The sequence below is a fragment of the Melospiza melodia genome, chromosome 7 (assembly GCF_035770615.1).
Source record: "Melospiza melodia melodia isolate bMelMel2 chromosome 7, bMelMel2.pri, whole genome shotgun sequence".
NCBI classification, from domain to species: Eukaryota; Metazoa; Chordata; class Aves; order Passeriformes; family Passerellidae; genus Melospiza; species Melospiza melodia.
In genome coordinates this window covers 5,968,030-6,039,113 of record NC_086200.1, presented here as the reverse complement: position 1 = coordinate 6,039,113, position 71,084 = coordinate 5,968,030, and the positions used below count along the sequence as shown (strand labels likewise).

Below are 71,084 nucleotides of genomic sequence, written 5' to 3'. Positions count from 1 at the left end.
TGGAAAACCTTGGGGGCACTGGAGATGTTGGGGCACTGGGGACCTTGGGGACCTTGGGGACATTGGAGGCACTGGAGATGTTGGGGCACTGGGGACCTTGGGAGCACTGGGGATGTTGGGGACCTTGGGGACTGTCCTGGTTTAGGGCAAATTTGTTAAAGAATCTGCAAAGGAGGGCCCCTCCAGAAAGCAAAACACACACGGCCCCTCCCCCCAACCGGTTCGGGAAAAAATTCGTTGGAGAGAGGTGGAAAGAACCTGTTTATTTCAGGCACAGCACCCCCCAGCACACAAAATTAACACCCGATGACACCGCTCTGAGAAAGATGACAAAATCAGAAAGTCTCTTTCGGGGGTGGTTGCTCTGTTCTTGGTCCCTCTGGCGCTGGGGCAGGAGCTGCAGGCCAAAACGGTGCAAACGCTTGGTGTTCCTGGGTCCCAGTTCGGAGCAGGTTCGAGATGGTCACAGAAATAAGAGAGGAGAAACAGTCCAGGAAGGAATTTGGACTGTTTAGCTAGACCTAGCTAATAAGCAGAAGCAAAAACAGAGCAGAAGCGAGAGCAGAAAAGAGAGCAAGCAAAGCAGCAAGCTGAAAGCAAGAAGTGAAATACAGCCCTATGTACTGCCTGTCTCTGTGTCCCTGATAAGAGAAACCCAAACAAAACTTTCACTCTTCAGAGCCGGTCTTAAAGGCACAGAACAGATGAATGGGGATACAAGCATCATAACATCACCCCAGGACAGTGCCAGGCAGCCAGTGGCACAGGAAACTCCCAGCTGATGGAAACAAACTTTCTGGCTGAGTGCAGAGGCCAGGACAAAGCTGAGTGGTTTCCCTGGTGTCCCCCAGCCCTTGCTGGCCCCAGGGGCTGATGGCATTTGTGCTCCCTCAGGTTCATGTCCCCACACCAACAGCATGGGGGTGCTCCTGCCTGCTGTGTGCAATGCAAACAGGGGCTGCTGAGCCAGTGCTGCCGTGTGTGTGCCTGCAAGGATGGGGCACCTGTGTGAGCTGGGGGAGAGGCCAGAGCTGCAGAGCGGGGATGTTGTTGGCAGCTCCATGAGGACGCACTGGGACACTGCCCTGGGCTGTGCAGCGCTCTGGGGATGGATCAGACCCTGCTCCACTGCTCCTTCCCATCTCCCCCAGGGACCTTGCAGAGCCCCAGCTGTTGCTGTCCTTGGCTGCCATGGCAACCCTGTGAGAAAGTTCCAGGTACAATTGCAGTGACACTTGTTGGTGCCACCAGGTGCCATGGCAACGGCCACGGGGACCCGGTCCTTGGTTTGGTGCCATGGCAACCAGTGCCCGGAGCCATTGTGATGGTTGGTGGCCATGGAAAGCTGCCCTGGGCCCTTGCTCAGGGCTGGTGTCAGTGCCCAGAGCCAGAGGGGATCCCTTGCTGGGGGCTGTGCCATGGCCACCTGCCCCATGCCGCGCTGGCCGCTCAGGCACCAGGAACCAGCAGCCACCGGCACTGCCAGGGCCAAAGGCCAGGTCAGCCAGACAGAAAGGGGCGGGGCTGGGCACTGTTTCCATGGCAATGGGCACTGGGGGGACACCTGGGTCACCTGGCCTAGCAGTTGCCATGGAAACCCCTGGCAGGGACTGAGGGCACAGCCCTGGCACTGAGACACTGCTGGGCCAGGTGCTGAGCACAGGGCTGGGCACAAAGAGATGGTTTTGTTCTTGCTGAGCTGCAGCACAGCCAAGGCCTGTCCTGCCCCTCGTCCAGCCACGCTGGGGAGAGGCTGGGGCTGCGGGGGAGCTGGGCAGGGACACAGCCAGGACAGGGGACCCCAACTGACCCCGGGCATAGCCCAGACCAGAGCACATCATGCTCAGGGTGTGAAGGGGGGAACAGGGAGGAAGGAGGGAATTTTGGAGTGAGGGCTTTTGCCTTCCCAGGGAACACTTAGGCAAGAAGGGGCCCTGTTTCACCAGTGGGCAGGGTCACGACCAAAGACACAGACACCAACTCAAGGAATTGTGTCATTTATATCATGCACAGCTGCAGAGATTTACAAAAGGATATGCTCAGCAAAGCACATCATCATTAGCAAAGAATTACAAAAGAAGCTCAGCAATCCATCATAACCTATCATTACATTTTCATGACCAATTCCTTCGTGAAACACTAGAGGTGTTTGTGGCAGACAAAGATTCTGGCTGACTATCAAGGTACACATTACAGACATCAGCAGTACTTTAGTGACACTGTTCTTCATTCTTTCTTTTCAATCTCATTCCAATTAGGAACAAGAATTCTGTTGGCCGTGGAGCTGGCACCTTTTTAATTCCAGAATAATGCCCCCAGGCCCTTTGCTGTTCAGCTTTACCATGCTGTCTGTGGCTAACAAGGCTTGGGGGGCCCTTTCCCCTCTGGCTGGAAGGGGCCGGGTCCCAGTGCCTGAGGGGCACCCAGGCTCCTGGATGAAATTCCTGTGCAAGTCCCTTAGTGTCACAGCAGCCTTCACAGGGAGCCCCGTGGATCAGAGCATTTCCCAAAGGGGCCCTTGTGGCAAACAGGGAGATCTGGTCTGGCAGGATGTGTAAAACAATATCCTGGCAGATCTACTTGTTCTCACACAGAATCCTTGGCTGCAGGGACACATTCCCATTGTTCCTGCCCAGGGTTCAGGACTCAGAGTTGTCTTTCCCAGGAGCTGCTCCTTCAGCTGCCTCGGGGGGGCCATTTGGCCTCCAGACCCACACTCTGGCTCCATTATTAGGACTGCTGCATCCAAACCCTTTATCTCCACAAACGGTGGTGACTGGAGGTGGATCTCCTGTTTTCACAATCGTTCTTAAAATTGCAAAATCAATAATTGTGCTACCCTGTCATGGGGTTGAACAATCCAATCTTGTTTGTTATTGTTTACAGAATTACTGTAATTTCTCCTTGATATTCTGCATCAGTTCCTCCTGCCATGACAGAAACACTTTGCAAGGCCAAGCTCCAAGGGAGCAGTTACCAAATCAAAGTGTCCTGGAGGAATCTGAACTCCTGTTTCAGTACTGATAGCTCTCATTTGCCTTGAATTTTTCCTAATGAATTCCAGTGCATGAAGGCCCAGCCCTGCAGCCTCTGGGCTGGCCCTGCCAGGGGCCATCACAGCCAGAACAATTTCCCAGGCAGCCCAAGCCTCACTGCCCATGGCTGGATTTGCAAACTGGGGGCAGCCGTGCACAGCCAGGGGGTTTCATTTTCCCAGTGGGCCATTGTGAAGGGCATGGAGCACATCTGGGAGATGGTTCTCCATGGAAAAAGGTTCCCATCTCCTCATTTTTCCAACTGCTCTTTTAACAACCCCTTCACCTGTTCAACCAATCCTGCAGCTTGTGCATAATCTGGTACATGGAAAACCCTACAGGCAAAATCACTGTATTTTTCACAGGAACAGACAAAGCACTCTACATCACAGTATCAGCAACCCCTGCAAAAATAGCCAATTTCCTCCCTTTCTCCCTTTTTCATTGTATACAATCGCAAAAAGTTGACCACTGACATGAGGGTTCTGGCTAATTCTGTTCTGTAGGGTATTTAGTGTTACATCCCTGAGCAGCCAAAGCTACCAAATTAGTATTGTCAGCACTATTTCACATTATTATATAATTTTATACATAGATAGTGATATAGAAATATAGATAGATACAGACATAAATATATATAAATAGATATATTGAGGTCTTATTATACTATAAATACATATATAATTATTATGTATATAGATATTTCACTTGCACAAATGCATCTGAGCTCAAGATTAAAACGTTCTTCTCTTGCTCCATGTGGGAGCATTCCAACCATAATTGTTCCTTCTGAAGGTGCTGTTTCCTATGTACTCTCAACAAATTCATCTTTGTCTGCCCAAACCCACAAGGTCTTTTCCTTTTCCATGTGCAATTTTTGGATGCATTTGAAGCCATCCAGAGGTGCAGCTTCTTTTACCCGACTGCCCCACCGCTCACACGAGGCTCCAACCTCAGCCAACACTAGAGCCAGGGAACTCCAGGGAAGGGCTTCCCAGCTGGGAATTTCTGATGGGACTGATTCCTCACACTGACACTGAACAAGTGATATTTTGTTGGGATCTGGCCAGACTGGGCCAGTTTTGTTTTACCAGTGGCCAAAGTCAGCACCAAAGACACAGACTCCAACTGAAGGAATCAGTGTCATTTCCTGCAGCTCAGAGCAGCAAAGAATCACAAAAGGAGCAGCTCAGCAATGCACCCAACCATCCCCACCAAAGATTGCCTGCCGTGATTAAGAAAGATCCAGCAGCATTTACCCTCAGCCTTTACCATCCCCCAGACCCACACAGCAGCTGGGGAAGCTGTCACAGCCAAGGGCTGCAGAGCCACTCCTGGCCACTGGGAATTCCTGCAGGTGCCTCCAGCCCCAGGTGAGGCTCCAACCCCACTGGGAGAGGGCCCAGCTCTGACAGTGCTGAATGAACAAACTGACAGCACTGCTAGTGTGGCAACATCTGCTTTCATCCTCCTCTTGGGTCCCTCCCAAAGCCTGGCCAGGGCTCAAGGAGGAACCAAGGGAGCTGACTTTGATCCTTCAGCCCCAAACAAGGCCAGATGTCAGATTTCATGGCCTTGTCTGGCTTCTAAATACACAAAGGTCAATCCATGTTTCACTAATGAGTGGCTACATCTATCACACTGCTAATGACCATGCATATTTCATCAGGGAGCAGACACAAAGATAACCTTTGCTTGGAAGGTTCATCCAGAGGCCACCTTTGGCTCAGGGCCTGCTGTCCAGGCCTCACTCAGGGCTGGTGTCCAGGCCTTGGCACTTCAGGGACGTGGTTTAGTGCTGGGCTTGGCACTGCTGGGTGACCGGCTGCACTGGGTGAGCTCAGAGGGCTTTTCCAACAGAAAGGATCCTGTGATTCCATCATTATATCCACAGCATTCAGCTGGGGCTATTTTAGCAGCAGTACTTTGCTCCAAAAGTTCCCACTTGCCCAGCTCCTGTGGCCTGAGGCTTCAGCTCCTTCAGCTCCTGGTGCTGAGCTGCTCATGCTGAACGAGTCGGCTTGAAGAGAAGAACACAGTCCATGCAATTCCTTCTGGGACACGGAGAGGGGAGGCTGTGCAAACAGGAGCTTGTTTGCTGTGGCCTCCTCTCTGCCCTTCACGCCTTTCACTGCTTTGAACCAGCCAAGAGCTTTCTCCAAGAGTGCAATGGAGCAGCTGTTCCTGCTCCCAGGCCTGGCTCTCTCCAGTCTCTGCCCTTGCCTGCTTCTGTCCCTCTTGCTGTGCCCTCTGTTCCCCCAGGGCTCGCTGGCTGCTGCCCAGGACTGTGGCACTGGCACAGATCCAGTTCTCCAGAGCCTCCTTTCTGTGCCCTTGCAGCTGCCTGGGCACAGCAGCCTTTTCCACCTGGAAGCTCCCCATGGACAGGGAGTGCCCAGCTCCATTCCCTGCACAGCCTCCAGGAGCCCAGGGCTGCCATCTCCAGTCCCTGCTGGCACTGGGGGCTCCCAGGTGCCTCAAGCTGCTGTGACACCGCTGCACACGGGAGGGAAGAAGGGCAGGGGCTGTGCTCAGAGTCAGCTCCATGTGCTGCTGCTGCTGCTGCTGTGGGGTCATTTGTGCAGCCCTGGCCCAGAGTCAGGGATCAGATCCTGCCAGTCTCTTCCAGCCCTGGCTGCTCAGAGTTTGGGCCTTGGAGCCTCAGGTGGCCAAAGGCAGCTGCTGCTGGTCCCTCTGTGTGCCCGTGTTCAGCAGTGCTGCTCCATCAGTCTGTGCCCAGCAATGGGGAAAAGCCTCAGCCCTGCAGGGCCAGGAGCTGCCGGGCTGTGCCTGAGCAGCTCAGCCAGCAGGAAGGGAGCTGCTCCACACGGAAACCAGGAGCAAAGGACATTCCTTTTGTAGGACATGTTTTCTATTTAGAGGGAAAAAAAGGAAAAAGGAAAAAAAATAGGTAAATTGTAAAAGATAAGAATAAAATCCAAGTGTTAGTGAAAACACATAACATGTCAGTGAAAAAAACAAAACATAAATGCAAAGTTACATTATTTGCATTAAGAGGTAAATGATCTTTTTAAAAAGAGAACTCAGTCATTTACATTGTAAATGTGCTGATGGCATGGATCCATCTTACTGACCTCAGCAGCCTCTTAAAAGATTTTGGGCTTTGTCCCCAACACTGGTATTTGAAATTGTGCTCGAAGCAAGAGGAAATTGCTTTGTGCCCTTCCAGCTCCAAGCAGGACTGGGAATGGAAACACTGTCAAAGCCCAAATCCTTTAGAAGATGACCTTCCTTCTCAGCCTGGGAATGAGCTGCACATTCCCTTTGAAACTGTCAGGGATTTCTTAGAGTCACAAAGTCCTACTGACAGCTTTTTGCTCAGGTTTGGAAGTGCAGAAGGGCAATTCTCCATCCATTAGCTCCAGACTGCACTGCCTCAGGAGCACGGCCCACTCGCCAGCTTTGGTGCACTCGTGGCACTGCCAGAGGAGGAACAAAGTGCAATTGCACAATTCCAGCCAATCAAGAAGGAAGAATGGGACAGACAAAACACCCTGTGTAGATCCAGGCGTTCAGCCCGGACTGTGGAGAGTTTGGGTCCTTGCCAGTTGGATGCGTGTCCCCAGCTGCAATCTCTGGGCCTGCAGCACAGTCTCACTCACCTGCCAAAGCAGAAAGCTCAGGCGCTGTGCTCGCAATGGGCTCGTCTGATGCAGAGCTGTCAGAGCAATGTGAGGGCAGAGCCAGCCCAGCTGGACCCAGGGCTGAGCCCAGCAGAGCCCTGGCAGAGCCCAGAGCAGCCTCAGCACCCGCAGAGCCCGGCTGCAAGGAGAGAAAGCAGAAACCGCCCGTCAGCTGAGGGCTCCTGTGCCCTTGTGCCAAGGCCTGCGGTGCCCAGGCCATGCTGGCTGTGCCCAGAGCTGTGCCCAGAGCTGCCCATCCCTGCTGCCTTTGGCACAGAGCAGGAGGGCAGGACATGTGCCCAGCTTGCAGCCAGCCATGGCACATCCAGCCCTCAGCAGCTGCCCAGAGCAGGATGCTCCTGTGCTCGCTGCCAGCTCCCAAAAGCTCTGATCCCACCCTGCCAAGCACACAGGGACCCACCTCACACCACCCACGGCTGCAAGAAAAGCTGCTCCCAAACCATGGCCTCAGCCTTCTCCAAGGGCACGGCCCATCCACGCCACAGCTGCTCCCAAGCACTTCCCCATCCACACTGGACCACCTGGAACGCTTCCTCTGGAATAACAAACAACACATTATTGAAAAGAGTTTAGAGACAAAAAGGGAAAACAAGAAAAATGCTAAAAACTCTTATCTCTGTCAGGGCCTTGAGGAAGGCCCAACCCCTGCATGCCAAGGAAAAACCCACCCACTGGTGAGGGAAGCCCACACTTTCTCTCTTCCTCCCTGCACTGCCCCCCAAAATCACGGTGACCCCGAAGCAAACAAGGGCAGTGGAGCAGCCCAGCCCTTCCTTGCCTGCACAGCAAAGCAGCTGTGCACAGGTTCTGGAGCCCCACCTCTGCTCCCACCATGGGGCTTTGTTTGTGTTGGGCTGGCTGCCCCAGCCCCAGCCCGGGGCACGGTGGGTGCTGGGGGCTGTTGGCAGAGCCAGGAGCCCACTCCCATTTCGTACCCACCCCAGCCCATCCTCCCAGCCCTGCCAAAAGCAGCTGGGCAGCCACTGAAGAATGAGCTGCATCTGCCCCAGCAAAGGGGGAGCCTTTGGCTCCCCGCGATGCTGGGCAATGCCCAAATCTGACAGAATTTCCCTGGGTGGGGACTCATCTGCAAATTCCCTGTGGAGTTTGGCTTTGAAGAAGGTCCCAGAATCAAAGTGCATCACCTTCAGCCTCCTGTGGCCAGGTTGAGGAAGAGCTTGTCATCCCTGATGTCACCCTCGCTGTCTCCAGCAGCAGCAGCAGCAGCAGCAGCATCCCCACCTGGTACAGCTTCTCCAGGGGCTCCTTCTCCTTCCCTGGGGTCAGACCAGGCTCTCAGGGCTCTGCCCAGGGCCCCAGCTGTCAGGGAACCAGGACAAGCAAAACCAGCTGGGATGGCGGCCACCAGTGCTGGGCAGAGCAGCTCAGCTCCAGCACAAGGGCTGTGTGTTCCCATCCCATGACCCCGGTGCAGTGACACAGGCAGCACAAAAAGCTCTGGGTTCCTTTGCTTCTGACTGCCAAGGCATATGTAGAGCAGGATCAAAGTGTGCCTGTGGCTCTCTCCCTTCTTCTATGGCAGAGGAATATCCCACACCCAAGGATGACAGAACAGGTCTTCCAGTGCGGGTCTGTCCAAGGAGTTCACGGATAAACACCACCTGATCAGATCTTTGCACTCTGGGGAGAGAAAGCAGAAACTGATGGTCAGACAGAGAAGGCTCCTGTCTGCTTTGCCTCACTATTCCCATGCCCAGGCCATGCAGGATGTGCTCAGAGCTGGGCCTAAACTTTCCCATCAATTCCCTGTTTTGGAGGAGAGCAGGACATGTGCCACCTCCTCAGCAGCTGCCAGAGCGGGATGCCCACGACCCCGCTGCTGTCTCCCAGCACTGGCATTCCCCCCGTGCCCAGAGAAGAGGATCCACCTTGAGAGAGCCGTTGTGGCAGCGGGAGCTGGCCCCAGCTGAGGTTCTGGCCCCTCCTGAAAGGGTGCTCCCCGCAGACCATCTGGTGCAGCAGGATGCCCAGGGACCAGATGGTAGCTGGCTCACCGTGGTACCAGCCAAAGTCATTCCATTCTGGGGGGCTGTACGACAGTGTTCCTATGGAATACAGATGGAGTTCATCAGGGGGATGCTGCTGCTCCCAGAGCCTGGCCCCAGCATCCCTGCGCCTGCACACAGGGTGACCACTGCCCTCTCGCCAGCACCTGGGACTTGTGCACAAAGTTAGGGTTGGAAAAGAAGCCTCTGGTGCTGGAAGAGGGGAGCCCTTGATAGGCCCGACCATGACATGCAAAGGAAAAACCCACTCCATGCTGGGGAAAAAACCCACCCTTATCCTCCCTGCCTGCATTGCCCCCAAAATATTATGAAGCCAAGGCAAACAGCGCGAGTGGAGCAGTCCAAGCCCTTCCTCTCGTCTGCACACCAAAGTGGCTGGGGCACAGATTCCAGCCCCCCTCACTGCTACCCCCACCCACGGGGGTTTTGGTTGGGCTGGCTGCACTGGGCAGAGTGGCTGGCAAAGGCTGCCAGCAGGGCTGGAAAATGGCTGCCCACCCAGCCCCGCTCTAAAGCAACTCAGCTGAAGACTCAGTGCCCTGACTGGCAGCAAAAGGGAGAACTCCCGCTGCCACAGCCAGCTTGGGCTGGGAGATGTTGGGCCATGAGATGTTAGCACCGGGAGCACAGCCCTGTGTAGGCTCACCTGCAAAGTGAGTGTAGACTGTGTCCTGCAGGTAGGTGCCACAGCCAAAGTCAATCAGTTTGGCCTGCCCGGTGTCCAGGTCAACCAGGATGTTCTCTGGCTTGATGTCCCTGTGCAGGACCCCGCAGCTGGTGCAGCGCCGCACGGCCTCCAGCACCTGGCGGAACAGCTCCCGCGTCACCTCCTCGGGCAGGAACCGCCGTGCCCGAATGAAACGCTGCAGGTCCTGACACTGCTCTGGCCGCTCCAGCACCATCACGATGCAGTTGGGGAGCTCGAGCCACTCCAGCAGCTGGACCACACCGGGGAAGCCAGTGGACACCTTGGCCAGCAGCACGATCTCCAGGGGTGCGCTGGTGCCGTCGGGCTGCGGGAGGAGCACGATGCCGTCAGTGGGGCCGATGCCGTGCCAGGCCTGGGGAAGCCCTCAGCCAGCCCGGGATGCTCTGCGCCCTGCGCTGGCCCCACGCCCGCTCTCCCTCGGGGCGTCCTGGCGGCTCCCACCGCGCCGGGCCCCGGCTCATCCCCGGCCGGCAGCCCCGGCTGCTGGCCCCGCTCACTCACCAGCTCGCCCCAGTGCCGGACGCGGTTCCGTGGCACCCTTTTGATGGCCACCTGCAAGCCAAGGGCAGCAGCGGGGTGAGCTCGCCGCCCGCACTGCGAGCCCCATCCTCCGCCCTCCGCCCTCCTCCTCCTCCATCCCCTCCTCCTGCGCCCGCCGCCGGCCGCGCCGCTCACCGGGGCGCCGTCCGAGATCCTCGTGGCCGAGAAGACTCTGCCGAAGCCGCCGCGCCCCAGCAGCGATCCCAGCCGGTACCGCTCCTGCAGGGCCTCCTGCGCCGTCCCTGCGGGCGGGACGCGGCTGTCAGCGCTCGGCCCGGGGCCAGCAACGACCCCCGAGCGCCGCTCACCCGCCCCGGGCCGGCCATGCCCAGGCGTTCGCTCCCGGGAACGCGGCACGGAAGGCTCGGGGCCGGCGGCCGCGCTGCCGAGCGGCGGAGCTCGGGCCGGGGAAGCCGCAGCGGAGGCGGCGGGAGCGGCCGCGCCGCGTGTGTGCTCCGCGGGCCCCGGGAGGAGCCGGGGCCGGGGCCGGGGTCGGGGCCGGGGCTGGGGCCGGGGCCGGGGCCGGGGCCGGGGCCGGGGCCGGGGCCGGGGCCGGGGCCGGGGGCAGGTCCGGGGCCGGGGTCGGGGTCGGGACCGGACCCTGCGTCGGGTCTGGGGCCGGGCTCGGGCCAGGCGGAGGCAAAAGGCGGCAATGCCGCCCCCGCCCCAGGCACTGATGCCCGCCCAGCAGCGCCACCGCCAGTACAGCCAGAGCCGGGCGGAGGCGAGACCGCGGCGGGACGGCCGGGGCCGGGGGCGGGCCGGGGGCATGGCCCAGCCCGGCAGGGGAGAGGGAGGCGGGGAGAGGAGAGGGACGCCGGGCAAGGGACCCCGAGAGAAGGGTGCCCGACAGCGGGAAAGGGAGAGAAAGAGAAAGAGCGAGAGAAAGAGAAAGAACGATTTTTCTAGTCTATCTGCTTTTGCTGCTGTCGCCGCTGCTGCTGCTGCTGCTGCCGCTGCTGCCGCCGCTGCAACTGAAGCACCGGGGCCGTTCGTCCCCGTGTCCGTTCCCCGCTCACCCCACGAGCCCCACGTTCGAGTCCCGCGCGCCCCGGGGACAGCCCCTCCGTCTGCCCAAACACGGGAACTTTGCAGCGCTGAGCGCAGATGCAGAGCCCTGACTCCTGCACACGGGCACAGCGATGCCCTCGCTTGCTGCTGTGCATTGTCCTTGCTGAGCGTCAAACACTGTCGGGACACCTTCCCTTGGGGTAGGATTCCTACCTGAGCCCAGCACTGCACTGACACCTCCAGTGTTGCTTTCCTGTAAAAACAGGGGAAGGAAAACTGTGTAGCTCACGGTATTTTAGTGTCTAAAAATCACTAAGTCACCGATCTTAGAGGTGCAGTGCATCTGGAATTACTGGGATGGAAAAGTAGTGCAACATGGAAAAGGGGAGCATAGAAATAAATAGAGGAAAGCATCTTGGATTGTTTCTTTCATTTTCATTTCACTTCTGGAAAGCTGTTTCAATTTTCCAGGAATCTTCTCCTGTCTGCTCTTCCCAAGAATCTGTCATGGAGAATAGGGTCAATTTTCTGTCACAAGATTTGCCACCAGGAAATGATGCCACTGGTGAAATTTTCATTGTAACTGTTTGTGCTGGCTTAGGGCAAATTTTGGGAGGAAATCTCCAAAAGGGGTCCATCTAGAAAGAAAGTTCAAGCGGCCCCTCCCCCTACTAGTTCAGGAAAAGACTTCCCTCAAGAAAAGTGAAAAAAACCCCAGTTTATTTAACAAGTAAAGTATTCACAAACATGAAAAATGAATAATATTAAATCAAACCTCTGACAGTGGTGAAGAGATGGCAAATTCAGAAAGTCCTTTTTGTGGGTTGTAGTTGGCTCACTCAGTCTCTTCTAAGTCCCTCTGGTGCTGGAATGCAGCATCCCAGAGCTTGGTGGGCCACAGGTGTGAGCTGCTGCCGGTGTTTGTCTGGGTTTTCAGTCCAGAGCAGGTTTAAACAGTTCCAAGAAAAAGGAAAGCCACAGTCCAAGGAACTTCTCTTCCTAAGCTAGCTAAAACCAAATTGCTAGACCTGGGCTGTGAAGGCATCAGGAAATTTCCAAATCTGGGCCCTGGCAGTCCCAGCAAACACCAGAGCTGGATGATGCTGGTGCCAGAACCTGCAGATTTCCAAATTTTGGCTTTCTGTGCCAGCAAATCCCCGGACTTGGGCAGTGCCGGCACCAGGAAGTTTTCAGATCTGGGCGCTGGCACTGCCAGCCAAAACCAGATCTGGGTGGTGTCATTGCCAACAACAGAAATCTGCCAGATTTGGGCTCTGCTGGCACTGAGAAATCTCCAAATCTGGGTTCTGGTGCAGGAAACACAAGATGTGGGGGCGGTGCCAGACCCAGTAGCAGGAAGCTGCCACAGGTTTTGGGTTTCTGTGCCAGCAAATTGCTGCACTTGGGCTGTGCCAGAATAGGGAAATTTCCAGATCTGGGCACTGGCAGTGCCAGCAAACAGCCCATTTCAGGCTCCAGGCTCCAGGAAGGACTGGGTCTGGTTGCCTTCCTCTTTTCTTTCCTTCTTTCCTTCCATCTTTCTTGGGATCCTGCTGCCAGCAAACTCCAGATTGGGCGGTGCTGGCAAGGGGAAATTGCCAGGTTTTAGCTTTCTTTGCCTGCAAATTCTGGATATGGGTGGTGCCAGAAGAGGGAAATTGCCAGATGTGGGCACTGCCAGATCTTGGTGTGGAATGTGCCGGCACTGAGAAATTGCCAGATGCTTATTTTCTCTGCCAGCAAATTGCTGGAGTTAGGCTGTGCAGGCATCTGAAACATTCCCGATCTGGGTACTGGGGGTGTCAGCAAATCCAAGATAGGGTTGCTGTAGGTACCAGATCCTTGCTTGGTTTTGACTTTCTTTGCCAGCAAGTGGCTACACTTGGGCTGTGCCAGAATAGGGAAATATCAAAATCTGGGAACTGGCAGTGCCAGCAAACACCACATTTCAGGAAGGACGGGATCTGGACCCGTTCCCTCCCTGCCCGCCTCCCTCAACAAGGTGCCAGAGGGGCTGGAGAGCAGCCAGGCAGAAAGGGACCTGCAGGAACTGATGGACAGCAGGCTGGACATGAGGCAGCAGTGTGCCCGGGTGGGCAAGCAGGCCAATGGCTCCTGGCCTGGATCAGGAATGGTGTGGCCAGCAGGAGCAGGGCAGGGATTCTTCTCCTGTGCTCAGCGCTGCTTGGGCAGCACCTCGAGTGCTGTTTGCAGTTCTGGTGCCCCCAATTCAGGAAGGACATGGAGGAGCTGGAGTGTGTCCAGAGAAGGGCAACAGGGCTGGGGAAGGGTCTGGAGCACAAGAGCTGTGGGGAGCGGCTGAGAGAGCTGGGGTTGTTTATCCTGGAGGCGAGAAGGCTCAGGGGAGGCAAGGCGTTGTCAGGGCACAGGTTGGACTTGATGATCTCCATGGCCTGTTCCGCCCTTGCTGATTCTGGGATTCTCTGAAGCCGCCCTTGGAGCAGTTGCAGGAGCCCTGGGCCTCCTCTTCAGAAGCTCCAGCAGCCCAGGTCCCTCAGCTTCTCCTGCCAGCCCCAAAGCCCATCCTGTCAGTCCTGCAGAGCCTCTGCAGCTCCTCCTCACTGACCAGAACAGGGAGCCCCAGAGGCAGACACAGCAGCCCAGATGTGCCCCCCTGGCCTGGGGTGCCTCTGGCAAGGGAGCAGCACCAGGCACTGCAGGAGCCTGCAGACAATTGGTCTGAAGGCCAAACCTCCTTAGCTCCTTCTGAAAGGGCAGGAACAGTTCCTCATTGCAGTGTGGTGGAATGCTGGGCACCGCAGCTCCAGGTGGGGACTGGACACAAGTTTGCTCCCACTGAGTGCTGGGATGGGTTCTTCAGGAGCTCTGGGCTCCTGTGCTTGCCAGGCACAATGAGGAGAGAAGGAGCCAAGTGCACTGATGTGGGAAATGGATATCTAGAAAGCTTTTAGGGCCTAGTAGAATGCCCAGAGTGTATGAATCTGTATATAAACCTTGAGACAAGAAATGCTAACTTAAAAATGCCATGGAATAGGACAGATATTGTTGAGAGAGAAATGGAGCTGGAAAAAAGTTGCAAAAGATGGCCTTGCAAATAAGATTTTGGAAAAACAGAGCTATGAAAGATGCATTGTAGTGGGACCCACGAGGGGCAGTTTTAATAACTGGCTTTAAGGCATTCACAACGTGGCATGGCAAAAGGCCGATAGACCAAAAAACCTAATTATAATGTATTATAATTAGGAAATAGTTGGCTTCTGATTGTGACGGCGTGAATTATAACATCTGTATTGTCTCACCCTTCTCATAAGACTGAAAATTGAATAAAAGTTTTTAAAACACCTCTCAGTTGCCCCATCTCTAGGTCAAGAAAAGAGTATTATCCAACACACTGACACACCTTTGCCTCGAGCATAGCCCAGCCTGGACCAAACACACTGAAAGGTTTCCCCTTTGGCCCATGTCTCGAAACATCAGGTCTGCTGTTTGACAGCTCAGGTTGGTTTGGTGTCAAGGAGTTTCCCTCAGAAATACTGGGTTTGTCCTCCTCTGTGCCTTCCCCTCAGCAGCCTTGGGGATGCTCCTGTGTGAAGCCATCTGTCTCACACAGTTTGAGACAACTTCAAACAGGATATTGTGCAATAAGTCATCTCCTCTAAAGGGTTCCAACAACCCCTTTCCAGCAATAGGAAATTATTACTGATGATGAAAGTGGAAAACCCCCAACAGTTTATTAACAAACAGAATCCCCCCATGACACGCGTTACAAGAAGGCGCTGGGGTCTCTCTCGGAAGAACAGGAGCTGTCACGGAGCAGTTCCAGCAGCTGATGGAAGCTCGGGGGCTCGTCCGGTGTCGGCTTTCTCCCACGGCAGAGCTCCATGGAGCGGGCAGGGCAGTGAAGCAGCTGGGCTGGAGCCCTCGCTGCCTTTTCTCCCCGGCGTGGCTCAGCCCACAGACTCTCGGGCTGGGAGCGGGGCCGCTCCGCTCCTGCCGGCACCGTGTCCCTGGGCTCGGACAAACAGTTTCCTGCCAGGAGAGCCCTGCACACCGCTCCACAGATCTTTCATACAGGCCCAAACCAACTCCAAACACTTTGTCTGCAGCAGCTTTTCACAAAGGGCTGCAGCAATCCAGGACAGCTGCAAGTGAGTGTCAGAAGGCTCTTGTCTTGTTCCTGACAGCAGAATTCTTGATGATCTTGTGCAATTTTATTCAGATGTAACATGAGAGCAGAGGTTTTTTTGTTCAAATACTTCATGATGAGTAACAAGGCTTGGGAGCATGAGGTGCAGGACTGATGTGTGAAAGCATGAGCATATCCTCCAAAGTGGCCAGTCTAATTGTCCATTTTATTACTCTTGTATTTACTCCACACTAATGAGGAAAACCAAGCTCTGCTTGGAGGTAAAACAGGCATGGGATGCACTCTGGTCCCTCGCAGGCTCAGCAGGGCTGGCAGCAGCACAGCAGGCAGTCTGCTTCATTGTGAACCACTACAGAGCTGCATCCCAATCTGGTTTAAGTGGCGTGGTATTATTAAGAGCTCCTTTTCTGCATGAGATACAAAAAGGAGATTCCAAATGATCTTCATGCAAGCATGCAGTAAAGAACTGCTCCTGCTGTCCTAACAGAGCATTTGCTTTAGCAATTACACTCTTCCCATTCATCTTTTGATGCAGACACCTCAGGTTTTCCCCTACACCCTTGCAAGGCTGGCAGTGGCTGTTTCCCATTTCCTGTTTATCCCTAGAGATGGTGCAGTGGCTGCTTTGAAACAAAAAGCCCTGAGATCTGGACAGCTTGAAGGAGTATGAAATGCTAACTAAGTGTTCATATTGGTAACACCCAGGTCTGACCTTCCCAGAGCTCTGCAGCAGCAGCAGCAGGACCATGCATCATTCCTGTTGGTGGATGTTCATGCTTCTGATTTGCAAGAGCAATGACTTTGAGGAGGGACAAAAACGCCCCTCTCCAAACAGTGGGTGTGCAAGGAGATGTGAAGTTTCACAGCCTTTTCTAGGATATTTTAGAAAGATCTAAGAGAATATTGTGGCATGGGGTAGGTCCCTAATTTTGTCTCCAGAGGAATCCCCAAAGGGCACATTCACTCTGCTGCTGATGGCAACCCCATAAGCTCACGAACCAATTTTCCCTGCAATGTGCCACCCTGCCTGGGCTTTACTAGGCCGGGACTAGACCCAGAGCTAAGCAAACACAGGCAGCCAGGTGACATTGTGTAACATCAGAAGCTGGCAACCACGAGGACTTTGCTGTGAAAAGGTTACAGTTTGCACCGGGCCCAGAAGTGTTTTCCCTAAGGCAAAGCAAATTGAAATGTGAAGTTTCAAAGCTTCAAATGACTATGAAAGGAAACTGCAGAATAATTTCTGGAAGGGCAGCATTGTCAATGATCATGCTGCCCACCAACAGCTGGAGCTGAATCCAGAATTGCTTCTTCCAGCTGTGCAGGAATTCATTCCACTGGCAAGCACTGCTCCATGGGAACAAATGATCCCCTAGCTCTGGGCTGAATGGCACCCAGGCTGCAGCGCAGATTTGAGGAACCCTTGTCACTTGTTATTGGCCTCCCATTGTGCTCATCCTTCTGCAAACAAGGGGCAAACAACACAGCTGGAGTGCTGTCACCGGTAAATATACATACAGGTGATTTTGCCAAAGCAGTGCATCTTTTCCCAGTGAAATCCATGACCTCTTCTTACCTATGGAATTGTGATTGAAGACACCTGTGAGCCAGATCTGTGGGAGATTGCAAAGGAGCAAAGCTTTGGGATTTGGGCACACTTCTCTTGGTTTCTTTGCTCAGGCCTTTGGTGAGCACAGAACACACCTGGGTAGAAAACCTTTGACTAGACAGGATCTTTTGGATCCATTGTCCCCCAAACGTGTCAATGTGTGGCCCTGTTACAATGACAAGTTGAAAACAGCAGCACAAATGACACAAAGAAAAGATGGCCAAAGAGGAAGAGGAGAGGCCCAATGAGGAAAGGATGTGGTGAGACACTGGCACATTGAGTGAGCTGCACTCCCATAATCTCTAGGCTGGCATGTCCTGGTCTGACATTCTCCTCTTGGTTTATTTATTTATTTTTTTTCATCATCAAAATAAAATATATACGATTAAAAATATGTCATCAAAACTTAAAGACAGAATCAAAACACATTAGTTCAAAACTACATCTAAAGATCAGAACATATGTACATCTGTAACTATCAAGCCTAACGCGTCAATCCTATTCTTCAAACACTCTTCATACAGGCGTCAGCTTCTTCCTGAGCTTGGAGGAAAGAGAGCTCTTCTGGATGGGAGGCAAGGACTTGGTGGGTGAGAGAAGTGTCCCAAGGAAACTTCTCGGTAAGACTGTAACCAGTCAGATCTGCAAAGCGGAGACACAAAGTTTAACAGAGGCCACCATGCAAACCTAAAGCATCTGAAGCTCCATATTTCATGGGACACATTTCCTGGAAATGTCCAAACAGCTGCACAGGGAAACATGCTCCTGCTGGCAGACACTGAGGCAGGCCAGGGCAAACCCTGAGCCACTTGCCCAGAGCTGGCACAGGCACAGCCTGGCCTCTGGGCTGCCCTGGGACAGCAGGGAGCCCAGAGCCCTGTGCTCCCCAGGAATGGCTCAGCTGCACATGCACCCTCCTGCTCCTCTGCCTGCCCCACAGCTCAGCAGCCCCACAGCTCCAGGGGCACTGGCAGCAGCACAGATCACTGCAGGGGCACGTGCAGGGCACAGCTGTTCCCTGGCAATGTGCACAGCCTCTCTGGGCTGCCACAAGACCCTTCCTGCCGGCAGAGATTGGCCCAGCTCCCCCCTCACCTCTGTGTGAGGCTGAGCCACGATTGCCTTCACCTTGTCCTCAATCTGGAGCTGCTTCAGGCCCCCCATGCCATGAGCAGGAAGGGCAATGGAGAGAGCAGGGGCAGATGCACACCACAGAGACCTGCAGCAGGACTGAGGCTCTTTTCACCCATGTATCCCCAAATCTACAGAACTTTGGAAAACAACAAATGCAGGGAGAACAGGTTGTGGGCTATGAAGTTGCAGAATATCCAGCAATGCAGCCTGTTTCTCCTGTGGGGCTTGGCAATGGATCCATCTGAATGTTTTACCCTATTGCAAAGCTGAGGAAAGGGTGGCAGGCAGTTTAGCCAGGCTGTCCTATTCTAGAGAGTGTCTCTTGGGAACTATCAGGCCCAGCACCAACATTTAAGGCAGCATTTGCTTCAACTGTCCCATGGCAGTCAGCCTGTGGAGGTGCCTGTAAAGTGATTCATCATGTCAAGGCTAACATGAAACATCAGTTTGAATAGAAAGTAGAGCTCTAAGGCCAGGGCAGTCATACAAGGCTCCTTTGGCAGGAGCTGCACCTGCTGTGCAGGCTGTGCCACACCCAGCAGATTGTCCCCCATGTGCTCCATGGGGGCAAGGACCCTCCTTATTTTTCAAGTTAATGGCATCATGAGAGACATGGTTTTCCCAGGGCCTCTGTGGTTAGCACTGTGAAATACCAAACACTGCTCACAGCTGCAATTGCAATTGTCCCTCTGCCCACAAAAGCACAAGGCTCTATCCTTGGCCTTTGCAGGCCCTTTCCCTTCCCCATCAGTCACCACATCTAGGAAAATCTGACAGACTGGGAGAACTCCAGGGAGCAGCAGGAAGCTGAGTCAGAGGAGCTTTAGTTTGGATATCAGGAAAAAGGGTTTTTCACCCAGAGGGTCGTTGGGCACTGGAACAGGCTCCCCAGGGCAGTGGTCACAGCACCAAGCCTGACAGGGTTGAAGGAGCATTTGGACAACAATCTCAGGCACTTGGTGTGACCCTTGGGCTGTTCTGGGCAAGGCCAGGAGCTGGACTCGATGGTCCTGATGGGCCCCTTCCAACTCCCCACATTCTACACTTCTGCGATTCTGAGAAGTAATGGGCTGCAGGAGGGCAGAAATAGGTGACAAGAGGGGAGAAGTGAGGATGGTTGGAGAATCAAGTCACTGAGTTCACAGAAGATGCAGGATACAGGACCCTTCCCTCCCACCATTCCCATTCTCTGTCTCATCCCTTCTCCCTCCCACACACACAAAGGTGAAGAACATCACTAAAAGAAGAAGAACCTACTTGACTCCCATGTCCATGAGAGCAGTCATTGCTCGTGCAGGAGTCACATTCTCCACCAGGATCCCCAGGCTCTGACTGGCTGCTTTCTGAACAAATACTGGGGAGCTGGACACCATCTGGAGAAGGACCCGAGCGACCTCATCCACCTCAGAGTCCATGTCCTTCTTCAAGGTCACAAAGAGCTCTCCCAGAGTGACAATGGCAGAGCAGGACACTTTGGAACCGAGGTTGGTCACCTGGGGAAGCCATGAGGGGAAACATAAGAATCACCTTGGAAAGAAAACCAGTTGCCTTCAACAGAAGTCCCAGGAAATGACAACACATCCCACTGTGTCCAGAGGAGCATACAAGGACAGGAAGAGCAGGAGAGCACAAGCACAGAAAGGCTCTTACTCTGGCACCAATTTCTGACTTCAGACCTGCTCACTGCAGGCGTAAATAAAAATTTCATTAAGTGTTCTATTTAATCCTTCTTAAATGTCCACATCTTTGTTTTTAGGCCCTTTTACTAGAAAATAAATAAAGAGTTGCTTTCAAATCATGAAGGAAAAAGTCATAAAGGTAAAAGAGTCAGATGCTCCTGTTCAAAAAATCAACACCAGCAGCTCAAGTACTATGCCAGGAAACAGAAAACTCAGGCTCAGGTCTACAGAATAATTTGCAGCGTTGAATTATAGCTTGGGCAGAGACTGGGACTCTGGCAAATAACATGATTAGTGTCTCAGTTTCTGCATTTGCACATTGCATTATAAAGGCTCCACACTCAAAGATGAGTGTCAGATACCCAACCTGCCAGTAAATACAGCTGCATGTGCCCACAGATCCTACAGACAGCTGACAGACATTGGAAATATCAGGTCTAAAACCAGAAATGAAGGCAGACCCTGAGCACACATGGAGATGAACAAGCACATACCTACTCTACACACTGTGTATGAAGTATGGGGGACAATTCAGAACAATGTTCTCACCTCGCTGGCAACTGCCAAGCAAACCTCACCAAGTCTGCAAAGCAGGACCTCTGAATGGGACCCAGCCAGGTGTCTGATGGTGAAGAGTCCCTCCTCCTTCAGCTCCCTGAAAGGCAGAAGATTGATTTTTCTCTCCACCAAGGCCGCACCCTCTGAAATGACCAGGCTGGCAGCTCAGTTGAACAATGGGAGGTGCTTTTCAAGGAGTGCTTAATGAAATCGTGGAACGCGTTGCCCCAGGATGCTGTGGCTGTCAAAAGCATTCACAAACCCAAGAGGCAAAGAGAGGGGTTTTAGAGTGGCCATTTGAGAAGACAGCCTTTCTGAAATCTCTGGCACATGAGGCTCCTCTGTCACTGCTTCCTAGGAGCTGTGCGACGGGGCCATGCTGCTGTTTATCGTCACCTCCCTGTACCTGTCCCTGAGACACAGTGCCACTGGCTGTTATTGGGGCATTTTCCTTCTTTGCCAGCCCCAGCAGGCATTCAGCAGGGAGAGTCTGCACTGCCACTCTGGAGGTGAGTTTCCACTCTGTGATCTCGGCCTCTCTGTCTCCCCCTCCACTCCCCCTCACACATTCCCCAAAAAGCAGCAGGATGTCTGCTGGGACCACCTCAGCCTGCAGGAAGGCCAAGTGGGTCCTGGCCTTTCCTGACCCACAGCACAGCTTTCTTTCATCACAGCATGGAAATATAAAAACTGTGTTATCACATCACACAGAGGGCCAGGAGCTTTTTATTTTGGCCGCAAGTGTCCACAGGGCATTGGGGAAGAGGAGAAAAAGAGTGTTTTGCAGCAAGCAACCCGGCTACTCGGGCAGGATGGTAGGAAAAGTGTCTGGGAGCTGCTTTTTAGGACTTTGGTTGTTCTGCTGAAGCTTCTGACAGAGCTGGTGGGCAGATCCCAGAGCTGTGGAGAATTCCTGTGAAATTTGTCCTTGGATATGCCTACGAATGCTCTCCCAGCCAGGAACTGCCATCTGTGTCCTGTCCATATGTTACTGCCTTGACTGTTGAGTGTCTGAGGTGCCTCTTGAGGCTGCTATGGACCTCCTTCACCAAGGAATGGATTGTGATACAACATCCCTTTCTGCTTATGTTTGGGCACTGACAGAGCCTGGACCACTCTGGCTCGAGCTTGGGCTCTGGCCAAGCAAGATTGCTGATGAGAGCACCTCATGGTCCTCAGCTCTTCCCTGCTGCTGGGACAGACAGACATGGCCATGGGGACAGAATGGAGCTGCCCCATCTGCCAGGGCACTAAGAACGACTGTCACCACCAGTTCTGCCTGGGCTGCATCCTGCAGTGGGCAAAGAGAAATCCAGCCCACTCTGCAGAAGAGTGATAGAAGCTGTCAGGTGTTCTGAGTAGGATGAACAGGACTACATACAATTTGCCATCAGCTCCCCCAAACAATTGCTAGAGCCCAGCAGGGAGAGAGCCTGGCCACCTTGCTGAAAGCAGCCCCCAAGACCCTGTGATGGCTGCTCCATCTTCCCCACAGGGAACACTGTCCCCAGCTGAGCAGGGGCTGCAGGATCAGAGCCTGTGGATTGCCTCCTGCCCAAGGAGTGGCCTAATTTTTCAAATAACAATGTCATCTACTGGACCAAAGGTGGCCCTGGCTGCACCAGAAGCTGCAGGGAATATGCCAGCACCAGAGATGGCTGGTTAAGGAATTCATGGAGCAGCATCCTGCACGCCCTCTGTGCCTATGGTCAAGTTGCCAAACTCTTGGTGCCAGTACTGCAGCTTCTCCTCTGTAGCAGTCTGAATTGCTGCTAGCATAGTCCAGGGTAAAGAAGCAAAAAGGACCTTTGCATAATCTCCACAGATGTTTTATTCAGCTGTGCAGGGAGATGTTCAGCTCCCAGCACTCACACACAGAGGGTCTCACTTTGTCTCCACAGGGGCCCGGGGGCTGACCCTGATCTCGGGGCAGTACAAAGATAAGGGGGCCAATCAGGGAATAGGGAAGGTGTAGCTCAGGAGTACAGGAACAGACACAGGAACAGGGGAAGGAGCCAATGGGGTCTAACAGCTTTTTGGGGGAAGCTTCTGGTGTCTCCCTAGACGAGGGAATGCCCCCCCAGGGTCTCCACAATTCCTCCTGTTTTATATTATTAGGAAAGCTTCTCTGAAGGATCAACTGAATCAACACAAAATGACAAAAACCATCAAAAGCGCTCACAGGACAACTGTTCAAAATTCAAACAATTCTGAGTTCCCAATGTGCCAACAGATTTCTTGGAGTGTCTTAGATCTGGCAGGAGGGATGCAGGGTTTTCTTAGCACAGTTTATCAGGAAACTGAGTCATCCATACTGAACCTCTGGTCCATGGCCTCCTCACTGCCATCGTGCAGCAAGGAGGCCCAGAGGCTGCTGTGCTCTGGTCCTGTCAGGGATGAACACAGCAGCTCTGTGGCCAGTGCCAGCTCCAGCTCCAGCAGCTCACAAGAGGAGACTCCTTCCAGAAGCTCTGCTGGCTCCAGTGTGGCAGACCAGCAGAGCCCACTGGAAGCCACCCTGCATTGCAGCCACCCCCAGCTGCGCCCATCATCACTGCAGAGCAGGAGCTGCCCCAGAGGAGCCGCGGCAGGAGCTCGTGGCAGTGGCAGGTCCCTGTGCCCGGGGCAGAGCCACAGAACCTCTGCTCCTGGCTGGGACAGGGGCTGCTCACCCTGGTGTGCCACCGAGAGGAGGGATCCTGGGCCCCAAACTCTGCCCAGCCCTGCAAAAGGCCACCTCGCCAGCAGTGCCAGCAAGGTCCCTGCAGCCATTCAGCCAAATCAGAGGAAACAAATGTCTCTTCAGCTGACACAGTCTCTGCACACAGCTTTCTCCCCCTTCTCCTGGTGCCTTCCCCTGGCTCCAGCAAGAGCTGCAGGAAATGCTGTGTGAGCCATGATGATGGAAGAGCTACTGATAAAAACACTGGGGTGATGCTTTCAGAGGAGTCATGAATGGAAGACTGACCAACCTTCCAGCCAATGATATGCCAAAAGTTTCCATTCTTTAAATAACTGATTGTAATTAATGACTAAAAAAAAAGATACGGAAACAAATTAAATTTCCCACAGCTGCTGGCTTTCCTCAGGCTCCATGGTCTATGTATTCCTAGACTTACTTCATCTAGGCAGAATATTAACTGCCCTGACTTGCTGGAGACTGACCACAAGGTCTCATCTGTGGTGGGCAGTCACTAAAATTAGCTCAGCAAAGGCATCTTCAGCTGTCCAAGTGTAGCAGAAATACATATTCTCTGCTTCATGGCTGTGTGGCAGCAGCTGCTGGCGTGGATTTGTCAGCGTTGCTTCATGGATTACTCCTGGGAAGGAATTGTGTGCCCAGGCACAGTATGATGGCTTCGATCTCCTCTAATTACTCCAATTGGATGATGGCCAGAACTTTTAGGCAAAAAGCATCATGACAGAATAATTTACAATATTCTCCAAACTACTCCTGTGGTTTTGATTTTCTTACTGATTAGGTTCAGTGTCTGGCCTCAAGAAATCAGTCCAGAGAGAACAGGCAAACCTCAGCTTGCAAGTTAGAGTGCAAGTCTTTAATCTTCTGTTTTTGCAGGATGTATAAACAACTTTTCAACATATTTGCAAAAAAATCTCTTAGTTCTTGCTATACCTATCCAGAACCTGACTCTCTCCTCATTTTATTTTGATTTGAGATCCAAGCATGATTTATTTCTGGACAGGGAAGTAAGAACGAGCTGCAAATACAGACTACAAGTGTGAATCTATACTGCAGGAACTGAGCTGTAGCTTGGAATTAAAGGCAAGAAGGGATGCCATGGTAAATGTGAACAATTAGTGCTGACATAGGAGCCTTCTGCAATGCTCTACCAACCCATGGTTCACATTACTACAAACTCTCTTTCTGGTGTTACAAAGAGTGTTGAAGAGCTGACTGTAAGTAAAAAAAATAGCCAGAATGATAATTTTTGTTAATATGGCAGACAATGACTATCTAATAATTCAGAGCTCATAGAAGTGAGTATTCAGATTTCCACTTAGTACGTGCTGGCAGTTTTAATTTGAAATCAACAGGTTTATCCAAATCAAGTTATCCATAGGAATTAATTAGCTCTATGATCTACCTAAAAATGCCTCATTGTCTGATAAGTTTAGTAGAAATTTGCAAAGTCAACAGTCCACAGATTTTCATTTCTTGTTTAGTGGCTATTCTGCAGGAAAGCTTTTACAGACTAATCAGTTTGGATGTAATTAAAATGCCAGTACATTTCATCCAGCCATTTTGTATTAGAACAAAACCATATGACTGCACAGCCTTTTAAAAAATATTTTAAAATAAATTTTCAAATCAACAGTCTGAGTAGGACTCAGAATAAAAACTCTACCAAACTTCAACTCCATTGGAAGATTCCCTTGTCACCCTGTGAATCAATTCTACATTCAGCAGATTAAAAGTCCCAATGATGGTGGTTTTGGTGTGGTTAGGAACTGGGGAAGGGTCTTCTTCCTTCTCAGCTCCATGCTGCAGTGCCTTTGGGATGTGGCCTGCTGGCCGTTGTTTGTGCAGCCCTGCTCTTTCTCCATGGGGCAGAAAGTGAAATTGCATTTCCAGCCCAGAGCCCGTGAGGAGTGGGGTGTGCAGAGCTGTGCCAGACCCAGGCCAGCAGCTGTGCCCCAGAGGATTTGGTTCCTGCCCAGTGCAGCTGGTGCATCTCTGCCGTGAGTGCCTCCCCTTCCAGGTGCCCATGGACAGCAGGTGCAGGGTTCTGCAAGGGGCATGGAACAGGGTGGGGATGTCTGCTGGCAACAGAGTGCAGCGGAGAGCAAACAGTCCAGGATGGTCCTGGAGTGTGTGACAGAGAACTCCTGACACAGCTGGTGACTGAGCCAGTGAGGGAAGGCACTGCTGGGCCTGCTGTTTGTGAGGAGAGAAGGGCTGCTGGGTGACAGGAGGGTTGGAGGCGGCCTTGGGCTCAGGGATCACAAAATGCTTGTGTTTGATTCCCAGAGAAGGAACGAGAGACATTGGGGAAGTGTTGACCTGCAACAAATTGTGAATTTGTTAAGCTTTAACAGGCAGTGCTTAGTTGTACCTTCCCTCACAGCAGTGGTTAATGTGTGCAAGTGGATGTCTTAGCCTTGAGAATAAAGACAGTGGGCCTACTGAGGAGGTAGCTGCAATGCATTCAAGCAGAAGAAGGCTCTTAACCATGGAAGGAGAATTTGAGGAATGGGATGTTCACCCCATGACCACCAGAGACCCTCAAGTGACCCCTACTCTAAATGTCAGTAATTTTGGGGAAGTGATTTAAACATGTCAAACACTTTGTGAGAATGTTTAGCCTGTGAGTTTGAGCAAAGTAATGAATAAAAGTAATGAAAGAAATGTCTTAGTTCTGTGGATACTAACACGTGGGTGTGCATGTTTCAGGGAAGTGATTCCTCACGTACCCAGCACTGAAATAAAGTAATGCCTCTTTTCTCACACTGAGCTGGCAGTGTGGATCGGGCCCTGCTCGGTAACGTTCATTTTGGTCATTTCTATTGAAGCATAAGGAATGGTTGAAATGAAATCTTTTCCAGTTGTTTCCCTTTGGTTTACCTGTTTGAGGGTTAAAATTCTGTGCTGCATGTGTGCTGGGTGTGTGCAGAACAGTGCAGCCCCAGACACCCCTTGGCTTGCCCACAGGTTGTCATGCCTTGTTCCCAGGTGTGCCCAGCTGTGGCAGGAGAAGGAGCCCGCAGCGCAGTGGGCACCATGCCCTGCCCAGCCGGGGCTCTCTGGCACAGAGCAGCAGCAGCGCCAGCACCGTTCAACCCGCTCCTGCCTTGGCTTCCCAGAAGCCTCCGGAAATCAGCACTGCCAGTGGCGTTCCCAGCTTGGAGCAGCTGCTGCTGGCGGGCAGATGCTGCCATTTCAACTGCTGCCAAAGGGGAAGAAAGGCAGAGATGTACACACACCGGAGCCCTGGGCATGTCCAATAAAGGTGCAAATATGTGGGGAGATTTGTTAGGAAACATTTCAGCTGTGATGCCAACAGTGGCTTCTCTCCTGGTTCTGTGTGTTCTGGACGAGTAATGCAATGGTTGGCTCTGACAATTAAGAAGCAGATGTTATGTGGATGTTCAAATGTGTAGTGATGGTATTGTAATATATCCTCCCATAGTCCTCTTTCCAGTCCCCCTTGTAACAGCCTTGGTAGTCAGGGCATTTGGGGAGGGCTGGCTTGTGACCAGCAGGCAGGGTGTAACAACACCTGACCTCCAGTCAGGATGCAAGAAAGTAATCTCCACCAATGGACAGCAGAGAAAGAGTTGACTGACAAAACTTTTGGAGGGGCTAAGGGTATAAAAGGCAGAACATCCTTTTTGTAGATGAGAACGTGGCTGCTAGTCACAGAGACTCCCAATGCTGCAATTTTTCCTTATTCAGTCCTTTGTTAAGGTTTACTAAACCTTGAAAATGTTAAAAGTGAGGGTCATTTCTCACATGTGCAATGCTGTGGGCCATTGTCTTGGTCTGGTTTCCTTTGCTTGTGTCCCATCTGAGTGCTCAACTGGGGTACAGGCTGTAGGTGCTTGAGGCACCCTTGGAGTTCATATTGGATTCCTGAACAACAGGGTTTTACCCATGAGGGGAATTTGTGCTGCTTTGTGACAGAGAAGAACTTCCCAGGCTCTTTTGTGTTTGCTGTAGGGAAGGTTGATTATTGCTTTGCATAAATTCACAGATCAACATGCTTTGTGATGCTTTTCTTTGTCATACTTTGCTTTGTGATGTCACGGCATGGTTGCCACATCGTTGTGGTGACATCAGAAGGTTGCCTTGGTGCACAGAAGGCCTGAGTGTCAGAGCAGCCTTGCTCACATTAGGAGAACCCTCCTGGCTGGAGCATTGGTCAGTGGGTAGTTGCACTCTAAGAGGCCATTTGTTTTTCTAGTGTTGGAGAAGACTGGCACAGTTCTGGGAATATGATCCACCATCTGGCCACAGCAGCTTTTGCTGCTTATGGTGTTTGTTTTTCCGCGTATTACGTTACACACTTTGCACGTAAGTAGAGTTTTCCATTCTACTTAGGTTAGGGTGTACCCTAACCTGGCTTTTGTATGTCTTCCTGCTGGTGGCTGAGTTTCTGATTTTGAAAGAGAAAGAGCATTAGGATGCCAGTGGTTTGGTAAAGCTCCTGTCAAGGCATTCAGCTAAAAAGGGGGTGTCTGTAGCCACAGGGGCAGCATTTGCAGGGGAACCTGCAGGGCTTCCGTTCCCTCCAGGGGAGAGTCTGTGGCAGCAGAGTCTGCCATTTCCTCAGTTTGCTGGGACAAGCAAGACACCTTTGAGATTGTAGACTGGCAGAGCTTTTTGGAAGGCCTTCTAAAAATTCTGCAGTTGTTCCCAGAATTCAGAGAAGGCTTATTTCTTTTTAAATTTTGTCATGAAAGGATTTGACTGTCTAACTTGACCTTTTTCAAAGTACTAAAATAGTGATTCCCTTTGCAAGGAAATGCAAACTCCAAAGCAGTGAGTGTCTGCCACAGCTCAGGGGGATTTTAGGGAAGCTTTTCTGAGCAACTGTTTCAAGCAAGTTAATGAGAACCGGTGCATGCAACTGATTAAAAAAAAAAAAAAAAGAACCTCAAGGAGAGGATTTCAGAAGCTGTTTTATGTCTTTGGTAGAACAGGAGCACTGAGTGGTAAAGAACAATTTGCATTTTCTTGGTCATATTTGTATTCATTTACTGGCAAAACAGGCCAATTTGTACGCACAAGCAAGAATATTGTCCTGATTCCTTGCTGGCTGTGTGAATGAAATGTGTCTGCTGGAGGGATGTTGTGAAACGGGAAATCATCTCTGTTTGGGTTGACTTGTTCTGTGGGATTCAGCAGCCCAGGCAGTTTTCTGACAGCATCTGGTTCATTTTCCCTTCCCACTACAGGTCACCTGAAGCGTGTATTCAGCAGTGCTGAAGATCCTGAGGTGAGTGAGAAAGGAACATTTCAAGTTCCTGGTGTTTAAGAATTGTAGAACATGATGTGAGCTGGGCCAGTAGCAGTAGAGTGTAGAGGGCCAGCTAGGAAGGCCGAAAGAAAATCCATTTTCGTGCCTGAAGAAAAATAACAAAGTGCGAAATGGATATTTTAAATTTCTATATCAGAGCTTTGAAGAACTACAAACCTAGTTTTGAAGAGAGAACCTTGCTTGCTGACGACAGATAGGGTGGAATATTTACTTAGGAGTAATTTCCTGTACAGTTGAATTAGACCATTTTAATTTAGTCAGAGTCCCTTAGAATTCTATTCCTATCAAACTTTATGATATCTACTTAGAAGATATTGTTGTAGAACAGGAAGGCCATCTTGCAATGGTGCCTGCTGTATCTGAAGTGCAATGGGCACCTTTGTGGCTGGGGAGCTGCGTGGGCCCAAAGGACGCAGGGCTGGCGGCCGTGAGCAGCTGAAGATGAGGCAGCGTGGGGCCAGGGGGCCAAGAAGGCCAAGGGCACGGTGGCTGTGCCAGCAGCAGTGGGGCAGCAGGAGCAGGGCAGGGAGCGTGGCCTGTGCTGGGCAGCGCTGCGGCCACAGCTGGAGTGCTGTGTGCAGCTGTGGGCCCTGGGAAGCAGAAAGTCATGGAGGGGCTGCAGCGTGGGCACAGAGGGACAGGGGAGCTGGGCAAGGGGTGCAGCACAAGGCCAGGGAGGAGGTGCTGAGGGAGCTTTAGCCTGGACAATGGGGGCTCATGAGGGACCTTCAGGCAGATTTCCATTGATCCCTGCCTTAGATCCATAGAGCCAATGCTCAGCACAAGGGTTGTTTCCCTGCCAAACATCTCTTCACTGCATCCAAGTGCTTTAGACACTGGAGTAGGTAACACTTGCATATTTTGTTTATTTGTTTGTTTGCTAGAAGGAGAAGCCTTGTGCAATTTCTCCTTCTCCAGGGAGCAAGGGAGCTTTTACTCAATCTTTCCTGCCCTTTTCCAGCACTGACAGAAACACATCACTTTCAGGTTAATGACTCCCGTGTCTTTTGGCAGCCCAGGGAATCAGTGTGTGATGTGTTTGGGAATTGAGCAGGAAATCAATGCCCTTGCATTCCAGCTGGTGCTCAGAGATCACAGGAGCTGGGAGGGGCTGGGCTGCATTTCGGATTCCAGCCACTTTAGCCCCATCAGTGTGGTCGAGTCCAAGAGAAGAACTTGCCCAAGGACAGATGCACAAAGAGTGCAGTTCCCAGTGCAATGCTCTGGGTCTGATTGCATTCCATAAGGACCCACACGCTCCAGATTCCCCAAGAGTGTGGGTTACTGAAGCAACAGGAGAGCAAGTTCAGGATGGCTGCTGATCGGGGCACTGCTACCGAGTGCTGATGTGTGCAGCGACAGAAAGGACAGGATTGATTCAGGGTGACCCCCACGTGGTGAATAATGTGCTTTGACTCTATGATTTAGAAGGTTAAACAAATGCTTTCTTAAGCTATGTTATATTACACTAGTACTATATTAAAACTATACTATAGAGATACTATACTAAAAAGCTACAAAAGAAAAATTCGTGACTGTCTCCAGACAGTCACAACACAGATTTTATCTAATTAGCTAATCAAGCTAAACAACTACCACTAAAATCCAATTAACAAATCACTTTCAGTAAACAATCACTATAACACATTCTACATGTACTAAACAACAAGAACAGCCAGTAGAGATAATTGTTTTCTCTTCTTCTCTAAGTTTCTCACTACCTTCCCTTAAAAAAAACCTAGGAGAGAGAGAGGAACTATATCTCTCTGTATTCAAAGAATGTAAATGTCACAGCACAGTAAAGAGAGATTAAAAAAGTGAGATCTGTCTATCTTTCTATTGCATCTTCCTGGCTCAGCTCCAAACCAGTGGAAGATGCAAAGCTCACCTAAAGGCATCCCTTCAGGAGAGAAGTAGAGACAAGTTCCATTGACTGATCCTGAGTAGGCAGAGATGTTTCCCCCTCCAGAGATGGTTGTTTTTTCCCCTCATGTTTTCCTCCTCCAGCCTCTTGTGCCCTGAAGCCTTCTTTTTATCCTTTAAATTTTTGCATGTCCTGAGGAAGTAGAATTATCCCATGCTGTAGCTGGGGTCTGGTGACTTTGCTCATACATGACACATGGTTTGCATTACATGACACATGGTTTCCTACACTGGCATCCCCAGGGTTTTGTAAGTGCATTCATTAATGGGGCCTTATGAGAAACTCTGTTAGTGCTGGTCAGAATTCTCAGTTGACAAAAGAGGAAGAAGAAACACCTTGGTCCTCCTCCATATACTGAGGTGGCCATAGGGGTTCTCTGACTTCCATCAGAGATCTTTGCGTGCATCCTTATCTCCTGAATGACCCGGTTTTCTAACGAGAGTGTGGATGTCAGGAAGGAGGAATGCTGGTGCAGGCCTGAAGAGAACATGAACTCCAGAAGTGTCTCTCACAAGGAGTGAGCTCACCCAGGAAGCCCCTGCAGAGCCAGGATGGAGCTGTGGGACAGGGCAGGGTGTCAGTCACTACTGAAAGACAAACAGGACATGGCAGAAGCAGAGGGAGGCTCTCACCAGACCCTTGAGAAATGCCACCCCTTCCCTGTCAGCTGCCTGAGAGGCTGTTGGAGCTTCAGTCCCAGATGGCTCCTGATTGTAGGGACAGGGTCACTGTGGAATCTGTGGCTCCCCTCGGGCAGAGAACGACCCAGGAGAGCAGCAGCACAGTGCTTTGGGAACGTGTGAGCCCAGCAGTCTGTGAGTCTTGGCCCACAAAGGGCGTATGGGAAGTTGAAACCCATCTTCTCTTTCTTTCTGTGCAGGTGCTTCTAGAGAAAGAGCAGGAGCACACTGCCTCATCTGAGATGCCATGCCAGACTCAGGGAGAGCTGTTCCCAGCCCGAGAGCAGGAAGAGCAGCTCAGGCAGCAGGTGGAAGAGCCACAGGAGAATGGCCAGGTGAGCCTGACTGGCCAGGGGACAGAGGGAAGGGCAGGAAGAGGGGCATAAACCACAGCTCCTGGGACTGAGGAGGCCAGGAGTCCCACAGCCACTGGAAGCACAGAGCCTTGGAATCTGCAGAGATCAGCACCAGGACAGGAAGGTTACAGTGGAAACAGAGCTGAGTGGAAAAGCAGAAAGAAGGGGCTGAATGAATGTTATTTTGAGGCTAAAAGAGGGAAAAGCTGAGCTTGATGGCAGCTCTCAGTCACTTGCTCTGCTTTTGTGTGTACAGAACATCAAGGCAGAGCCACAAGCAGAGCTGCCTGAAGCTCAGAGTGCCATCATGGCAGTGAAGAGGAGGAATGAAGACATCCAAGAGGAGAAGAATCTCCCTATGCAGAGGGGCAATCAACAAAAACAGGTGAATGAAGGAATGGCAGCCACTCCACTCATGAAAGAGAGTCCTTTCCATTGTTGTTTACAGAAAATTGATGAACAGATGGAGGCACAGCTGCAAGAAACTGAGACTAGGATAAAGGCAAGGAAGAAGAGGCTAGATGAAAAAATTAAAATCATCAAAGAGAAAATGAATCACCTCCTTCAGGAGCAAAAGGCTCTAGAAAAGCGAGTGAAATAGCACTAGACACTGCAGTCACCCAAGGGGTGGTTTCTGCCTGCCCTGCCTTTCCAGTGCAGAGCAGCAGCAGGGGGTGGGTGATGCCTCTGAGTGCCATCCTGATGAGGCCTCTGTCAGAGCTGCTCTCAAGGACACTTCCTGCTCTGCTGGATCTCAGCTGATGCTCTAGGCAGTGGCATTACTCCTCTGGCCATTTAGCCAGCAGTCATCCGAATGAACTCCTGCTGGCTTCTTCCAGGTGACCTTGTTTCTTGAGGTGTTTTTGCAGGTGAACATGGTCACTCACATAGATTTGGAATACGAGCTACAAGCTGTCTGTATCCCTTGCAAATCTGCTCCTGTACTTTCCTTTCTTCCCAGTCGATGGCTCCTGGCTGGCGGGCACAAGCTGTAGTCTCTGACTGCTTTGTTCTGTTTGACTTGAGGTGGAAGTGTCGCCATCCTACCTGGCAGCCTGCAGAGAGTTCCAGCAAATGACGGGCAACCAAGAGCCCCGAGGCTGGCATGAGGCCCAGAAACTGACCCATCCAGAGATGCTGCAGGATAAGCACGTCCCGAGGAAGGTGCAGAAAAAGAGAATTTCATGGCAGGAGGTAGAACATTAGAATGAGGAGCTGCAAATGTATCTGCAGACCTAGGAGGGGGAAAGGAGTTTTTGGGAGAAGTGGAGCGGTCATTGCTGCAGTCATCCTTTAGAACAAGAAACTGGCTATGAACTTGAGTAAAACCAGCCTTTGGTTTTGACCATTTGGTTTCACAAGTGGACATCCAAAGCAATCCATTTGAAGAGCTCTGCATGTGGCTGACAGCAGCTTCCTAAGGGCTTGCATTTCAAATGGCAATCTCTCTTGCATTTCAGGGCAATCTCTGCCACACCTTCCTGACATCAACTCATTTCTTGTCTCAGATCTACACCGACTTTGACACTGAAGCTGCTGCAGAAGCAGCAGTGCCATCCCAAGGAGCCTTTGCTCCCCAGCTGAAGAAGTGGAGCCTGAGCCCTTGGTTCACCTCCCGTGCTGACCCAGCTGCTGCTCAGCAACAGGAGATGGTGGGTGACTCCCTGGAGCAACAGAGTGCGTCTGGTATCTTTCTTATCTGAGGGACAGTGAGTTGTGTGCACGTGTCAGCACAGCTGTACCAAAGGCTTCTCCTCAGTTTAGTGTCACAGAAGTGCTGGCAGTGCTCCGAGGCAGCAAGAGAGAGCTCTGGGTGTTCCTGCTGCCTCTGAGGGCAGCTTAGACTGGCTGGAGTTTTCCTGGGCTTCCCTTCTCTCTCCTGAAGGCAGAAGCAGGGATTGTTCCTGGATCAGCAGAAGGCTGTGACTGCTTGAGTCCTAGCCACTGGCAGAGGCCCTGCTGAGATCAGTCTCTAGGAGAACACATCAAGCACATTGTGATTCTGCAGCACAACCCAATGAATCTGCTTCTTGCCCTTAATGGCTGCCAGTGCTGTGCTCTCAGATAAGATCTGGTAGGGTTGAGAAGAGAGCCCAGTGGATTCTGTGTCTACCATCACCTGTTGGGACAAAAAGGGCACTGATCTGTGCCTGGGTGTGGCTGATCTCAAAGCCCATCCTGTTGTGTCCTGAATGGGGGCACCAGCTTGTCCGGGGCTCAGGCTCACTCTGGCTTCTTCCCATCAGTGCCTGTCAGTGCTCATGCTGGGGCTGTGCCAGCCTTGCTGTGGTCACTGCCCTGCCCCTGAGGGCTGGTGGGAATGCAGAGACTGGAGCCTTCCTTGGCTGGGAGGGTCCCGCTGCTGCCCGGCTGCTGCAGCGCGGAGCTGCCTGAGGCAGCAGCCCCTTCTCTGGGCCGGCTTCTGCCTCGCACGGCCTGGACTCACCAGAGTGTCAGCATCTCCTCTGGGCAGCTCTCTGTGTCACAGGGACGCCTGAGGAGCACTGCTGTCCTCTGTGCCCGTGCCCGCCGTGCTGGGTTGGGAAGATGGGGACGTGTGCAGTGCAGAGAGGGTGAGTGCAATGGGAGCGACTGATCCGCGCTGTCAGGGTGAAGAGAAGCAGCGCGGTTCTTCACGCGGGGCACGGGCAAGGGCGTCTTTGAGCTCAGCCTGCTCATAAAGGGTGAGGGTCCTGATGCTGAAAGCCCTGTGGGGATTGGTTCTAGCATGAGCTGCTCTGGTTTACAAATGCAGAGTCATTCTTCTGGCAAACTGCTGCAAGGTGGAAAAGATGGGAACACTTGGCAATATTCCTCCTGTTCTGAACTTGGCATCTGTTCAGAGGAATTGATTCTACATGTCCAGGTGCATTTAATCTTAGCAAGTAGGAAACTTTTTCTAAATCTCACAGTGTTTATTCCCAAGAAAACAAAGGCACTGTTACTTCCAGCTCTCCTTAATGTTTCCAGATGACAAACTTACTTGCCTAGGTAGGTATTCTCTTCTGGTCTCAGTCTCCTCTGAATGTATCTCCCTGTGCTTCCCTGTGTGCCTGCTGTCAAGATGTCTCTCACTTCAAAGGATGCTGGAAATCAGTCTCTGTGCCAGCCACTTGTGCTGTGGGCCTGCTGTTCTTTTCTTGCTGTTCCTGTTGTTGTTAGCCAGCTGTCCACCAAGGGAGGCTCAGAGCCACCAGACAGTGGGGCTGCCTTTTGTATCTCCTAGAAGGTGGGATCTCTGCTTTAAAGTGAACATCTTGCATTTTGTTTCCCTCAGGGAGAATGGTGAAGATGGAAAGTCCTATTCTAAAATACATTGAACTGGAAAATATTGGCAGTGGGTGAGTCCAAGCAATGTTAATGGTACAAAACTATGCATCAGGTGTTTTGCTGGTGGAATAGGTATCAAGTGTGAAGTCGGACAAACTGCAAATGTGTTCAGGCACTGGGCTTAGATTGTCAGTGCTGATCAGAATTTCTAGGTGTGCTCAGAAGGCATTGTCAAAGACATCTTCATGCTTCCAGTGTCCTGCAGGCATTTACAGCAGAGATCTCCTGTGTGGGCTGGCTTTCACTGCAAGGTCTAAATGGCTTCTCCTTTCTTTGCTTCTGTTTTGTTTCTAGGAGTTTTGGAGACGTTTATAGAGCACTCGACAGTGCCACAGGAGGAGAGGTAAATGTCAACAGCCCCTGCAGACTCTGCTGCACTCGAGGGCTTTCCCCTCTGGTGTGAGCTGTGGCTGGAGCTTTGGGCAGAGCTGTGCTGAAAAGGCACAAGAAGCACAGACTGGTGCCAGCCCACAAAACACATTTAGGACTTTGTCCTCCTCAGCTGCCGGAAGGAAGGCACGGAGGGCAGCGGTTCCTTTCAGAGAAGGCCGCGCTCGCTCGCTCTCCATTGCTAAAACAAAGGTGGTGCCTGTGAGCACCTCCCTGCTCTTTGGGGCTACAGCTTCAGAGTCCTGAATTCTCATTTCTGCCAGCAAATCCATCTGAAAGTTACTGGCAGATCCTTAGACACCTGCAGTGCTGCACTTGGGAACTGCACATAGGGAGAGATCTGCAAGGCGTCCCTGAAAGCCCTAAGCCCTGCCCATATCACAAGATGTATCCACAGAGTATTAAGACATGGATTACTTCTTCTGAATCCCAAACCAAGCAGCAGAGAGTGTGGTCAGAGGTTTGTGGATGATAACTGAGACACTGCTGTTACCAAGTGGTCACGGCAAAATGTCAGTGCCCCCACATGTCCTGTAACTGGCTCCCAAAGGAGCAGAGAAATGGGCTGTTGGAATGTCAGTTCCTAATTACTGCAGTGCCTGATCACAAGGCAGTTTGGCACAGCTCAGCTGTGTCATTGCAAAATCACTTGCTCCACGTGCCTTGTGGTCTCGTGCCACCAACCTCTCAAATTACTGATTTTCAATGTCATTTTAGGTGGCCATCAAGAAAATACAGCTTCAAGGACTGAGGAAGGAGGAACTAAAAGTCAACAAACTCATGGTCATGAAGGTGAATAGAAATCCCAACCTGGTTAACTGTTTAGACAGGTGAGTTGAGCTTTTGTCCCATGAATGTTTGTTTACATATTGTAAACATGCAAGGTAAAATCCCAATTTGGTCAGTGGCAGAAAATAGAGCTGTAATTATTGGCTAATTATTATTGCTCTTTTCATCTCCAGTGGATGGGAAGAGATTGCATTTTGTCTGCATGAGTCTTTGCTGGCACATGGTATTTGAAAATTGTTCAAAAACCCGGATGATTTGTGTCTTACTAAATCAATGATCTCTATATTCACAGCCACCACTTCATTTTAGAGCTTGATTTTTTTCAAGTGTCTTCCTATGTCCAGGTAAACTAGCAAGGATTTCCCTTGGATTGTTGCCACTGGTTTTCATTGCTATGCATGCCAGGAAGGCTAGGTGCTTTTTTCCAGAAACACCATGCATGACAGGTTTTTTACCTGGGCTGTTTCTAAACTGCACATTTTGCTTACTGCCCATCTAAGACATCTCCTTTTTTGCAGCTGTGCCTTTCTCCTTGAGACTGCACAGATGGCAAACAATGCACAGCCAAGAGGGAATGTCTATTCCTTTTTTTTGTCTTTGTCTCAAAGGGACCTGAAAAGAAGAATCAACCCTTCTTTTCCAAACAGCAACCTAGCCATGAACATTCATCTCCATGCCCTTGTTTCCTTCTTTCAGCTACCTTGTGGGTGAGGAACTGTCCCTGGTTATGGAGTACATGGATGGAGACACTCTGAGCAATGTCATCAGCCAGACCTACCTGTCGGAAGATGAGATGGCAGCCATCAGTCGGGAGGTCAGCAATCCCATCTGTGTTTCCAAGGGCTTGGGCAGGATTGTCTGGGAAACGGGGGCTCAGAGCTGGAGTGATTTCCCGTGCCAAGCTTTGTTTCTGTGTTGCTGCTATTCTATGGGCAAGTAAAAGCATCTCAAGTGAAAGGCCTGCCATTGCCCCTTCACTCCCTGTACTCAGTGCCAATACTCTTATCTCCTGCTGTAGTATTCTCACTCTGTCTCTTGTATTTGTATTTGTCTTTTTATTTGCTGTTCTCTACCTTGCCTCTCTAAACATTTGCCTGGAGTCTGTCTTCACTGCATTCCTTGCCAGTAAAAGCAAAGGAGCTGGTGGCAGGATATGAAATGACCAGCAAAGAAAAAAGACTCATTTCTCACAGTCCTCAGCTGAAAAGGATAGAAGTGCAGCCAAAATGCTCTTTGCTTGCGGGAGGTGACTGATGTGATACTTACACGCCTGTGCTGAGGCCAGCAAGAAAATCTTTGTCATGAAGCCTCCCACCCAAACGTGATCCCCTAAACACCAAAGGGAGGGACTTTTCCTTTCAAAACCCCTCCTTTGTCCTCTGCATGGAAAAAGCACGTCCACTGCAGCAGGAGTCGTCCTGGCTGGTTTGCAGGGGACAGCCTACACCAGCAGGTGCTGTTGCTCTTTCAAAAGCTGACGTGCCTTTCCTCAGAAAGGTCCTGCTCTGCAAGTGTTGGAGCAGCAAGCTCTTCCTCTCAGTGGCCATTACTGTTCTGCCATTACTCCCCATTCCCCTGGAGAGGGAATCTTTTAGATTCTTTGTTTCCTTTCTTGTGTGATGAAATCACATCACTCATTTTTGCCCTCCTCTTTCTGTTTTCTCTCTCAGTGCCTGCAAGGACTGGATTTTCTTCATTCAAACCACGTCATCCACCAAGATGTGAAGAGTAGCAACATCCTTCTCAGAACTGATGGTTCTGTCAAGCTGGGTCAGTATATTCTTGGTCAGGTGCAGCGTTCCAGGGATGTGGGTGTGGGGCTGCTTGGAGTGACTGCCAGCTCCCCAAAAATGGTGCTGGTGGCAGTGCAGAGACCCCTGCTGCGAGCTGAGGGCACAGTTGCAACGTGCACAGAGGTAGAAGGAGCCACAAGCAGTCAAGAGTGGCCTTGCTCTGTGTGTGTCCCTTCCAGACAGAGGGAGCTACAATCTAAAGCTTCAGGGGAATGAAGTCCACTGCTGTGAGGAGCGTTAAGAAACCTGGGATTTTTTGGAAGTGGCCAATTCCATACTCCCTTGGCTAAATCCCCAAGGAAATCGAGCATGGACAGTTCTCCAGGAGATCCAACAGCACATTGTTAGCCTGAGAGTGGGGAATTCTTTTGCTTGGTTTCCTAACTGGAGCTGGCTTTCATGGTTTGTTGTTTTCTCCACAGCTGACTTTGGCCTCTTTGCTCAGCTCAGCCCTGAGCAGGGCAGACGGAGCTCCGTGGCCGGCGCTGCTGGGTGGCTGGCGCCTGAAGTGGTGGCAGGTCAACCATGTGGCCCCAAAGTGGACATATGGTCTTTGGGAATTGTGGGCATCGAAATGGTGGAACGAGAAGTTCCTTCCTGGAATGCAACCCCTGTCTTGGTAAGGTGCAAATACTCACTGATCCCACTGTCTTTCTCACCTGTCCCATGTTGTGTGTGCCATTGGACAAAATCCCATTGCCATCTGCTGGCACCACTTCCACCAAGGTCCCCTTCTAAAAATGCCCCTGCAGCACAGCAGCATCTGCTGTAGCTTTGGTTGTATCAGAAAGGGAAGTGGCAGTTCAGAAACCTAACCAGTTCAGAAACCTGCCATTTTGGCCTCCAGCCATGCCTGACATTTCCCACTTGTTTTTTGAACAATGTTGGAACTCTGTTTCTGAGGGACAAGAATTTTTCAGTGGACAGGGTAGACATGTGATAAATATCCTGAGAAATAGAGGTTAGACCTTCCCAGTTTTAATTTCATAGAAAACATAGGAAAAAAGGAAAAAGAAAACTTAACAAAAAAGGAAAAGAGAAAAAAACCCACTACCAAAGCAATGCCCAAGCAGTTCTGCTTGCTTTTTCATTTTTTAAACACAGCTCTTCTCTTCCATTCTTTTGTAGCATCTTTTCCAAATCCTGTGGTCGTTGAAACTTTCAGGCTTTCAAGTCATCTGTACATTGTTCAGTCATGTGTGTGGGTGGCCTGGATAAGTGTAGGATGTGTTTTTCTCCAACTGCAGTTAGAATTTTTTTTTTTTTTTTTTTTTAATGGCGGACAAGACAGTGACCCTGCACTAAGCTGTGGTACGGAACTGTGCCGAGGAGCTGTGTCGCCGAGCCGGGCCTTGTAGCTGGGCCGCGGAGTACTGCCGCGGAGCTGTGCCGCGGAGCCGGGCCTCGGAGCTGGGCCGCGGAGTCGTGCTGCGGAGCTGAGCCGCGGAACGGGCCTCGGAGCTGGGCCGCGGAGTCGTGCTGCGGAGCTGAGCCGCGGAACTGGGCCTCGGAGCTGGGCCGCGGAGTCGTGCTGCGGAGCTGAGCCGCGGAACTGGGCCTCGGAGCTGGGCCGCGGAGTTGTGCTGCGGAGCTGTGCCGTGGAGTTGTGCTGCGGAGGTGAGCTTCGGAGCTGTACCGCGGAGTTGTGTCGTGGAGCTGTTCTGTGGAGCTGTGCTTTGCTCCCTTTCCCTGCATTCTGCATCCCTCGAAGCTGCTACTACCTTAGCAGCTCTGTGGTGCCTACTTACTGCTGGAGAATTCCTGGAACTCTGAAACCCTGGATTTTTAGATCCTTAATTTCCAAATCTCTGTATTTTTAAACCCCTAGACTCCTGTAACCTCGGATTTTAGAATCCTTGGATTCCTAAACTCTCGGATTCCTGAATTCCCGGATTGCTGAACCTCCGGATTTTGAATCCCCTACTGTCTGGTTGTTTCTGGGGTGTTTGTTAACAATGGTTTCTACAAGATCAAAAGCTGTGGCTGGTATAAGTGATCAAGTTGGGCCCTCCAAAAAGGATGTGAGTGTACAGACCCACCCCTGCCCAGAATGTTTGAGTTTATTGGTGGCATCAGGGAGTGCTGTGGAGGAGAACTGTTTACACTGCGAACAAGTGAACGACCTCCTTTTAATGGTGGCTGAGCTTAGGGAGGAAGTAGAAAGATTAAGGAGTATTAGGGAAAGTGAAAGGGAAATAGGTTGGTGGAGTTCAGCCCTATCATCTTTAAGGGAGGTTACTAATCAAGAGACTGAGGATTTATATGCCTCCCACTCTCAGACGCTAGAAGGGCATTTGGTGGATGAAGAGGAATGGGAATGGGTCCCTGTGAGGGGTGGTAAAAATGGAAAAATCTGCCCCCCTCCATCATCCAGCCAAGTACCACTACAGAACAGGTATGAGTTATTGGATCCAGAGATACAACTAGATGGTTTAGGAGAGAATTGTCTGCCTAGTGAACCTCCTAATTATGTTTCACCTGCAACACGAGTTATTACCTCTAGTACCAAGAAGAAAAAAAGGGTAATCGTCGTAGGTGATTCCCTCCTGAAAGGAACTGAAGGCCCTATATGTCGACCAGACCCATCCCACAGGGAAGTTTGTTGCCTCCCTGGGGCCCGGGTACAAAATATTACTGAGAGACTTCCTGGACTGATTCAGCCCTCTGATTATTATCCACTGCTGATAGTTCAGGCTGGCAGTGATGAGATCGAGAAGAGGAGCATTAAGGAAATCAGGAAGGACTTCAGGGTACTGGGTCAGATAATTGACAAGGCAGGAGCACAGGTAGTGATGTGCTCAGTCCCTTTGGTGGTGGAGGATAATGATGAAAGAAATAGAAAAATTCGTATCATTAACAAGTGGCTTAAGGGTTGGTGTCATCAACATAATTTTGGATTTTATGACCATGGCGAAACTTTTACAGCATCTTCTTTGCTGGAATCAGATGGGGTACACCTCTCCATTAAGGGCAAAAGAATTTTAGCTCATGAACTGGCAGACCTCATTGAGCGAGCTTTAAACTGCTTTAAACTAAGCTTGAAGGGGGAAAGGGAACCAGCTGAGCTAACTGGAAATAGGCCCAAGAATTGCAAGTGTAAGATAGGGGTGAACTCAGTTGCCCAGATGAGGTGCATGTATACCAATGCACGCAGTTTGGGCAATAAACAAGAAGAGCTGGAGGCCATGGTACAACTGCAAAGCTATGATGTAGTTGCCATCACGGAAACGTGGTGGGATGACTCATATAACTGGAGTACTACATTGGCTGGATACAGACTCTTCAGGAGAGATAGAAAAGGAAGAAGAGGAGGTGGCGTAGCTCTTTATGTTAAGCAAACCTTCAATGCCATTGAAATTGAAACAAAGGAAGAAGGTGTTGAAGGTTTATGGATAAGAATCAAGGGGAAGGCCAACAACGCCGACATCATATTGGGAGTCTGTTATCGTCGACCCGATCAAGAAGAAGAAGTAGACGATTTATTCTATAAGCAGTTGTGCAATGTTTCAAGATCATCAACCCTTGTTCTTGTTGGTGATTTTAATCTACCAGATATCTGCTGGGAACTTAATACAGCAGTAAAGGGGCAATCCAGAAAATTCTTAGAATCTATGGAGGATAACTTTTTGTTACAGCTGGTAGATGAACCCACCAGGGAAGGGACTACATTAGATCTGTTATTTACAAATAGGGATGGGCTGGTGGGGGATGTGATGGTTGGAGGTCGTTTGGGGCAGGGTGACCATGATATAATAGAGTTTTCAATACTTGGCGATATTAGGAAGAGCACCAGTAAAACTCGTACACTGGACTTCCGGAGGGCGGACTTTGGCCTGTTTAAGAGATTAATTCAGAGCGTCCCTTGGGAAGCCACCCTTAAAAATAAAGGAGTTCAGGAAGGGTGGGCTTACTTCAAGGCAGAGATCTTGAGGGTGCAGGAACAAACCATTCCTGTATCCCGAAAGATCAGTCAACGGGGCAAACGTCCAGCCTGGCTGGGAAAGGAGAGCTTGGAGGAACTTAGGAATAAAAAGAGGACATATCAGAGTTGGAAAAAGGGTCAGGTCTCCAAGGAAGTATTCAAGAGGGCTGCTAGAGTATGCAGGAAAAAAATTAGGGAGGCCAAAGCTCAGTTTGAACTCAGGATAGCGACTGCTGTTAAGGATAATAAAAAATGTTTTTATAAATATATTAATAGTAGGAAGAAAGGTAGGACCAGCCTTTGTTCTTTACTGGACAAAGGTGGGAAGTTAGTATTTGCAGACGAGGAGAAGGTAGAAGTGTTTAATGCCTATTTTGCCTCGGTTTTTAATGGGAAGATGACTTGCCCTCAAGACTCCCGTCTGTCTAGGCTGGTTGATGGTTTTAGGGAAAAGAATGGTCCCCACATTATCCAAGAGGAGGCTGTTATAGAACTATTGAAATGCTTGGACATTCATAAATCTATGGGACCAGACGGGATCCACCCCAGGGTAATGAGAGAGCTGGCAAATGAGATTGCAAAGCCACTCTCTATCATTTACCAACAGTCATGGATTACTGGTGAGGTTCCGGATGACTGGAAGCTGGCCAATGTGATACCCATTCACAAAAAGGGTGCAAAGGAAGATCCTGGCAATTATAGACCAGTCAGCCTGACCTCTATACCTGGCAAAATAATGGAACAGTTTATATTACGTGTCATCATGTAAAATTTGCAGGATGGCCAGGGTATCAGACCCACCCAGCACGGATTTAGGAGGGGTAGATCACGTCTGACTAACCTGATCACCTTTTATGACCAGGTAACCCGGATAGTGGACGCAGGGAAGGCTGTAGATGTTGTTTTTCTGGATTTCAGCAAGGCCTTCGACACTGTTTCCCATAGCGTACTCCTAGACAAACTCGCAGGCCGTGGTCTGGACAGGAATACCCTTTGCTGGGTTCAGAACTGGCTGGATGGCCGGGCCCAGAGAGTGGTGGTGAATGGTGTCACATCCAGCTGGCGACCAGTCACCAGTGGTGTCCCTCAGGAGTCTGTGCTGGGGCCAGTTCTGTTCAATATTTTTATTGACGATATGGATGAGGGTTTAGAGTCTTTTATTAGTTAATTTGCAGATGACACTAAATTGGGAACGTGTGTAGATCTGCTAGAGGGACGTAGGGCTCTGCAGAGAGATTTGGAACGGTTGGATGGATAGGCAGAATCAAATGGGATGAACTTCAATAAGTCCAAGTGCCGAGTACTGCACTTCGGCCGCAATAACACCCTGCATCGATGTAAGCTGGGGACGGTGTGTCTGGACAGTGCTCAGGTGGAAAGGGACCTGGGGGTGCTGGTTGACAGTTGATTGAATATGAGCCAGCAGTGTGCCCAGGTGGCCAAGAGGGCCAATGGCATCCTGGCCAGTATCAGGAATGGTGTGGCCAGCAGGAGCAGGGAGGTCATTCTTCCCCTGTACTCGGCACTGGTGAGGCCTCACCTGGAGTATTGCATCCAGTTCTGGGCCCCTGACTTTAGGAGGGACGTTGAGTTGCTTGAGCGTGTCCAGAGGAGAGCAACGAGGCTGGTGAGGGGCTTGGAGCACAAGCCATATGAAGAATGACTGAGGGAGCTGGGGTTGTTTAGCCTGGAGAAAAGGAGACTAAGGGGTGACCTTATCACTCTCTACAACTTCCTGAAGGGTGGCTGTGGTGAGCTGGGGGTCGGTCTCTTTCTCCGGGCGACAACAGAGAGAACAAGAGGACACAGTCTCAAGATGCAAGTTAGAATTAAGAAGGAAGTATTTTACAGAAAGAGTGGTCAGATACTGCAATCATCTAGCCAGTGAGGTGGTGGAGTCATCATCCCTCGAAGAGTTCAAAAAAAGACTGGATGTGGCACTTGCTGCCATGATCTAGTTGAATTGTTAGAACATGGGTTGGACTTGATGATCTTACAGGTCTCTTCCAGCCTTGAATTTCTGTGATTCTGTGATTCTGTGATCACTGGGTGGCTATGTAACATCATAGGATGGGCTGTGACATCACATAGTGACTTTCTGACACCACAGAGTCTTCTGTGAAATCACAGTGCAGGTGCATGACATTCCAGGGTGACATCCCAGAGCTGGCTCTGTGATATCACAAGGGTGCTGCGTGATGTCCCAGAGTGGGCAGTGACATCACAGATGACTGTGTGACATTGCAAAAGGGCTGTGTGGCATCATAGCGGGCTGTGGAATCACAGATGGCTGTGTGAGGTCCCTGGGGAGGTCACTCTGCCCCGACCCCCCTCACAGTTCCCCCAGGAGCAGTCAAACCCTGCTCGTGCACAGTGGGGTCCCCTGTCCCCCCGGGTCCCCCCGCCCCCAGCCCAGCAGCCTCCCCCAGAGGATGTTCCATGAGATCGACCCCAGAGCCTGACACAGGGACGGAGGGCCGGGGCCCTGGGGGTGGCACAGGGGGACAGGGACCCCCCGGCAGCGTCCATGTGTCCCCCAGGGCCAGAGCCTGGGCCAGGGCTCCTTCACCCTGTTACGAACGAGGCCTTGAGAGTGCTGAAAAAATCCCCAGCAAGGGAGCAGCAAAAACCAGATTTAATATTAAGGGACAGCAGCACAAAGTTCCTTGGCAAGAGTCACTCTGCTCCTGACTGGGCACTTCAGGCACACCAATGAAAAAAAGTAACAGCAAAACCAAGCAAAATCCAGTCAATCAAACCAGAAATCAGGCAAGAACTCTTCCTGGGTATGTGTGAGACACAAGGACAGTGAGGGCAAAGATAAAAGGAATATGGGCCAAAAGCTTAACAGAGCTCAAACTTAACAGGACTTTACTCATACCTTAACTTTAACTGGTACCTTCAACTCCCCAATTTAGCAAAAGAACAGCACTTAGCACTATTTAATCTAACTTAAAACCTATGAGTTAGAAATTTAACAGAGGAATTACACTTAACAATCCTTAACTTAGCTAATAAATTAAATGTAACAACTTAGAAAAAGAGCAACTCTTAGCAGCATTTAACTTTGTTTAGACCTCATGACTTGTACTTACTTACTGATATCTGGATATCTGACTCACTCAGGTATCCAAGGCACTCCAACCCCTTAGAGAGCAGCATTTCTGCCACGTTTCCCCAGCACAGGCACTCCTGTGTGCACGCAGACACAAAGAGTCAGTGCAAGGCACTTGGGAACAGTTCCCCTGAGGGCAGGAAATGCTCCCTGTGGATGCTTCGGCATCTCCCCAGCAGGTGAAGGGTTGACCCTGGAGGAGGGGGAGCGGATCGGCCCAGGCTCCATCATTGTTTGGGATCCCCGAATGCAGCAAACGGGAGAGTTCCCGGCTGGGAGAGGCCCCACTCAGAGGGAGTCGCAGGCCCAGGAGAGCTCCAAGGGCTCCTTTTGGAGCACTGTGTGCAGGGCCCCAAGAGAGGGGCTGCAGTCCCAGCAATGGCTCATCCTGGCCGCACTTGGCATCAACAGCTTTCTTTGGCAGTGTGAGAACAGGGATGTTGTGTTACTGAGATAACAAAAACAGTTCCCAGGGCTGCTGCTCCAGAAAGCAGGAGCTGGTTGCGCAGCAGCAGTGCCTGGAGCAGACAGTGTTTGTGATGAGCTGCGGAGGGGTTGAGCCCAGGGACTGTTGGCCAAGGCCGAGCCCCAAGGAGCTGGCAGGGCGGCCTGAGAAGGGGAGGGGGGAATGCAGCAGCACAGGGCCCATGGAACCAAGGGACCATTGTGACACTGTGGGGCCCTGTGAGACCAAGGGACCATTGTGACTCCGTGGGACCTCATGGAATCATGGAGAGCACTGCGACATTGCTGGGCCTCATGGAACCAAAGGGACAGTACTGACACTGTGTGGCTCCATGGAATGTAGGGATCATTGTGACATTGAGAGGCCCCATCAAACCAAGGGGCCATTGTGACACTGCAAGACCCCATGGAGCCAACAGTCCGTTGTGACATTGCAAGACCTCATAGAACCTAATGGAGAGACCATTTGGGCACTGCAGAGCCTCATGGAACCAAGGTCCATTTTGACACTGAGGGAATCCATAGAATCATTGGGACACTGTGAGGCCCTATGGAATAAGGAAAGCATTGTGACACTCTGAAGCCTCATGGAACCAGTGAGACCATTGTGACCCTGGGGATCCTCACAGAACCAAGAAGACCATTGTGATACTGTGGGGCCTTGTGAAACCAAGAGGCCTTTGTGACACTTCAGGGCTGCATGGAACCAAAGGTCCAGGGTGATATTGCAAGGCCTCATGACATCAGTGGTCCATTGTGACACTGGGCAACCAAAGGAGACCATTGTGACACTGCAGGCTGCATAGAACCGAGGGGCCATGGTGACATTGTGGAACTCCATCGAACCAAGGGTTCATTGTGACACTGCAGGCTTCAGAGAACCAAAGCTCCAGGGTGACACAGAGTGGCTTCCTGTTATCAATTGTCCATTGTGACACTGTGGAGCCAAAGGGAGACCATTGTGACACCACAAACCCCCAGGATCCAAAGGTCAATTGTACATTGCAGGCTGCTTGGTACAGAGGAATCGTGTGTCATTGTAGGGCCTGGGGAACTGTCGGGATCATTAGCTTGTCAGAGTGACCCCGAGAAAAGTTTGAAAGTCTCTTTTCCCAGCCCGGTGCTTGAAGAAGGAGTCAGGGCTCTTCATTTCTCGGTCTCAGGGTTGTTTATTTTATCTTATCTATTAAAAATTTTCTAGTGCCCTGCTGAGGTCAGCTCACAAAGACAGTCCAAAGCATTCTGCCTGCCCACAGGGCGGTGTTATGTTTTTATACAAAAACTATGTATACAATGTTCACAATTACTTTCCAAAACCTATCACCTATGTTAGACATTGAGCTTCTACTCTAAACCAATCTGTAAGTGCCAACACCACAGCAGAAGATGGAGGCCAAGAAGAAGGAGAAAGGCTGGACACACTTAGTTCCCTCCATCTTGCCCCCATACCAAAAACGCAAAAATCTACTTTTCCACCCTGTGAAAACTTCACTAATATTCTATTTAAACTGTTGTGGCTTGCTGATCTTCATACAAGGTTGGTAATTTGCTCCATGGTCATAATCAAAACCACAGGGGCATTTTGGGCTCTGTGCCAGGGTCTCTGAGACCCCTGACAGGGGTCTTGGCTGCTCAGGACAGCCAGAGGGATGTCCTGGGTCCTGACAGGGAACCACAGAGACCATTGTGACACTGCAGGGACTCATGGAATCATTGGGACCATTGTGACACTGTGGGGCCTTATGGAACCAAGGCGCCATTGTGACACTATGGAGCACCATAAAGCCAAGGGAACACAGAACAGGTCTGGCTGGTTTTGCCTCCCATGGACTGCCTGACTGGTCCAACTGATCTTGGCATGTGGAAGGTTGCTTCTCATCTGCTGCTGAAATACTGGGGCTCTGTGCTTTCCTTCTGATGGAAAAGAACTGTCCTTCTTCTCCAGGCACCCATGGCCTGAATTGAGATTTCACCTCCAAACTTCCTTTTATCCAGGGATTGTTCCCTGGAATATTGCCAGGACAAGTTTTTCTGGCAGTGGTTTTGCAAGGGTCACCTCTCATCTTTCCCCAAAACACTGGGGAAGGCTCCGTGTTTTCCTTTCCACGGGAAAGAATTGTGCTGCATCTCCGGGTTTCCATGGGTGAGATTGGTGCTTCACCTCCACAACTCCCTAGATCCAAAGACTGCTTCCCGACAAAATCTGCCATTCCTGACAAGTCTGGCTGGCCTTGGCCTAGTGAGCCTTTCAGCTGCTTTCCAAAAACTGGGTCTCTGTGCTTTCCTACCTATGGAACTGTCCTTCTCAGCCAGGTGCCCATGGCCAGAACTGGGGTTCCACTTCCAACATTGCCTGTTGTGAAAGACTGGAGGAGATTGTTGGATACAAACTTTTCATGTGTGAGGGAAGGAAGAGGCAGGTCCAGACCCTGCCCTGGAGCCCCAATCCCCCCAGAGCCTCTATCCCAGCCCAGCAGTGGCTGCCAGTCCCTGGCACAGCACAGGCAATGCTCCACAGCCACCTCTGCAGCCCCCAGCCCAGCTCCTGAGGGACCAAATGAGCCCAAGGCCCACCTGGGGGAAGGGCCCAGGAAGACCAAGGGGTATTTGAGGCTCACCACAAGGCAAGCACACATCTTGACCCTGCCTCCTCTTGGAATTTCCATCTGAACACTGCTGGAATCCAGGAATTGGTAGCTCTGTGTGTGCTTCTCTAAATCTTTTTTGTCTTTCTCTCTTTCCATGTCTTCTTATGTTTCTTTGCTTCTGCAGATATTGAATAACATGAAATTGAACAGGCTTAGAGTTTGTGAAGTCAAATGGGCCAAGTCAATGCTTTGAGATGTGTTTTTTGTTGATTGAATGTCTGTTGTAGTTTGACATGAGAAGAATTTTAAAAAGTAATACAAAAATTTTGTGTAACTGACAATCTGTTTAAACACAAAGACACTGAACACGCCTCTGTGATCACATAGGTAAAGATGAAAAAACCCAGGAACCTCCTCTTTCTTTTCCAGTCAACAAAGAAGCAGCGGGCCCTGGCCCCAGCCCCCATTTCAACCAAACCAAACCAAACCAAGCAACCCTGCCGTGGGCTGAGCCCCTTCCCCCTCCCCAGGCTGCCCCGTCCCCCCGCCATTGGTGTCATTCTAACCAAACCAAACCCCAACAGCTACCAAAAAGGAAAACAAAAGAGGCTACAAAACCCCAACCAGAAAAAAGCTAGCCACAGCTATTAAAATCTTACCATCAAGTCCCCTCCCCCAAGACAATTAAAACTAAAACCCCCAGAACCTACAACCCACACAAAATAACCCTATAACTAATATTAAACACAATAAAAAGCCCCAAACCAGTCATAAAAGCAATCCTAATACAACTCAACCACAACTTCCCCCACAAGTTATCAGCGGGTCAGGTGTAAATCCTTTCAATACTTCAACCCTCCCTCAACTAAAATAAAAAAATTAAAAAAACCAACCAAAAAAAAAACCCATAAAAACATAAAAGTCAGTAAAAAGTTAAATCCCTCCCCCAAAAAAGAAGAAAAAATACCTTTATCTTAAAACTAAAATCTTCTTATTAACTATAAAGAAAAAACTCTTTTTCTTAATAACACATAAAACTATAAAAAATTCAAATTATTCAAAATATTTCAAATTAATCAAAGAAAAACCTGCATGTTAAATAAATAAATGTTAAAATAACTGTAATTTTACAAAACAGGGGGAAAAAAAGGTAATCCAGTATCCCCAAGAGAAGATCTCCATTGTCAGAGATAAAAATAATTTAAAAATAAAAAATAAAAAAAATTACCTTTAAACAACTCATCTTTAAAACAATACCCCTTAATTTGACATGACCCATCAACAAGCTGTAAAAAAGCTTGTAGCAATAAAAACAACATCACAATAACAAAGATCCCGAGACAACTGTTATCCATGACAAAACTAAGAACAAAAAACAACCTATTTTTTCCTCTTGTAAAAAAATCTCCTTAACCTTATAAGAAAAACTTCTCCCCACAGTAAACTAAAAAAGTTGATTCTAGAAATAGTGAACTGACTAGAAATTTCTAGTTTACTTTCTTTACATTTTCAGTAAAATGAAAAAGATGTAAAGAAACAAAAATTATTCTAAAAAATTTATTTTAATTCTTACTACCTTTTATTTAATTTTACTTTTAATAAATTTTTTTTCATACCCTTTTAAAATTTTAAGCCCACTATACCTTTCTTGTAATCCTATCTCAAAATAAGATAAATACATAAATAATTACCCAGCACTAAAACCCAACATATTCATCAGTACATTAATTAGGACATCTCAAGATTAGAAAGATCTATAATTAACATACAAAAAGCACTACAGTGCCATAAAAAACATTTTGTCAAAGCTTCTCTGATTTTCCAAAATTGCCAGTAAAGCCTGTTTTGTTGTTTTGAGTTCCTGAGAATCCCCAGTTCGTATATCTCTAGGGAGTCCAGCTCACAGTACCCAAGCAATTGTAATTCTTTTCAAATGTCTCCTTGAGAGAATTGTTTGGCGTTTAGGGGGCAGGGCTTGTGTGTCCTGCTTGGCCCAGCCCAGGCAGGGCTTTCCCAGCCACATTCCACACTCCATTTCCCAGCTGGAGCCGCTGGTGCCTCTGAGTTGTGCTGCCCCAGCCCCAGGGACGCTCTCCTTGTCTGCCCATTCCCCCACGGTCTCTGGGCAGGGATGGCCTCAGTGGGGGCTGCTGACATCCTCAGCACCTTGGAGGCTGCTGCTGAATTTTCCTGCTCCAGAGGCTTGTTCAGCCTGCAGCTCTTCAGTGCAGGAATTCAGTGTCTCAGGGCTCATTAAAATTCAGAACACCTTAACAACCAAAGCCTCTGGGAATAATTTGATTTCGGTTTCCAAATCTTGTGTGGTTAAAAAGAGAGATTTCAGAAGTGCATTCAACTGAATATGTTCTATTTAAAAATACTGTGAGAAAACATTTTTTTGGACCTGTTTATTTTTTTTTTTTTTTGTGTTAATAGCAATCTCCACTTGACATTGAAACCAAGTACCTCCTCATGCAGTTTGAAGATATAAAAATCAAGACCTTTCATGGCTGACAATCAATCAGACTCTGTCCCTATCCCCACCCCACCATTTCCCCCATCCAAGCCCTGGCACTCAGAGCAGCCTTGTGCAAATCTGAGCTCCCTCCAGCCCAGGCAGCACCTGCAGCTTTCAGCTCCTTGGCTCCAGCTCCCACCTGCTTTCCTTGGAGAAGGAGCTGCCCAAGACACAGAGGGATGTTCATTTCTTCTCAGCCAACAAAGCCAAGGGAAGGCACAGCTCCATCAAATGCAAAAGTCATTCCTCTGCTGGGCTCTGCCCTGCCCCTGATCCCCACAGCCTGTCCTGTTTCCTTCATCCCTCCTTTGTCAGGGACTTTGTGGTACAAGGGAGCTCTGCTCTAGCTACAGGGGGAGGTCCAGGTGCCACCACTGGAGTGGGAATCACAACTCATCATGTCTGTGTCCTTTTGGGGGTCAGGAACTGGTGAGACTCAGAGGCACAGAAAGTTTTTCTTCATGGCCTACAGACCATAGTGGAACAGGACACAATTTAATATCAATCACACTCTTCCCTGAGCTATGTACAACACCCCAGCAGTATCTGATGAGTCCACCATCCACAAGTGATTTCCGTACCAGAATTATTTAGACAAACATGGTTCTATGATTGATGTAAACAGAATTAAGTTCTTGTATCAGGATGCTCACCTAGATTGGGTGCAAAGCAGCTCAAACAATTCCTGATTTGCAAAGCTGTCAGTGGTGGATGGAGAAGGGAAGTCAGGCTGCTTTTGGTGTTGAGGAAATGCTGAAACCAGCCTGACTAATTTCATCTCCTCCTGTCCTGGCTGATCTCCTCTCTTTCCCCTTCTTCCCATTGGCTTTTTCTTTTCCCCCCAGCCCCCTGTCAAGAGCCTGGCTCTGTGTTCTCCATCCCCTCCTCACTGGCACTGCCAGGCTGGGATGAGGAGCCCCTCAGCCTTCCCTGCTCTGGGCTGGACCAGCCCAGCTCCCTCAGCCTCTGCTCACAGCCCAAGGGCTCCAGCCCCACCTTGGAGGCCCTTCCCAGACCCTGTTCCAGCTGCCAGACATCTTTCCTGCCCTGGGGAACCCAACCCAGGCCACAGTGACCTGGATAATCCATGTCCTTGATGTCCTGGTCACACAGCCCTGGCCCCTTGTCCCCATGTCAGGCTCTGGGGTGGATCCTGTGGAACATCCTTTGGTGGAGGCTGAGACGAATTGGGGATCCATTCTGAATTAGGTGAAGTGCCGGGAAGAGGTGAGAGGTCTGTGGGGCCAAAGCTGAAGGAAAGGCCGCATTCCAGAGACAGCAAGGAGACAGAGAAAGGAAAACAGAAATTACCGCAAGGTCGATCTGCCCCAGACCTAGGAATTCCTCTGATAAAGAAGAACTAGTGCTAAATGTCACGCGGAATGAATATGTATGAACTTATTGTGAAACTGTATGCATATGCATTTGGGAGGGGGATAAAAGAAGACCCGAGGTCTTCAGAGGTACGCTTGCCTATTGGGGAGGCTTGCGTCCGGCGCGTGTCGTAATAAAGCATACCGAACTTTACAACTTTTACGAAGTTGGGAGGTTTCATCTTTTCTCTGCAAAACAAGGCTGTGGCTCCAGGTGGGCCGGGGGGATCCCGGGGGACAGGGACCCAGCTGGGCATGGACAGCATTGGACTTGTTGGGAGAAACTGTGAGGGGGAGCTGGGGCGGAGTGACCAACCCAGCGACCTGACACAGCCCTGCTGGGATGTCACACAGCCCCTCTGTGATGTCACACAGCTGGTCTCTGATGTCACAGCCTGCTCTGTGATGTCACAGCCCATTCTCCAATGTCACACAGCTGATCTCTGATGGTTGGTCACAGATGGTCACAGCCAACTCTGTGATGTCACAGTCTGCTCTGTGATGTCAGACCTCTGCCCTCTGATGTCACAGATGGCTCTGTGATATCACAGGGGCAGTATATGATGTCATAGCTGCTCAAACACCTCACATAACCCACTCTGTGATATCATAGCCCACTCTGTCACCTCATGTTACCAGATGATAAATTGTCTCCACCAGGTGAGCTCACACCTGGAGCTTGTTCTCCAAAACCCCAGGCCTGTGGAAACCACACAATGCCCATTGTGTGAGAAGGGGAACTGGAAGTTCAGCAGCCTCAGTGTCCTGCCAGCTCAGCCAGACCCACTGCAACATTGAGATCCACAACCACCAGGGACCACCAGAGAGACCCCAAGACAGAACAACACATGGGTGAAGGGGAGGGGAAATATGTGAATGATTTTGGGGAAACCATTATCATATTTATGTTTAGTCTGGGAAAATCAATGAATATGTGTGCAATATACAGAATATAAACAGAAACTTTCCTTCACTCAGCCTGCAGGGCTTAGGGAGGAGCTGTCCCCCGTGCATCCCCCTGAATAAATAATGCTGCTTTTTAATGCTGCATTGGGGTTAAGGAGTTTTCTATTTTACCAAATTTTTGGTAACACTCCCACTGCCAAGGAAAGTTCTGTCTGCTGCTGTTCACAAACACAGAAGGGCTGGTGGCAGATGTTGGGCTCAGAGGTTGCCTGGGGCACAGTGACCATGAAATAAATAAGTTTTCAATGTTCTGGGAAAGAAGGAGGGGCAGAAACAAAACTTCTACACTGGAATTAGGAAGGGCAGACTTTAACCTGTTTAGGATGCTGATTTTGGGAGTACCAAATCAGGTCCTGATTTTTTGAAGAAAAACATCCCTTAAAAACAAAGGGGTCCAGGAAGGATGGACATGTTTCACAGAAGTAATCTTAAGGGGAAGGAGCAGCCTGTCTCAATGTGGCAAAAGATGAGCTAGTGCGGAAAATGACTGGCCTGGCTGCCCATGGAGCTTTTGTGGGAACTCAAGGGTAACAAGAGGTGCATCAACTTTGGACAGAAGGTCAAGCAGCTTAGGAAATGTTTAAGGATGTTGTGAAGTCATGCAGAAAAAAAGTCAAGAGGTGAAAGCTCAATTAGAGTTTAACCTGACCACTTCTGTAAAAAAAAAATAGACAAAGTTTCCACAATTAAATTAATAGCAAAACATGGGATTAGGAGAACCTCTACTCTTTATTGGATGCAGTGGGGAATATAGAAACTAAAGATAAGGAGAAGGCAGAGCTACTTAACATTTCGTTTCTCTCAATTTTCGATATTAGGGCAGGCTGTCCTCAGGACAAGTGCTCTGCTGAGCTGGTAGATGGGCACAGGGAAGAGAACAGACCCCCGTAATCCAGGGGGGAGCAGTTGGTGACCTGCTGAGCCCCTCAGATGCTCACAGGTGTGTGGGATCAGATGGGATCCATCCCAGGGGGATGAGGGAGCTGTGGATGAGCTCCCCAAGCTGCTCTCCATCATTCACCATCAGTGCTGGCTCAGCAGGGAGGGCCCAGAGCACTGGAGGTGCCAGTGTGAGCCCATCCCCAAGAAGGGCTGGAAGGAGGATCTGGGGAACTCCAGGCCTATCAGCCTGACCTGGGTGCCCAGCAAGGTTATGGAACAGATCACCTTGAGTGCCATCACAGGGCACCCACAGGATGGCCAAGGGATCAGAGCCAGCCAGCGTGGATTTCAATGTCTGCACTGATGATCTGCATGAGGGGACTGAGTCCAGCATCAGCAAATTTGCAGATGACACCAAGCTGGGTGTGAGTGTGGATCTGCTGGAGGGTAGGAGGGCTCTGCACAGGGCCCTGGACAAGCTGGATCCAGGGACCAAATCCAACAAGCTGAGGTTTAACAAGTCCAAGTGCTGGGCCCTGCATGTTGGCCACAACAACCCCTGCAGTGCTACAGGCTGGGGACAGAGTGGCTGGAGAGCAGCCAGGCAGAAAGGGACCTGCAGGGACTGATGGACAGCAGGCTGGACATGAGCCAGCAGAGTGCCCAGGTGGCCAAGAAGGCCAATGGCTCCTGGGCTGGATCAGGAATGGTGTGGCCAGCAGGAGCAGGGCAGTGATTCTTCCCCTGTGCTCAGCACTGCTTGGGCAGCACCCTGAGTGCTGTGTTCAGTCGTGGGCCCCCCAATTTAGGAAGGACATGGAGGGGCTGGAGCGTGTCCAGAGAAGGGCAACAGGGCTGGGGCTGGAGCGTGTCCAGAGAAGGGCAACAGGGCTGGGAAGGCGTCTGGAACACAAACTACCAACTCCTGTGAAGAGCAGCTGAGGGACCTGCAGTTGTTTATCCTGGGTAAAAGGAGGCTCAGGGGAGACAAGGCAGTGTCAGGGCACAGGTTGGACTTGATGATCTCCAAGGTCTTATCCAACATCGCTGATTCTGTGACTCTCTGGAACCACCCTTGGAGCAGTTGCAGGAGGAGCCCTGGGCCTCCTCTTCAGAAGCTCTAGCAGCCCAGGTCCCTCAGCTTCTCCTGCCAGCCCCAAAGCCCATCCTGTCAGTCCAGCAGAGCCTCTGCAGCCCCTCCTCACTGCCCAGAACCGGGAGCCCCAGAGCCAGACACAGCAGCCCAGATGTGCCCCCCTGGCCTGGGGTGCCTCTGGCAAGGGAGCAGCACCAGGCACTGCAGGAGCCTGCAGAAAATTCCTGCAGCACTTGTAGGATGATCCTGCTGCCCAAGGGACGTTCCCATGGTGCCAAGTTAGGAACTGCAATGGGAGTGGGGCCAGAGAGGAAAGGGCAAACAGGGATGGGCTGTTTGCAGGGCAGGGAAGAGGGGTGGGAAATAAGAAGAAATGTGTAGTAGGAAGCGTAAAGAAAGCAAAGAAATTTGTAGCAGGAAGAGTAAAGAAAGCAAAGAGTAAAGAAAGTAAAGGAAAGTGAAGCCAAGGAAATGCTCAGGGCAGTTTGGGGGTGGCTGCCAGGCAGCCCTGGCTCTGAGCAACAGCGTCTGCAGTGGGACAGGAAACTCCCAGCTGATGGGAACAAACTTTCTGGCTGACTGCAGATGCCACAACAAACCTGAGTGGTTTCCCTGGTGACCCCACAGCCCTTGCTGGCCCCAGGGGCTGTGATGGCATTTGTGCTGCCTCAGGTTCATGTCCCCACACCAACAGCATGGGTGTGCTCCCCCTGCTGTGTGCAATGCAAACAGGGGCTCCTCAGCCAGTGTTGCCGTGTCTGTGCCTGCAAGGATGGGGCACCTGTGTGAGCTGGGGGAGAGGCCAGGTCTGCAGAGGGGGGATGTTGTTGGCAGCTCCATGAGGATGCCCTGGGATGCTGCCCTGGGCTGTGCAGCGCACTGGGGATAGATCAGCCCCTGCTCTGCTGCTCCTTCCCATCTGCCCCAGGGCCCTTGCAGAGCCCCAGCCATGCTGTTTGCCCCCAGCCTGCCCACAGCCAGCCTGGGGCTGCTCACAGGACTTTTCTGTGCTGAGCATTGGCCTGGGCGTGTTCTTGAGAGAGCCTGGGCAAGGAGCCTGGAGCCCCCAGGGCCTGGGCTGAGGGGTCACTGCTGCCCCAGCAGTGCCCATGGCCTGTCCCTGCTGCAGCCCCGGCACTGCCACCCCCAGGGCTGTGCCCGGCCCCGAGAGCACTCAGGCCCTACAGTAACACCAGGGCCACCAGGGCAGTGGGGCAGGGCCACGGCAGCAGCACTGGCAACACCAAGTTGGCACAAACAATGACATCACTTTGTAGAAAATATTTAAAATTTTAAACAAGGACAAAGAACCTCCAAAATGAAAATAACAAGAAGTATTAAAGGTTACTTTTATTACAAGTGATTTGCAAATACTGGCCAGAGGTTTAATGTTCTAGAAACCATCCAGTCCTCAGTCTCCAAACTGCAGCCTTGAGCTCCTGGTTCCTCAGGCTGTAGATGAGGGGGTTCAGGGCTGGAGGCACCACTGAGTACAGAACTGACAGGGCCAGATCCAGGGATGGGGAGGAGATGGAGGGGGGCTTCAGGTAGGCAAACGTGCCAGTGCTATAGAAAAGAGAGACCACGGCCAGGTGAGGGAGGCAGGTGGAAAAGGCTTTGTGCCGTCCCTGCTCAGAGGGGATCCTCAGCACAGCCCTGAAGATCTGCATATAGGAGAAAACAATGAACACAAAACAACCAAATGATAAACAGGCACTAACAGCAAGCAGCCCAAATTCCCTAAGGTAGGATTTGGAGCAGGAGAGTTTGAGGATCTGAGGGATTTCACAGAAGAACTGGCCCAGGACATTGCCATGGCACAGGGGCAGGGAAAATGTATTGGCTGTGTGCAGCAAAGCATTGAGAAAGGCACTGGCCCAGGCAGCTGCTGCCATGTGGGCACAAGCTCTGCTGCCCAGGAGGGTCCCGTAGTGCAGGGGTTTGCAGATGGACACGTAGCGGTCGTAGCACATGATGGTCAGGAGACAAATCTCTGTTGCAAGAAAAAAAAAAATCAGAAAGACTTGGGCAGCACATCCTGTGTAGGAGATGTCCCTGGTGTCCCAGAGGGAATTGTGCATGGCTTTGGGGACAGTTGTGCAGATGGAGCCCAGGTCGCTGAGGGCCAGGTTGAGCAGGAAGAAGAACATGGGCGTGTGCAGGTGGTGGTCACAGGCTACGGCGCTGATGATGAGGCCGTTGCCCAGGAGGGCAGCCAGGGAGATGCCCAGCAAGAGGCAGAAGTGCAGGAGCTGCAGCTGCCACGTGTCTGCCAATGCCAGCAGGAGGAAGTGGCTGATGGAGCTGCTGTTGGACATTTGCTGCCGCTGGCCATGGGGACCTGTTCATGAAGAAAGGACAGCAAAGATTTAGAGGAGGTACCTGTCACCAAAATAAAAGCCATTTCCCATATACCCTCCTCTGGAATAGACACACACACTCTTTTTTGTTTTTCTTTGGTGTTCTGGGGTTCTTTTAAAAAGCTTCTCCCTTTCTCTGCTGCTGTTCTTGGATATCAGAAAGCCTCAGAATTTCCGCTGCCCCCAGGGAAACAGAGTGCATTCTGTGAGGCAAAGTGATGAATGTAAAGTGCGGGTAGATGGTCTCACATTCTGACCTGTTCAGAGTTTCTCTGCGCTTTAACCTTTCTCAGGTGGAGGGGGGCCACATTCCAATGATTCCCCTATAATGTCACCAGGTCCTGGTGAGAGCAGATGGATCCACCACAGCCCAGCTCCACATTTGAAGCCAAAACCTCATATTGCTCATTTTCCAACCCAGAAGCATTTTCAGTGTCAGAACACCTCTGCATCTCCTCTTAAATCTTATAACTCAGAGATGCTCTAGGACAGATTTGCACCCTGGATTGAAGCTCCCAGCTTGGACTGAAATCTCAGGGACACTCCCAAGTGTCCTTATGCTGACATTGGATGAAGGGAGATGCAGCTCCTTCCCTGGCTGCACTGACAGCATTGCCCAGAGCCGGGCAGTGGGGACAGTGTCACCCTGAGCCAGCTGTGCCCCCTGCCAGAGCCCCCAGGGCCAGTCAGCTGCTCCCAGCCCTGTGCTCTGCAGAGGGAACTGGGCCCGGGGCTGCAGAGCTGCTCCACGGCTCTGCTGCAGCTCTGCCTGCACAGGAAGGGCTGCACGCCTTGGAGCCCCAGCCCTGAGGACAGAGGCTTGGCTGGGGGCACAGGAGGGAGGGGGCTTGTTCAGAGGGAGGGGCTGCACTGGAGGGGATCCTGTGGGCATCTCTAAACTCTCCCTGCCACAGCATTGCTGGGTGTTGTTTTGTCTCCTTGCCTGATCTTCTCTCTGCTTCCTGGAGATTTCCCTCCTGCAGGTGTTTCCCTGTGCCTGATCACTCCTTGCCAGCACTCACAGACCACAAAACTCTGTGAACTTATTGATCACTTAAAGTAACAGTTCAGATGTCTCAGGAATTTGTCAAAATTCATAATCAACCTTTAATATTTATCTCTCCTCCCTGCCATTCTCCACGCGTAGGAAACTGAGGACAAAGTATTAGGAAATGTCCTTTTTTTTGCCAAAATCTTTATCTTGGAAATATTGTATGACTGATCATAACCCCTCAGAATTTTAGACCTTCACGAGCATTTCACCTCCCCTGCACCAGAAATACCCAGAGTTGTACTCACAGAGTCTGTAGGCAGTAGGATATTCCAGCTTTAGGAGTTCACTGCAGGTGCTGCAGCTGCATTGTGCTGCAGCCAGAGGTTCCTGTGCCAAGGGCTGGCAGTGATTCTGCCCCAGGCACTTCTCAGCACCTTCCCAGCCCTGACTGATTGAAGCTCTCTGTGCCTCTGTGCTGTGCCCAGAATGGCTGCAGGCAGTGTCCCAGCCCTGCTGGTCTGGCAGAAGAGCTGCTCATCAAGAGAAATGTGCTTTTGAAGCTCTTCTTGGTTACCAGGAGCTGCCTCTGTGCCAGGAGCCCAGCCCAGCTCAGCAGCACAGACACAGCACAACGGCCTTTAATGAGCCTCTGGGGCTTTGTGCTCAGGCTCTGACCATCAGTCCCTGAGAGGGAGCTGAAGAAACCTCTCCAGAACTCCAAGTCAGAATCCAACTCCAAAATTTCTTGGACTTTCAATGGGTCCCACTGAGAAACACGACTGAGAAAGTGTCCCCAGGCCCCAGGCAGAGCAGAGAACTGGAGGCAGTGATGACAGGTGGGGACGAAGAGAAGCCAAGTCTTGGTGCCTTGGGGCACAGCAGTGTCTGTGCCACCAAGGCCTGGGAAGAGACCCCTTGTCCTGAGGCCCTGGGGCCTCCTGGCACAGCCCCAGCCAGGCTGGGCACTGTCAGCCCCTTGTCCTGCCCTCAGCATCCACCCCTAGCCCACATCCCAGTGACCTCAAGGATCTGCTGGAAGGAGTCCCTGGGGAGCCTTGCTCAGCAATGGCCCTGGGGGCTCCTGAATGTTCCCAGGGACTGCAGGATTTTGAAAGGACTTTGGGTTTGGCTTTTGCCTTGAGTCTCTGAGATGTCTCTGCTATCCTGGCCTCCAATTATCTGCTGTACTTAGTCCCTGGAGAGGCTTTGTCAGTAACAACACTCAGTGGGATGCATTAATACTTCAAGGTACTTCAGTTATTTTAAGGTACTTGGTGTTTCCCTTTTGATACACACTGTGTGAGAGGTTTTACAATCATGGCCCCAATTATCTGGTTTAACAAGTCCCTTGAGAGCTTTGCACTGACACTCAGTAGGGCTCATTAGCACTTTGAGATACTCAAGGTTTTTAAGGTACTTTATGGATTTAAGGATACTTTTAGGGACTTTTAAGGAATTTCCTTCCAAAATTGAGTGTCTGAGAGGTTTTTGTGCCATCCTGTCCTCCAGTTCTCTCCTCCAAGGAGTCCATGAGGATCCAGGGTTGGGTATCTTCCCCCTTTTCTCTTGTACAACAAAGATGGAACTGAAAGAATTTTGTAAGACTTTCTAAAAGCATCCAAACAAACATGGGACAATTAACAACACAACAACAACCACTAAGAGAATTAATAGTCCTGTTTTAGCTAGACATCATCCAACCCTTTAGTCCTCAGGATTGGAAGAGTTTATTGAACCAATATTTTTTTTCCACTTGAAGCTTCTTCAATCCTTCCTTCAGTACCTGAATGCTCCTGTGGATTGACTCGCTCTGGATGGAGAGGTTCATGCAACACATGCCTTCAGAGTCTACACAGCCATGCCCCTGTGCCCAAAGTAAAAACTCTATCGCTGTTCTGCAAGGTGGCATGTCTGATGGACTCTATGTCTGAGAGCAGGCCACTCAGTGTGAGGGAGGTAGCATTGATTTGCTTACTTAACAGGCACCCAGGATGGTCTGATTGTCCTAAAGCTTTAGCTGCAGCCACCCAAGGCAGTCCACATTGGGGGTGCTACCATCTGATACCTGGATTAAAGCTTGCAAAGCCATCTCTTTGATATCATCCAATACTTCTCTCAGGACACCTGCTGCTTGATCATCTGGTAGGCTGTGTTGTCCTTCTCCAGCTGGATGATTGTTTGTCAATTCTGCCCTTGCCTCATTATTAGCATAGTCTGCTATTAATTGATTTAGTAAACACTTCCATCCCCCTTCCCAAAGGGTGTATTCTGTAGGTGACAACAACATGGTCATAATATATTTTAAATCATATGATGTTGAGACATGTGCTGTAAACATGGCCCTCATTAGTCCATTAAAACAAGGTAAGTCCTTCCTATGGTCTTTATTTGCCCTACACAGATCCTTGATTTCCCTGTAAACCAATGGCTGATACCTGGGATTCTGCCCCCTTCTTTCATAACATACCGGGGCAACGAGAGTTTCGAGACTATTTGCCAGTCTCCTTCCTTTACTGCTTCTTTCTGGATCCTTTCCTGGGGATCTTCTGGGGTTGAGGGGCAAGGTGGCTCTGGGGAATCCAAACTGTTTTTTAAGGAGGAAGAATAACTTGGAGGAGAAACATTTGGATTAGAAATAGTGTGACAGTTGGGTTTAGTATCTGTGACCATGGGGTTATATTGTTGCTGGAGGGTGAGGCAAAAGGCACTGCCATTTTTTCAGGTGTTGAGGAGGAAGGGTCTTGATTTAGGATGGTATACCCCTGGGCTGGTGTCGCAGTCGAGGCGGTCACGACATAAAGCAGAGACCACAAGCAGTCTCAGTTAGTAACACTTGGCAACAGTTTATTAATGAAAATGGCTGATCTTTTATACACTTTTCAGTTGTTTACCCTTCCTCTACCTTAGCTATTGGCCACAATAATTCAATACCATGCCATTGGTGAAAAGTTACTCTGACTCCACCTAACTTTCTAAAAATGCTTCATCCAGCTGAAGAATGTTCTTATCTTCCTTCTCTCGATCTCCTTGGTTACGGCCTTGGAGAAAGCTCCTTATCAGCTTCTTCTTCTTCTTACTTCTCGCTCCTTTAGCTAACAGGCCCGCTGCTAGCCCCTTCCACAATTCCCCCTTTTTGTTTTTGACCTGTAAATACAGCTGCTATGGATTTTTGCAGGGCCCTTTGGAAAAACCCAAGCAGAGAGGGGACACACAAAATCACAATCACAACCATCAACAAAATTCCCATTCTTCCTTCATCCATCTTTAAGTACTGATGTATGGTCTTAGCCAGTGTCATCCGCACGTTCTGCTTCAGCTGCGGAGCCATTGATCCTGTCCTTTCCCGCACGCTCTAGGTAAGGTTTAACACAGCAAGCAGGAACCCATCGAGGACCATTATCTGTCAAAACACAAGCATAACCCCTTCCCCAGGTTACCAGTTCCACTGGACCAGACCATATACCAGTAATCAAATCCTTGACCCATACCTTGACATTTCTATGGAAATTTGGTTGCTTAGAATTCAAAGAAGAAAAATGGCAAAAGATTGGAGATAACTGTGAGTCAGGTAGGGGACGCAAGAAGTTTAACACATAAACAGCTTTATCTAATATCACTTGAGGTGACTCCTGTTGCATTCCCCCTTTTTGTTTTTGAACCTGACGTTTAAGAAGTCCGTGAGCTCTTTCAATAATTGCTTGGCCCGTGGGAACATGTGGAATACCTGTTGAATGCTCAATGCCCCAAGCACGAAAGAATGCCTGCATGTTCTGCGAAGCATATGCTGGGCCGTTATCTGTTTTTACATGACATGGAACACCTAGAATAGAAAAGGCATGATAAAAATGACGAATAGCATCTCGAGTTTTCTCTCCTGTGAATGTTGAAGCAACCATTGCATGAGAAAAAGTATCAACTGTAACATGAACATACTTAAAGCGACCAAATTCTGGCATTTTTGTAACATCAGTTTGCCATTCTTCTAATGCAGAAAGACCTCTAGGGTTGGTACCATAATACTGAGTGACATGAGTCATGTGACAGTCGGGACAAGAGGAAAGAATAGATTTTGCTTCGGCAGTAGACAATTTGAATTGCTGCTGTAAAGCTTGAGCACTCTGATGAAAAAATTGATGGGATAAAATTGCCTGCTGCAACACATTGGGTACAGTTTTGATTGCCGCAGCAGCTACTAAAGAGTCTACATAGGCATTGCCTTCAGCAAAAAATCCCGGTAATGATGTATGGCTGCGAATGTGCATGATAAAGTAAGAATGTTTTCGAGCACCAATAACAGTCCACAACTTCACTAATATAGTAAACAATGGTTTCTCTTGAATATTATACAACACTGCTTGATCTAAATGCTTAACCAAATTTGCAACATAAACTGAATCAGTAACTATGTTTACAGAACCAGGAAACAAAGTAAAAGCCAAAAGAACAGCAGAAAGTTCAACCAGTTGAGGAGATCCCTGCTGAATCACTGTCTGATATTCCCAGTGATCATCCTTTCTCCAAGCCACAGCTGCTTTTCCGGTTTTCCCGGACCCATCTGTAAAAACCGTTATACCTTCCACTGGAACAGGAGAACAAATTTGCTTGCCTTCAAAAGGAATCTCTTTAGTCAGTGTTAGAACAGGATGAGAAGGCAAGTGATATGAGATTTGGCCTGTAAAACAAGATAAGGCAGATTGCAATTCATGATTATTTTGAAAGCACCATTCAAAATACCACTGTTGTACAGGTATCACAATGGTCACAGGGTCCTGTCCCAAAATCTCATGACAACACCTGCGACCCTTGATGATAATATCTGCAAAGAGCTCATAAAGTCCTGGAGCTGTTTTCCGAGATCTGAAAGATAAAAATATCCATTCCAAAATATGCAATTGATCTTCCCAATTATCATTCCATTGACACAGTATTCCACATGGTATTTCATGGTCTTTCAAAATAAACAATTGAACACCAACAGAGGGATCTATCCTGTTAACAAATTTGTGTGCTAGGGCTAATTCAACTTCTTCTAGCACTGTAACTTTACGTGCCCTTGTTGTCCACAATTATAACACTTTGCTGAAGGTCTTAACACTGCAGCAAGAGCTGCCATTTTATGCTCGATTGAACCAACTTTCGAGCAAGCAGTAACCATCTCAGACAAGGTGGGTTCCCCAGGCAAAGTATCAATAATCTTTCTGCAATCTGGGTTTGCATTCTCTTTAGCCAATTGTACACACAATTTGTCTCGCAAAGTTTCATCATCTACTTGTTTCTCAATAGCAGCAGCAAGTTTTTCTGCAAACTGCAAAAATGGTTCTCTTGTTCCTTGTTGTATAGTAACATATTTCTGTTTTGGAGCTGCCATTTCCATTGTTTTAGTTAAGGCACTCATGCCAATTTGCTGAGCTTGTGCCAAAATCGAAGGATCCCACCTTGCCTGTAAATCTGGATTAGCAAAAGGCCCAGAGCCCATTAGGGCATCAACACCCACAGCATGACGAGGGTCGTGTTGAGGCAACTGCATATTTGTTAAAGCAGTGCGCTCAGCCACTCGCCTCCAAGTTTCTTGAAATACACCAAATTGTACTGGCTGGAATAGAATTGTAGCAAGATGAGTGATGTCATAAGGTGCAAGCAAATCTGCATTAATCACACGTATTAATTGCATTACCTCTGAGGAATTAATACCATATTGAGCTACTTTTGATTGGAGGTCTTGCACAACCCTCCAGGCAAAGACATGACGACTGTCGTTCTGTCCTGTTCCAGGAACTGCTTTGAAAACTGGAAAAGCCATAGGGTTATCACAAGCAACATTTGCAATGGCACTGTTCTCCTGAGGTACTCTTGGAGCACCTAACCTTTCTATGATGTCCCAGTTCTTTTCTTCAACTGCTTTCCTCCTAACAAATTCCCAAAACTCCTGAGGGTGTCGAGGAAGCACAGTGACTTGGCATGGAGGCAAAGTCCATGGGGCAGTAAGACTAGAGCTCTTAGGAGATGAAGAAACCAGAGCTCCCTGCCCCAACTCAGGTGTTACTGCGGGTGACTCATCACTTGACTCACTGTTATTGTCACTGTCAGGTAAAGGAGGATATGGCCTTGCAGGTTGTTCAAGCATCTCAGAGGGGAGCGGGGGGGCAGACGGCTGGACCAGAGAGGAGGGAAGCGGGGGGGCAGATGGCTGGACCTTTCTCTCTGCTAAAGACATTTCAGCTAACTGGCGTAGTGGTGTAGTATATACAGGCTCCATCTTGAGCTGCTGCGCAGGTGTGAGATAAGGAGGCTTAGGAGTCTGATAAGAAGAGGCTAGGGCAGGTTGCCCAGAAGTTTTGGCAGCTTTCCCAGAAGCTTTGGCAGCTTTCCCAGAAGCCTTGGCACCCAGCCCAGAAGCTCTGGCAGCCTTCCCGGAAGCTTTGGCAGCTTTCCCAGAAGCTCTGGCAGCATGCCGGGTAACTCCCATGGCATCCGAACTTTCTTCACCAAGTTCCCCATCAGAGCCCCCTTCTACCTCAGCCCCCCCGTCAGATATCAGCCCCGACTCTTCGTCCGCATCTTGCTCTGTTTCTCTCTCTATTCTCCATTCCTTTAAAGCCTCAAAGAGCGAGTTCCAGGTTACTGCTAAATCAACAGCTGTTTTATCTCCCGCTCGAATAACTTGCCAAAGTCTGTCCCTGACTTTCTTCCATGCCTTAACACTAAATGCTGTGTTGGGATCAGTGCCAAAATTCTGTGATTTAGCCCACAGCAATATATTACGAAGCTCATAGTCTGACGTATTAATTCCCTTATTTCTTAACAAAACTTTCCATGTAGACAGAACACTTTCTTCCTCTTTAGATAAATTTTGTCCCATTATTACTAGTTGGTGGCTCACCTACTTCCAGGTGTCTTGATTGGAGGGAATCAGGTCCGGACCTCCCTGTGGCTTCCACCTGCCACTCTCAGCTGCACCAACGCCGCCTCCCCCACTACGTCCCCGTGGGTCACGGTTGCCAATTGCTAGGACCCCGTATGGGCCCCCACAGACTTTGTTCTTATCACGTCGGCGTCTCCAAAATGTCGCAGTCGAGGCGGTCACGACATAAAGCAGAGACCACAAGCAGTCTCAGTTAGTAACACTTGGCAACAGTTTATTAATGAAAATGGCTGATCTTTTATACACTTTTCAGTTGTTTACCCTTCCTCTACCTTAGCTATTGGCCACAATAATTCAATACCATGCCATTGGTGAAAAGTTACTCTGACTCCACCTAACTTTCTAAAAATGCTTCATCCAGCTGAAGAATGTTCTTATCTTCCTTCTCTCGATCTCCTTGGTTACGGCCTTGGAGAAAGCTCCTTATCAGCTTCTTCTTCTTCTTACTTCTCGCTCCTTTAGCTAACAGGCCCGCTGCTAGCCCCTTCCACAGGCTGGCATTCTGGAGGCATGGCCCAGGCTGAAGGTGGAATGATTGAGAGTGGGGGCGTGACCTGCAGTTCTGGGGGTGGAGTCTGGAGGTTCATTCAGGGTGGAAGAGAAGGTTGTGGTAGCAGGAATTGGAGGAGCCAATATGGAGGGAGGACAGTCAGGCTCAGGGGCATCTGGAAAATTTTTAATGATCCACTTCACAATTGATTTTTATTTGTTCTTTGAAGATATTTGGTCATGATCAGTGAGAATTAACTTAGAGCATCCATATATGCACCTTTCTACTTTGGAGATTCGGCTGCCCATTTTTCTCTTTCTCCACCTTAGGTGGAACAGCCACTGGAACACCCCAAATCAATAATGGGACGTGGGTGCATATTGTAAAAACACAGTGGCAAAATGGGCAATAATTGCCCTGTGTTTCCCTAAACCCACCTGCAATCCTACACAGGTCAAACTGTCGTTGTCCCTGGGAACCTGGCCGAGATCCCTTAAAACAATGATGAATCTGCCAGCCTGACACAATCCAAAATCCTGGGGAGCACTGGTCTATCCATCAGCTAACCACTCTGACGAGACTAAATGTCAGGGTCTCTGGGCGGCAAAGGTCGCAATGAGGTTGGCTGTGACAAACCTTTCTGGTTCCCCAGCTTCAGGGCAAGGGTGGTGAAAACGAAAAGAAGCAGATGCTGGGGAAGATGAGACAGGAAAGCCTTATAAATATGATTGCCTGGCAAAAGATTTTGAGAATATGGAAACTATAAGTGAGATTAAAATGAAATCAAGCTTTGAGACACCAAGCCTTAGTTACTGAACAACTGGAAAAGAATGGTATGGCCAGCTGAAAGTAATCTTCCTTTGATGAAACAATACCCTCTGCTTGCAGACAGGTCCAAGGGTCAGAGCAGACCCTACTAGCTTGGCAGAAGGAGTCTAAAGAGTAGTTTTTAGGGTTTAAAATGTAGCACAGTATGGTAATGTAATCATTCTTATAGGCTGTATATAAATGCTATAAGATTTGTATCTTGTACTAGATTGGTTAGTGAAAATTAGAATATGCAGCACAGTAGAAGATTTATTGTATAGTATTGGGAAGTCCCCTCCTCTTTTGGGCATCCATTTTGGGTGTCTCTTTCGAGCTCCTCCTTCAGGCCTGCTCCGAGCTGGGGCTGGCAGCTCCAAACAAGGCCCCTGCACCCACACCCTTTGCAATAAACCACAAGTTCCAAGACCTGGCTTCAGATATCTCGTCTCTGTCCGTCCCAACCGTCCTAGCCCCCAGGGATCCTACAAGCAGGATCAATGGAGTTGCGCAAAAGAAGTCAAGCACAGTACAAGGGTTGGGATTCAAAGACCTGAGATAAAGGCGAAGCAACAATATAGTGACCAGTATGTTAATGGTCTATTGGTTCCATGAAGGCTCGCTGTGTCCAATGGCCCCTTGGTTCCATTGGGGCCCAGTAGTGCAACAATGATTCCCTTGGTTCCACAAGTTCCCAAAGTGTCACAATGGCCCATCCTTCCATGAGGCCCTGCAGGGTCACAATGGTCTCCATGATTCCAATGGGCCTTGCAATGCCACAATGTTCCCCATGGATCCATGGTGCCCTGCAGGATCACAATGGCCCTTTGACTCCATGAGGCCCTAAAATGCTACAATTGTCTTTTGGTTCCACAAAGCCTCACGGCTTCACACTGGCCCCTTGGGACCATGCAGCTCAACAGAGCCACAATTATGCCCTTGGTTCCACAAGGCCCCACAGTGTCACAGTGGCCCCTTGGATCCATGGTACCCTGCAGGATCAAAATGTTCCCCTTGGTTCCACAAGTTCCTACAGTGGAACAGGGTGCACAAGGGCCTGCAGTGTCACCATGGCCCATTGGTTCCACAATCCTCTACAGTGTCACAACAATCAAAAATCTCCATAGGAAGGAAACAAGTGAGTCCCAGTGGTGCAGGGGCAGATGAGAGGCAGTCACCAGAGGCCAAGTCTAGCCAGGTTTGACTGTATGGGCAGATTTTGTCTGGGAGTAACCCTTGGATATAGAGAATTTTAAACATGGAATCCCAATTTTGGTGAAGGCGCCTGGACAAGAAAGGCAGTTCTTTCCCACAGGAAGGAAAGAACAGAGCCCCAGTGCTTCGCAGTCAGATGGGAAGTGGCCCTTGACATGTCAAATTCAGTGGGACCTGTCAGACAGCCTCCAGGAGGCCAAACCAGGCAGACTTGTTCCATGTTCTTTTGATTTCATGGATCCCCATACTGTCACAATGGTCTCATTATTCCATGAGGTCTCGCAATGTCACAATGGCGTCTTTGTTTCATGAGCCCCAACAGAGTCACAAGGGTCCATTGTCTCCATGTAGCCCCGCTGTGTCACAATGGTTCCTTTGATATATTGGTCCCACAGTTTCATTATTGACCCTTCCTTCCACAGGGCCCCCTGAGTTGCACAACAGTACCCTTGATTCTTTGAGGTTCTGTAGTGTCACCATGGTGTCCTTGGATCTGCATTGTCACAACTGACCCATGAGGTTCCGTAGTGCCACCGTGGTCGCTGTCAGAGGCTAGATGAGATCAATGTCCCAAGACACCTTCGGATGCTCGGAACACCCATGTGGGGCCAGGGCTGGGTCAGGCCTTGGTTTGTGGTGGGACAGAACCCCACCAACAGCCCTGACCTGGCAGAGCTGTCAATCACATAGCAGATGCTGTGCCAACCCCACTCTGATTGGCTGAGCTGTCAATCAATCACACACTACCAGCCGGTGCCTACCCTAAACCTGATTGGACAAGCAACTGGCAGTCCCACCCCAGGGGTGGGCCCATGAAGGCCCCGCGAGGTTAAAAGCCAGAGCACAAGGCCAGCCCCTGGCGTGCATCCCAGTTTCTCCTGGGGTTCCTCTGTTGGTGTAGCTGGAATCTGAGTAGTTGGTACCTATGTGTGTGTCTTTCTATGGATCTTCTGTCTTTCTGATGTTCTCTAGTTGTTCTCCTTCTAATCCTACTTACCTGGAACATTTTGGGTAACTAAACATCTTAAGGGTTGAAGGTCTTTTGGTTAAATGGGCTAAGTTAATGTAGTTAATGCTTTGATAAGAGTTTTATGTTGAAGTGGATGTTGTAATAAACCCTTTGCCCAAGTTCCTTGACTGTCGATATTTTGCCAGTAAAATTTTGTGTCATTTGGTCATCTTAGCTCAGCTGGTTTTTGCATGGTGCTGGTATCACCGAGGCTGTGGGTTCAATCCCTGTGTGGGCCATTCACTAAAGAGGTGGACTTGATGATTCTTGTGGGTCCCTTCCTACCAATAATATTCTTTGCATCTGCCCATGTTGACAATATCTGGTTGGTGTTTCTCCTGTGCACCAAACACAAATCAAGGAACCTTTGGTTACCCCCAGCATTTCAGTGTTCTGGGGCGTTCCAGCCTTGTAGGCTGACAATGGCCTCTTGTTCCCAATAGGCCCCACAGTGTCACACTGGCCCCTTGGTTCCACGGGCCCCAACAATGCCACAATGATCCCCTTGGTTCCACAACTTCCCACAGTGTCCCACTGGTCCCTTGGTTCCATAAGGATCTGGAGTGTCACATAGTTTTATGACATTCATCCTTGCTGCTCCTCACATCCCCCTGCCCCATAAACAGCCCCAAGCCACTCATGAGGGACAGGCCCTGCTGGCCCAGGCTGGGCTCAGGGCTTGGCCTTTCTGCTTTCCCCAGCCAGCCCAGGTCTTGCTCAGCATTGCAGTTCCCTGCTCAGAGCCTTTGACTCCCTGAAATCCTGGCCTCAAGGATCTGCTCTCAGCAGTCCCTGGGGAGCCTTTGGCACTCCCTGCCCTCAGTGGGGCCCAGCAATGCTCCAAGGCAATTGGAGTTTTGCTTCTGACTCCTTGAGCAGCTTCTTCAGCCTTCTCTCAGTGCCTGAGGGTCCTGGACTCAACCCCAAATCCACTGTGACGATCATCAAAATACAGAAAGCCCTCAGGAGCTCTTTTCCTTCCCTTCCTTCCTTCCTTCCTTCCTTCCTTCCTTCCTTCCTTCCTTCCTTCCTTCCTTCCTTCCTTCCTTCCTTCCTTCCTTCCTTCCTTCCTTCCTTCCTTCCTTCCTTCCTTCCTTCCTTCCTTCCTTCCTTCCTTCCTTCCTTCCTTCCTTCCTTCCTTCCTTCCTTCCTTCCTTCCTTCCTTCCTTCCTTCCTTCCTTCCTTCCTTCCTTCCTTCCTTCCTTCCTTCCGTCTCCAGGGTTTGTGCAGCTGATTGGAGTCAGTTTGGAGTTCTGCTAAGGAGGAAGATTTCAAAATGCACCACATACTTTTTTTCTTTAATCAAGTGAGTATTTATTATTTTCCAGATCAGAGAAGAGCTGAGAGAAGTATTCTCCAGGTGATCCTAATGCTGAATATCTCCTTAGGAGGTCTGGGCCCAGAGAAGAATGAGCCCCTTGAGGGCTGACCCTGTTTGGACAAGCTGCTCCTCACCCCCAGCCTCACCATGTCTGACATGGCCCACCTGGCACTGGCATCCCTGTGCCCCGCAGCAGAACCTTGTCCCCTGAGCTCTGCAGCTCCATGTCCAGCCCATTGCACCATGTCCCACCTGCTCTCCTCAGGGCTCTACCTCCACACAGGCCCAGGAGAAGTTTTCCTTTTGGGAAGGAAAGAATGGAAAAGCCTGAGCAGGTTTCCTAAACAACAAACCCACTCAGGAACCACCTGCTCAGTCCAGGCTGCCTGGAATTGTGTCACCTTTCTCCAAGGGACAGTGTGAGCAGAAATGATCTCTGGGAGCAAAATTCTCTGAGTCTCCCAGCTGAATTCTCTGTCCCTGTCCTTTCCCTGGATCTCTGTTGCAGATAGAAGCTGCTGGTGCCATCCTCACCGTTAACATCTCTCTTGAATGCAAACATATATTTCCAGGTGTATTAAGCAGGATTTTTCCTTGTTTCTACAAAACTTTTGTGTTCCTCAAGGAACGAAGAGCCCCTTTTTTGCAGTGAGGGGGTGATGTGGAAGCAAGGAATCAATTGTGACACTCGAGTCCCATGGAACCAAGGGGCCATGGTGACACAGCAGGGCCACGTGGATCCAGTGGTCCATTGTGACACTGTGGATCCAAGGAGACCATGGAGACACCCCCAGAACCTCCTGGAACCAAGGAGTCCATGGTGACCCAGTGGGGCTGAATGGAGCCAATGGTCCATGGTTACAGTGCCCAATCCAAGGAGTCCATTGTGACACTGCAGAAGCTCATGGAGCGAGGGAGGCCATTGTGACACTGAAGAACTTCATGACACCAAATATCCATGGTGACACATCCATGGGAACCAAGGAACCGCATTTGGCAGTAGGGAAACTCATGGAACCAGGGGCTGTTGTGGCACTGCAGAACCAACAGAGCTGCTGGACCTTGTGCCCTGGCTCTGCACAGCTCCTTGGGAGGCACGGCAGGAGCAGCACCCTGGGAGCCTCAGGAATGCCCAGGATCCACGGCACACACTGCCAGGAGATGGAATTCCAGTTACCAGCCAGGAAAAGATTTTCCTGCCCTTGAAGACAAAGCTCTCAAGAAAGGGCTGAAAGCCAAGTGGAGTAAGATCCTACAGTGATATTTCACTGCCAGCCTTCATAACTTCTCCCATGGTTGTTGTAGCTCGTGGATTGGAAATTAACTCAGGACAGGGTCTTTTGTGGGAGCTGCCCTTGGTCAAGGAAGACACTGAGAGAGAAACAGAGCATGGAAAGAAAGGCAAGAGAGAAAGGAGTGCACAAACACAATCAGCTGAGAAGGTGGCATTCTGAAAAACAAACCGGAATTGATGGAAAAGGATTGGGACAGAAATCAATAATTCTGGAAGTTTTATTTACTATCAAAATAGATCACACACACCCAGACCTACACTCCTGATCCCACACCCTCAAATTTGTATGCCACTTCTCCCAATCTCCTTCCAACCCCATCTCATCCTGGAGGCTATGGAACTGAGTAAATTTGGCATGGGACAGAGTTTTTTTGAGGTGGGAACAAGGCAAT

General features: G+C 50.2%; 2 protein-coding genes across 2 annotated transcripts; both read right to left on the bottom strand.

Annotated features, from left to right (window-relative positions):
- Window positions 1-55,737: 55,737 nt before the first annotated feature.
- LOC134420473 (olfactory receptor 14J1-like) lies at window positions 55,738-56,256 on the bottom strand (the record flags this gene model as incomplete). Its single annotated transcript, XM_063160640.1, has 1 exon — window positions 55,738-56,256. A coding segment is annotated over exon 1 (519 nt), but the record flags the coding sequence as incomplete, so codon positions are not given.
- Window positions 56,257-56,355: 99 nt separating this feature from the next.
- LOC134420474 (olfactory receptor 14I1-like) lies at window positions 56,356-56,601 on the bottom strand (the record flags this gene model as incomplete). Its single annotated transcript, XM_063160641.1, has 1 exon — window positions 56,356-56,601. A coding segment is annotated over exon 1 (246 nt), but the record flags the coding sequence as incomplete, so codon positions are not given.
- Between the last annotated feature and the right edge of the window lie 14,483 nt (window positions 56,602-71,084).